The 69036-nt window shown below is 56.1% G+C and overlaps 4 protein-coding genes across 4 annotated transcripts; 2 read left to right on the top strand and 2 right to left on the bottom strand.

Annotated features, from left to right (window-relative positions):
* Nucleotides 1-21193: 21193 nt before the first annotated feature.
* BLOC1S4 (biogenesis of lysosomal organelles complex 1 subunit 4) lies at nt 21194-22219 on the bottom strand. The gene has a single exon (XM_090268220.1). The coding sequence runs from the start codon at nt 22162-22164 to the stop codon at nt 21508-21510; it is 657 nt and encodes a 218-aa protein (XP_090124346.1). The 5' UTR covers nt 22165-22219; the 3' UTR covers nt 21194-21507.
* Nucleotides 22220-29361: 7142 nt separating this feature from the next.
* Nucleotides 29362-31681, bottom strand: S100P (S100 calcium binding protein P). Its single transcript, XM_090267101.1, has 2 exons — nt 31442-31681; nt 29362-29646 (listed from the first exon to the last, which is right to left on the bottom strand). The coding sequence occupies exons 1-2, from the start codon at nt 31577-31579 to the stop codon at nt 29500-29502; spliced, it is 285 nt and encodes a 94-aa protein (XP_090123227.1). The 5' UTR covers nt 31580-31681; the 3' UTR covers nt 29362-29499.
* A 13425-nt stretch (nt 31682-45106) lies between these two features.
* On the top strand, nt 45107-46973 carry LOC150020381 (MORF4 family-associated protein 1-like). Its single transcript, XM_090267100.1, has 2 exons — nt 45107-45733; nt 46387-46973. The coding sequence occupies exon 1, from the start codon at nt 45338-45340 to the stop codon at nt 45719-45721; it is 384 nt and encodes a 127-aa protein (XP_090123226.1). The 5' UTR covers nt 45107-45337; the 3' UTR covers nt 45722-45733; nt 46387-46973.
* Nucleotides 46974-57929: 10956 nt separating this feature from the next.
* On the top strand, nt 57930-58480 carry MRFAP1L2 (Morf4 family associated protein 1 like 2). Its single transcript, XM_090268219.1, has one exon. The coding sequence runs from the start codon at nt 58106-58108 to the stop codon at nt 58463-58465; it is 360 nt and encodes a 119-aa protein (XP_090124345.1). The 5' UTR covers nt 57930-58105; the 3' UTR covers nt 58466-58480.
* Nucleotides 58481-69036: the final 10556 nt, after the last annotated feature.

Genomic DNA, 69036 nt, shown 5'->3' with positions numbered 1-69036 from the left:
CAGCACCCAGGGCCGCCCGGGTGCGCTGTGGGTGCGCTGTGGCCACGTTACAGTCCCCGGCGCAGCGGGCGGCACTCCCAGTGCTCAGTGAAGATCTCTTGGACCTTTGCTTACAGGATAGCACACGCGCGCGTGTGTCCATGTGGGAGAGAGAAAACCGGGGCGTGAGTAAGCGTGGGCTGAGGAGCACAGACTAGCTCAGGGGCGGCCCTGCCTGGGCGGCCCGGGGACAGGAGCCCCAGCTGAGCCTGGCACGGACCCGTGTGCTTTACCTGCATGCAACTTCTAAACCCTCCCCGGCCCCCGGTGAGGAAGGACCCTTCATCAGCTTATCTTGCTGGCCAGGGAGGAGGCCTAGACACGTGCTGCAGCTCAGCACAGGCCATGCCAGCCTAATGTCCTCGGTGCTTTGGGTTGAGGCAGTCACAAGCCCACCTGGGGTCAGGAGGCAGTGACGTGGACCTGCGCCCCTGGCCCCCGCCCCATGCTGGGAATTTCGGGGTCATGTTTTAAAATCATCACTCTACATAATTAGATCAATGAAAAAAACATCCAAAATGTATGGAGTGCTTATCAGAGCCAGGCAGTGTGCTCAATCTATTTATATCACCAATATAATATAAAATAGACTTCATTTGGCATTTAAAATAAACAAATGTAACAGTAAAAGCACAGGGGTAAAAGCCACGGGGGCTGTGCTTCCTCCGCCGGCCACACCGGCCAGGGTGATCGTGGCCCGTGGTCAGGGAGCCCTCAGGCACCCGCGGTCCCCCATGCCCGGGGCAGTCCCCGAGCTGGTGGCTGCCAGCCACTTCCAGCCCTCCTCAGGGCTTCGAGCTCCTCTTGCAGGCGGTGCCCAGCCCTTGGAGAATCGGAGCCCCCCTGCCCGCTCTCCTTGCTGGCTGCCAGGCAGGTCCTCCTGCGCAGACGCTGGAGCCTCTGAAGATTCTCGGTGCCTCCCTGCCGAAGGAAAAGGGGTTGGTCGCCCTAACAAGAGCCTCGGTCCACCCTTAACACCGGGCAGCAGGAGGGAGGGCCTGCGTGGTGCCATCCGGGCCACACAGCGACAAGGATTAACCACTGGGATTGGGGACAGAGCTGCCTTTGTCCTCGGCCCGCCAAGGGATGCCTCCCCTCGGGGACTGGCGGCTCCGTGTTCCCTAGGAGGCAGGAGGACAGGGCTGCAGGCGGAACGGTTTCCCTGCTCCAGTGGGGCCTCTGTTGAGGGTGCGTATGAGGGTGTGTGTGAGCATGAGTGTGAATGTGTGTGTGAGTGAGGGGTGGGGCAGTGGGATTCTAAGACCACATGTAGGCAGGTTACTTAACCTGCTAATCCAACAGGACCACAGACAGCATGGTGACCAGATGGAGCCATTGCCATCTGGACGTGACGTGTCCAGCGGGGGTGTGGGTGGCCATTGTGGGAGCATACCTAGGGACACTGAGCCTCGTGCAGTCCGCCCTTCCTGTTTTATGGGTGGGGAAACTGAGGCCCAGAGAGAGAAAGGCCTTGTCTGAGGCCACACACACACACACACACGGTATCCTCTCTGAGCCTCAGTTTCACCATCTGCAAAATGGTTCACGTGAGCTGGGCCTTCGGCTCCGGACCTGCCCAGACAGCGGCAGCCGCTCCGTGCTTGGGGAGGGCTCTCCCATGTTTGGAAAAGTGTGTCCCTGGGTTTCGGAGGCTGAAATCTCAATGTTGACGTGTCCCATAAGACAGTAGGGGAGGACAAACCACCCTTATTGCTACGACCTTCCGGTTGGCTCTGCTTGGAGCATTTTCTGGTATTTTCCACGCCCGAGGCACCATCAGCTGCCACTTGGGGCCTGAGCAACCTTTCCTCCCAAATCCCAAATCCCATCACAGTTGCAGGAGGGCTGGGGCCATTTGGACAGGTCTCAGGTCGCCTCATCTGGATGTTTATGGCCATTGGGCAAGAGCTTCCTTTCTGCACCCTGGAGGCTGGGTCCTGTCCTAGAGAAGTCAGGGAGCAGTGGGGCTGGCAAGTCGGAGCTCCGAGACCTGGGCCTCACCCCACACAGCCACTTGCTCTGTCATCTCAGGCAGCCGGCTTAACCTCTCTGAACCTAATTCCTTCCCTCAGCCATGCTCAGCCTGCGCCTGCCAGGGCACGGGGCCGAGCAGCTGAGCAGTGAGGACTAAGGTGAGTCAAACGGGCCCTCCCTCCAGGCGCTCCCAGTTTCACGGGAAAGACAGCCAGGGACAGGCAGTGGGATTTTTCTGTGGCTGCAGGAGGCTGTGTGCCTGGGCATTGGGAGGACTTCCTGGAGGAGGCAAAGTCTGGGCACCTTTTTCCTCTTCTGTGAATCAAGAGGATCATAATAACTAACATTTTATATTTTGGAGTATAATTTTATTTTAAAGTATTTTATTATACACAGTTTCTCACATCGCCTTCTGGAAGTGTTTTATGTGCGTGGAAACCCCTGTGGGAAAAATGTTAAAGGCCCCCCAAATAAATAACAGTAATAGCTCCCACTTCCCGAGTGTTTACTGAGTGCCAGGCTCACCGACTGGGCTCACTCTTGTCACCAACAGTATCTCTACATCCGAACCAACTTTCCAAGATGCTGCAGAAGAAGCCTGGTGTGGGGTGGGGGGCAGAGGTATGAACGTGGGCCACTGCCTTTGTCAGAAGCTACCTGGCAGCCATGGAAACCTCCCAATGGTTGAGTTACTGTGACCTCGGCTTCAGGTGGGGAAACTGAGCCTCTGAAAAGCGAAGTGACGTTCTGAGGCTGGGAGGCGACCTGAGGCTGTGCGGTGCCGTGATTAACCAACCAGGTGGGGTCTGGACCCCGAGGATGCCACCCTGTCCTCAAGCCTGAGTTTCTGGAAGGGAGCAGGATTAAGTAAACCCAGGTAGGCAGGAGGATCACCCCGCAGGTGTGGGCCAAAGGGCAGCACCATCCCTCACCCCGCTGGTCTCCAGGGACAGCCGCCCTGCCCTGACCTGTCTTGCTGGATTCAGGCTGGTGGCCCTGGCTCCCTCCCACACATGTGCCCACGCAGAGCGAGGCTCTGTCCCCAAATGTGTCACTCAGCAACTTTGACCTCACAACTCTGGAAATCAGGGTCACGGTGCTGGGCACAAAGCTTGATGGGTAAAGGGCTCTGCCGCATGGCCTGAAGGTCATCTCAGCCCCTTTGATTGTCACGAGCTGCGTGAGCCTGAGCCTGGGCAAGGCACTTGCCTTTACTTCTCCTTTTCCAAAAATGGAGGTGAAATCCACATAACACAAAATTATCTATTTTAAAGCGTACCATTCGGTGGCTGTCAGCACATTCACAATATTGTGCGGCCACCACCTCTATCTAGTTTCCAAACATTTTCAACTCCCCCGAAGGAGACCCCTTACCCATTAAGCAGTTACTCCCGCCCCCAGCCCCCAGCCCCTGGCAACTGCTCGCCTGTCTTCCATCCTTAAGGATGCGCCTATCCTGGATGTTTTACGTAAATGGTATCATTCAGTACGTAGCCTTCCGTGAGTGGCGTTCTTTCCACTCAGCGTGTCTCTGAAGTTCCTCCAGGGTGTATGTGGCAGGTCTAGGGCTTCATTGCTTGTTATACTGAGTCATATTCCATTGTGAGACATACATCCTGTGTCTGTCCGTTCTTCCATCTCTGGACATTTGGACCGTCTCCACCTTGCGGCCACTGTGCATAGCGCCGCTGTGACGCTCGGTCTTTCTTGCGTCTATAAAATGGGGATAATAAATGTACCCACCTCGGGGAGCTGTTGGGAGGAGTGAACGAGTGACAGACGTAAAGCCCTTACCTGGCACGTGGTAAGCGCTCTATTGCGGTTTCTGTTGCATGTTTACTGCACAACCTAACATTTATTGAGCACTTACTGTGTACAAATCTAAGCCCTTCAACTCATCCTCGTTTTTACCTGTTTTAACTCACCCATGGCAATGTTTTCTGCTCCTTCACCTGTTAATTTCTCCAGCAACTTTACTGGGTCAGCCTCACTGATCAGTTTCACTTTCTAGAAAGTCAAGGCCCAGAGAAATCAGCTGACAGGTGCCTATGGAGGAAAGACTTAAACCCAGCCAGCCTGAGCCTGAGCCGGTGCTCCCAGTGTTCCTGGGGTCTACACTGAGGGCTTTGTCCCCATGCCACCCACAGTGATGTCTGTGACAGACGCTGGACCGCGGGCACTTCCGCTTTCTTTCCTCCTGAACTCGCTCCGTTCTGCACGCCTGTAACGGATTCGTTTGCCTTTACAATGAGCAGATAATAATTCTGTGGTCAGGAGGAAATGGGAAACATGATTTTAGCCAATGGCATGTTATATGTTAAGTAAAAAGAGCCACACACAACTCCACGTGAGCTGAGTCCCCACCCTGTGGGAAGGTGGCTGGAGGACACCGAGGGGCTGCTCACCGGCACATGAGTTTGAAGGCCATCTCTGGGGGCTGGGTGGGGGGAGTCTCATTTTTCATACAAGTTCGGTATCTTTCTAGCCTTTCCGACTTCATTTTGATGACAAGTAAGTTTCGCTTTCATATCCAGAAAGAAAGGGGCTCTATAAAACAGACAGGCCTTCCCAGCCCGGATCCAGGGGTCCTCTGCTTAGGCCCAGCCGGCCAGGTGAGCCGGACCTGCTGGCGGCCACGGAACCCACGGGCAGCTCTCAGACGGGAGTTTCCTGCTCCAAGGGCCAGGCCCAGGGATTGCCAGCCTGACGCTGTCGCTCGTCACCCCGTCCCCATCCCAGGGACACAGAGAGGACACCCCAACTTCAGGGCCTCCCGCCCAGCGCCAGGAGCAGGGCCACTGCGGCCCCGGGCTGCTCCTGGACTGCCCGCGGTCCCGCCCCGTCGCCTGTGCTCATCCACTGCCTCCCGCCTGGGCTTCCCCTTACCCTTTTCGGCCCTTCAGGCGCCATCAGTGGGGCCAGCGGTGCATTAAAGGGCCGACTGCAATTAAAGAAGGGGTTGGCCCGGGCTGCGGTGGCGATGGGCGGGGTGCTTCCACCCGGTGAGGCCGTACTGCCTGCTCTGATCATGACCGTGTTCCTGGGTTCTAGGACAGGCTCTGCCACACAGAAGGTGCTCAGTACATGCTAAATGCGTGTTATTGGTACTGGCGCTGTCTAGAAGAAGACACCAGAGGCCCGGAGAGGTTAAGCAACAAGGCCGCACAGCCGGGAGGAGGCTGGGCCGTGGAGCTCTGTCCCATGCTACACCAGAGCTCTTGGCTGCGCGGCAGCTGTCCCCCACTCTGGGTCCTGGTTTCCAGTGGGAGCTGGTGCTCTGCCAGCCAGAGTCCAAATCCCAGCTCTTCCGCTTCCTAGCTGTGTGACTGGGCACAAGCCTCCCGAGCCCCTGATTTCCTCATCTGTGAATGGGCCCAGGAGCAGCGCCCTCCAAGCCGGACTGCCATGAGGGCCAAGTGACCCCTGCCTGGTCCAGAGGGCACAGGATGCTTGCTAGTTAAAGAAAAGCGAGCTTCTCAGGGATCACCTGAGCTTGTGGGCAGAGCCGGGCCCTCTGACCCGTCGCCCCGGCCCAAGCAGGACGGCTCCGTAGCTGCCTCTCTCTCTCCCTGACACACGCCTGGTTCTGGGACCCCTATGCCCCGCTTGTTCTGATGTGAAGTGTCCCCCTTCACCTAACAAAAGGGGGTGTCGAGCCTCCTAGACAGGCATGGGGACATCTGCTATAGCCAGGACGGCCAGAGAGATAGCTGGACCCATCACGACAAGGTAGCGGGGCCGGGTCCGTCTGGGGAGTCCATCTGGGGGAGTCCATCTGGGGGAGTCGACAGGGCGCGCCGGCTGGCTGGAGCTGGACAGAGGAGCACAGGGGAGAAAGACCTCGCAGCTATCGAGGAGCAGCGTGTGCAAAGGCGGGGACGGCCAAGAACGCTGCCTCTGACCCCACGGCCACCTTTGCTTTGGCAGGACGCCGCCGCTGGCCCGGCCCAACCCTGAGAGCAGCTGCCAGAAAACAGGTCAGAGCAGGACAGACCCTGGCAGCATGGCACGTGAGCTCGGCAGGGACGCGAGGGTGGGTGGGCTGGGCAGGCATGGGCGAGTGGGCTGGCCCCTCGACCTCCCTGAGACTGTCACTCCCGCCCTGATGTCCAGGCCGGCCACCCAGCGAGTTCGCAGGCCAGTCCCAGCCGGCAGCTGCGGGGAGGGGGCGGAAGGGGAAGCGCAGGGCCTGGGTGGGAGCCCTGTCCCCGCCCAGCTGTCCCGAGCCAGCCCCGCCCAGGCACTAGGCCCGGCCTCTGTGGGCGGGATCTGCCCCAGAGCAGGTTGCCCTGGCCCTGTGTGCTCCCTCTCAGCTCAGGGGAGCGCCCCGGGGGCTGAGGTTTAGAACGTGCACCGAAGCAGAGGGTGGCCACTGCTGCTATGACTGTCAGGGGTGGCACGGGGGTGGGGGTGGGGGTGGGGGCGCCGCTGCCTGCGGCGGGAGGAGCCAGGCAGATCTGGATCTGAATTCTAGTTCTGCTTCTGGGGAGCCGCAGATCTGGGCGAATCACTTCTCTGAGCCTCAGTCTCCCCATCTGTAATCACCTAGGAGGGGTGTGTCCCTCGCTCAGCCTCCGGGAAATGCCAAGGTCAGCCCCAAAGGGCAGAGCCCAGCCAGGGCAGCTCCAAAGCCAGAGGCTCTCCTGGGGCCAGGCCAGGCCACTGTCCCGGCCTCCTGACGCCATCCCTGCCCCTGGGTGACCCCTCCCTGCCCCAGCCCTGCTCCCAGCCAGCCCACAGAGCTGAATGTCACAACCCCTCACCCCTGCACGAACCCTGCCCGTTTAGGAGGCGTTTCACCTGAAGGTGCTCTCATCCCTCACACAGCAGCGCTGTTCAGCTTGGGCCCGCAGAAGCCACAGGCCAGCACCCAAGGGCTTTGGGAGCGGTCGGGCAAGGCTTTCCTGTGGAGGCAGCTTCGGGCTGGGCCTGGGAGGGAGCCCCATGGCCTCGGTGCCCCCTGACACCCACCCGCCTAAGACGCAGTTTGTTGTTGGCTCCTGGGACCCAATGCATCCTGGGAGTTCGGAGGGGCCCAGTGTGCGCACATGGAGTGAATGAGTAAGATGAGACCCAGATTCTTCTCGGGGAGGGAACGTGACTCTAGGAAGTGACTTAGTTGAGCCTCTTAAGGTGGGTAAAGGAAGCGCCAGGGAACACTTGGTGGATGAACGGTGGACAGTCCTCCTGGGCTTCCAGATAGGGCGGCCCAGGTCGCCTCCCAGGCCTTCCCACTCAGAGTTCCTCCCAGCCTAGACCACCCAAGGGCAGCACAGTCCTGACAGCTGATGGCTTTGCTGTGCCTCGTGGCCTCAGTCTTCCCATCTGTGAAACGGGACTGTGACTGCAGCGCGCCCCGGGCTGTGTGGGGGCGGGAGAGCTTAGCTCCCGATCTCTGGAGCCCCCAGGGTCCCTGGGGAGATGCCATGGGGATCCGGAGCAGGCGGCTCCCTTATCGGCAGCTCCCAGGCACCCCGGTGCCAGCCTTGTGGGCGACTGGCACCCCCTTTAATCATCATGTCTGTGCCCACACCCCAGTGCAGCTGTCTGCCTGAACGCACTCATTTGGACCCACTCGAACGGGGTGACGAAGAGGCTTGTCAGAGATGAGGAGACAAGGCCTTGCGGAGGCCTCTGGACTCCAACGGGTGCCAGGAGGGCAGGCGGGGGCTCCTCAGGGACAGCGGGCAGCGTCTGCCAAGGGCCTCTCCTCAGAGGGAGAGAGACGGGGGGACAGGGAGGGGGGAGAGGAGAGGCAGCGAGGGAGACGGCAGGGAGGGGCACCTCGGGGCACGCAACCTGGGCACCGCAGCTCCGGCCCAGACAGAGAGGGCCCCCAGGACTGGGCGGCCCCGCCAAAGCACACAGAAGCCTGGGGGCCGGCACTGGAGGGGGGATGCGGCCAGCTTGGGAGGGCCACCAACAGTGCCCTGCTCCCTGCTCCCAGCAGTGGTCAGCCCACACACGCTCTCCCTCCCGGGCAAACACTCGTGCCCACCAACACAGCTTTGCACACACATGCGAACACTCACACGCTCCCCGCCCTGCTCACGACTGCACGTGTGCCCACACCTGCATGGGCGGCTTGGCCCAGGGACCGCCACTCTGCCAAGAAGGCACATAGGCACATACCTGGGACCTGGCCCCTGCGGCTACCTGTGTCCCGGGCGCACAGATAACCCCGAAGGGCCGGTCAGGGTCCCGGCACCTCCTGGACCCTCCGCGGAAGGGACATTCCCCTGCAGCTGCCCCACAGCCTCTGCTTCGGAGCTGATCCTGCCCGCCCTCCATTCCTTCCAATGGAGACAGTAGCGGGGCGCCTGCCCCTTGGAGACCCCCTGCAAGGGGCCCCACTGCTTACACTGTCCCACTGCTCCCCATTGGCCCTGGTGTGACAGACCAAAGCTCCACTCCCGGCCAGTACCGTGAGCAGAGTAGGGCTTAGGGCATGGGGCGTGGGGGTGGGTGGCGGGGCACAAGGGAGCCTCATGGGACAGCAGTGCCCATCGCGCCTGCTGAAGACATCCAGATGCGGCAGCCATGGGAACGGGCAGCCCACCCCGTCTGCCCTCCACCGTGTCCAGGGCAGACCCCACCCCCGGCAGCTCTTCTGGCGACAGTTCAGACAGGATATTCTGCCTGGAGCGGATGAGTGAGCTCTCCCGCTCCCATGGTGGTCAGCCCGCCGTGTGAGGGTGGATTTGTAACAGTTACAAAATCCCGAAAAAGTTCACCGCTGCACAGTCAGGGGAGCGGGTTCCCACGGAAGGCCCCCGTGTGCCAGGGCGGGCACAGTGACTGAAGGGCGCCACCTGTACCCATTCACAGACTGCCCCCCAACATGGGTCCCTTCTGGTTGCATTTTTATTTAGATTACTTTATGTAACATACAATTTGTCATTTCAAAGTATACAATTCAGTGGTTTTTAGTACATTCATAATATTGTGCAGCCATCCACACCGTCTAATTCTAGAACATTCCCATCACTCTCAGAGGACACCTTGTACAGAATGAGCGGTCCCACCTACGGACCCCTCCCCTAGCCCCTGGTACCCGCCAATCTACCTCCGTCTCTATGGAGTTGCCTGTTTTGGACATTTCACACTAACGGAATCACACACTGCGGCCTGTATCTGCACTTAGTTTCTTCTTACGGCGCGCGGACAGTGCAGAGCGTGGACAGACCATACTTGGTTGGCCCGCTTGGCTCAGCCACTGGTGACCACTTGGGTTGTTCCGAACACGCTTTTCAGTGATATTGTCTGCAGAATAGTCTTGGAGACATCTGTATGCAGTTGGCAACGGTCCCTTCTCCTTTTCCCTATTCTGAGAACAAGTCCTTCCTTTGCTTAAGTGTCTTTTCCTTTTAAGAAAGAATGGTGTCTCTGGATGAGAGTTTTTAACAAAATGAGGAATTGACTCCTGACCCTTTTCTACTCGCCTGGTCCAGAAAGCATGGCCAGCGGCCTGGCAGAGCCTGTTCAGCTGCGACGTCCTCAGGACCAGGAGGCGGCGGTCTCGCCTTCCCGTGGGGCTCTCCTGGCCGCGGTGTTCAGGCACCTGCAGCGTCCTTTGTGTACGGCCTCCCCACCCTGCGGCGGCCCTGTCCCGGGGAGGGGACAGGAGGAGGGTCCAGCGATCATGTCCCCTGAGTCACCAAGCAAGAGGTGCGGAGGTCAGGCCTGGGGGCTTCACCCATGCTCCTTGTTCCCCGCTATCACCTCAGCATAACAACAAAGGACCCTTGTCAACCTACTGTTGTTCCCAGGTAAGCTCGGGTCTGGCAGTGGCCTTGGGGGTGGGGTGGGAAGGTGAGAAGAAACGTGGCCGCTTGACGCATTAAAAGATACATGGGCACAGACTTTATTATGGCAGTGACACAGTAAAGCACATCAAAACTTTAAAAATAGGAAAAGAAAGAAAAAGCCACCTTGAATCTCACCCCAAAATAAACTTACTTGCAGCAGCAGGAAGTGCACACCACGTGGACAGGAACCTAAGATGCTGCCTCCGAGGCGTAAAGACGGCCACACAGAGCGATGGAACACAGAGCCCAGGCTCACAGCCCCGCCGACGTGGGCACATGACCGGCAGCAAGAGCCCAAGCCCGTTCAGCGGGGGGAGCACAGTCTTCTTAACAAATGGAGCTGGGAAAACTGGATCTCCACGTGCAGAAGAATGAGACTGGGCCCTGGCTGGGGCGGCGCAGTGGACTGAGCACCAGCCTGCAAACTGAGAAGTCACCGGTTCGATACCCTGTCAGAGCATATGCCTGGGTTGTGGGTCAGGTGCCCAACTGTCACTCTAAAGGTAAATAAATATAATCATTTTTAAAAAAGAATGAAGCTGGACCCTTGTTTGGCACCACATACAAATAATCAGCTCAAAATGGATCTAAACGTAAGAGCTAAGACTATAAAGCTCTTAGAAGAAAACATTGGGGAAGAGCTTCATAACCTTGAAGTTGGCAATGATTTCTCGGCTACGACATCGAAAGCACAGGCAGCAAAGGAAAACATAAATAAATGGGGCTTCATCAAAATTAGCATCTTTGTGCATTAGAGGATGCCATCAACAGAGTGAAAAGGCGACCCATGGAATGAGAGAAAATATTTGCAACTCATACATCGAATAAGAAATGATGATCCAGACTCTGTAAGGAACTCCTGCAACTCAACCACAAACCCCCTCACCACCTGAGTTAAAACGGGCCAAGGGCCATGTTCCGTGTGGCTCGGCTGGTGGGTGTGTTGTCATGTAACCAAAAGGCTGGAGGTTCGATCCCTGGTCTGGGTTTATGACGCCCCATCCCAGCACGCGTGGGAGGCGGCCCACTGATGCTTCTTCCTCTCACGTTGATGCTTCTCTCTCTCCCTTCCTCTCTCTCCAAAAGCAATGAAAAAATGTCCTTGGGTGAGGACCAAACAAGGCGGGGGCGGGCAAAGCGTTCGAATCGGCATTGGTTGGACTTCTTCGGGTCCTGTCTGGTTCTGAGCACCCTGGACAGGGGGATGCTTCTCCGAGGAGCGGCGCCTGGTGGAGAAGGATGGCTGGACTTTCTCAAAAGGCTGAGTGCTCCTTGCTCCTCCAGGAGTCCTGAGTGGGTTTCTGCCACCTGCCTTCCCATGGCCTGGCCCTGTTCTGGGCTCTCCTGGGAGCCTCCCAACCATCTGACCACCCCACCTGGGGGGGGGCATGGTTGAGTCACACCGATGGGGGCTTCCAGGGCTGGGATCAGAGCTGCAGCAGAGCCAGGTGGCCACCTCAGCCTTCCCCACGTGGGACACCAGCTCTCTGGGAAGTCACCTCCTTGAAGAGCAAGGAAGCCAGACTTTGGGGACCTCCAGGAGTAGAAAGCTCTGCACTTCCCAAGGTGGTAAATGGTGAATGGTGACTTCTAGCCAGAGGCTGCCCCCACCCCCCACCCCATGGAGGCCAAATCCCTTTGGCGTGGAGAAATGGGGGCGGGACATTTCATGATCTTGAACAATTCGAAGCAGGTTGGCTGCTCCCTGTGCGGGGAAGGAGCATACTTGTTTTGTAAGACAGATTCAAAGGCAGGGCCCTGCCGGGGGAGTGACCCCTGTTTTGTTATCTGCCCTGAGCAGCTGTGGCTTTGGAACATCCAAACAGCCTGGACGCCCTGTTTGCCCAGATAAATGTCAAGTCTGCACCCTCGGAGGCCATATAAAAAGCCACGGGGAGCGGGAGGCGGAGGTGGTTTTAGGAGTGGCCACCGTGAGACTGAAAATTATCTTCTTCCCCACTAGAATGAGTGGGACTGTTCTTGTGTGACCCTCGCCAGATGGAGCAGGGGCGCCATTCAGGTCCACGCCCGTCAGGCTGGCTTTAAAAATCCCTGCTCAGAGCTCAGCAAACAAAACCATTGTTTTAACCCTAATGCCATTCTATTTTTTAAAAAACATTTTTCACATTACAAACATAATATGTGCTTATTATAAGTGCGTACAACATAAAGAAAACAAAAAGTACCTTTCGTTCCATCTCCCAGCGACACTCACTGCTGCGATTTTGATGGGTTTCTTGCATCTCTCTCTCTCTCTCTCTCTCTCTCTCTCTCTCTCTCTCTCCCCTTCTCTGGTCTCTCCTCGCTCCCCCCACCAACGTGCCTGTACTTAAAGAAACAAAAGGAATACGGGCTGCACTGAGTCTCTCGCGCCCACTGGGTACGCCGGGCGGAGGAGCGCATCCGCAGACGAGGGCCCGGAGCTGTGTCCAGAGGGCAGACGCAAAGCACACATGGAACTGAACTTGAAGTGTCCGTCACTCTTCCTCTGTTGCAGACAATACTGTCGTGAGCCAAGCGTCTGACTACACATGTGTTGATTGCATCAGGAAACCTCTCACAAAGTGGCATTTAGGAGGTGGGTGTTACCTGTTAGGAACAATACTGTAATGATCTTCGTGTGTATTTATATTAGTACGTGGGTGGGGCCTGGTAAATACCTCCGCTGCCTGTTGCAGACCTTTCTCAACTGCCGACCTCTGGGGTCTCCCGGTTAGAAGGGGCTGGCCGCCTGCTTGCCTAGCAAACCTCTTATCCTGTTCCCGCTCTGACTTACATGCTGCGCAGCCAGAGAGCTATTCCTTCCTCGGGCAGTTCACTCTGCTCCTGAGTGGCTCTGTCCTGGACCGTGTTCCCCCGTACTGACATGAAATTGGTCCTCCTGGGCTTTCTAGACTGACCCTGACTCATGAGACTGTGCACAGCAAGTCCAGGCCTCTTACCCACATTGCCTTAGCTCCACGTCCCCTCTGCACAGCTGTTTGCACAGTCCCAACCCCTTGCTGAATGGCATGTCCTTCCTTGGGACTCTACGCAGGGATTGCCTCACCTCTTCCAGGAAGCCTTCCCTGACCACCTCCTCCCAAGGAGAGGATGGCCCGGCTCCTCCACACCCCTGCTCCTGTCCCCCCATCCGTGGAAACACCTGCCTCTTTTACTGCCTCTCTCCTTCCCACGGCAGCTCCAGCTCTATCTGGATTAAAATCCATTGAATAAGCAGGACAGGATTCTAGTGCCTGCATCTCGGACAAACACTGTGACCTCAGGCCCACCTCGTGTCATGTCTGCGCCCTGCGTGGTACAGTGGACACCAAGTCAGCAACCCAGGGTTGTCGGTGCCCTGGAAATGTCCACTGAGCCAGGACTTTGAGCCTCGCCCTGTGCTGAGAACCAGGGACACAGGGCCGAATAAGACAGGACAGGTCCTGGCCCCACGGTGCTTCCCTTGTAGTGGAACTGGGCAAGAGAACCCTGACCTCCCTGAGGTCTAGGGAGGAACTCTGCAGGTGCTGGGCAGGGGGCAGCAGGGAGTAGCTAAGAGGGGTGGCCTCCCTGGGAAGGGGCAGTCCCAGCTGAGACCGGAAGGAGGAGGATGCTCATATCAGGGGCTGGGATCGGGGTGGGGGAGTGCAGCAGAAGTCCAGGCCCAGGGGACAGCGGTGCAAAGGTCTCAAGATGGGACAAAGCCAGGGTGACCCCAGATTGACTTGAGGTCAAGTGACGGGCTTCCTCATTCAACCGACATTCGTGGAGCAGTGTGGGGTGCCTGGCCCGGGGCTTCCTGTGGGCTCTGGGTGCACTGGGGAGGCACCGGGCCCCACCGGCCCCGGGAAGGGCTGAGAGGCGAGTGGGGAAGTTTGGATGATTTAAGAGCGGTTAGACCGGGGCTCCGGCCTGGGTCCCTGCTCACAGTAATTCAGTAATTGAGCCATTAACTCACGGCTTCACCGACTCAATGCCTGAGTCCTCCATGGGGCGGTGGTTTGGGTCACTCACTCAGCTCACCGATCGTGGTGCGGCCTTCTGGGAGCCAGGCACCGTGTTGGCTTTTGGTGGGTGGGCAGGAATAAGACGGACAGCGCTCAGATCCGCGATGCTTACCCTCTGGAGAGACCAGACAAATGCTAAGTATGGGGAAATCAAAGAGGGCCAGAAGACAGCAGGCCGGGGCGGCAGACCTTGGTGCAAGGAGGTGTGCGCTGAACCTCAGGTTTGGAGAGGGAGGAGGTGGCCCCCCCAAGACCACGGGAACGGCTCGCGCAAAGGCCCAGTGCCAGAGTAGGCTTGGAGTGCTGGAGGACTGAGGAAGCCCGCTCTCCAGGGAGGCGCTTAGCCCTTAACAAATCACTCCTTAATCTGAAAGGGCTGCCAGGGAAGGGGTGCCTGTCTCGGGCCACACACAGCGCACCGGCTTCCTGGAAACCAGCAAAAGCAGCCTCCCCGCGTCCCCGTGGCTGGCACGGGCTCCTCCCGAGGCCGCCCGAGGAGCTGGCGGCTGGGCGGTGGGGAGAACAGGGCCACATTGTGAGTGGCCCACAGGAGCTGGGGGCAAACAGAGGGCCCAAGTGTGTCCAGGGCGGGCCGGCTGGGAGCTCAGAAGAGCTCACGGAGCAGCTGGCGGCCAGGCCAGGAGTGTGGCCAGGAAGAAACAGGTCTTTCATAAGGGGAGGCCACCCTGGGCCATCCATCTGCGACCCTCCTGAGGCTGGACGCAGGCCACAGTGTGGATAGATGCAGTGTGTCTGCATGCACGGTGCACAGGCCCTTGTCTTCCCCGGGGAAATTCACGTGCACACACAGGCACGCATCTGCCTTCCCTCCTCCCCTCTCCCCGAAGACAGAAAACAAGTTATAAATTCCCAAACGAAAGGCAGTGGCTGGTGAATAACACCGGCAGGGTCACCTGAGCTCCTCGGCAGTCGCACGAAGCAGGTGCCCTTAGCAGCCCCATCCTGCAGGGTAGGAAAGTGGGGGCCGGAGAGCATCATACCCTGGCCAGGCTCACAGCTGGTAAATAATGGGGCGGGGGTGGAACCTGGGTGTGCCCGAGCCCCGCGTCTGTGTATTTCACCACTGCGGTGTGTGCGCATGTGTGCGTCACATGTGCATGAGTGTGTGTATCGGGTCGGGGGGGGGGGGGCTCTGGTTGTTCCGGGGCACATTCAGAAACTTGACTTGCTTAGGCCAGGCAGGGGGGGCTTGTGCTCAACTATTGGGGACAAACAGCCACAGGACTCCCGGCCCGTGGCCAGAGCGGAGGGCCTGCTCTCGAGGCCAGCATTCCCACCACGGGGGCAGGGTGTCGGGGGAGCCGGTGGGCAGGAAAAGGAGCAGAGCCCCAGAGTCGGGGAGAGGGGAGGGGATGAAGGCGAGGGCCAGGCCTGCTGAACCTCTGGGCCTCAGCGCAGACCCACCTGCCTGGGAAGGGGGGCCCAGCGGTGATGGGCTGTGACCTGCTACTGTTCACCCACCTCCGAGTAAGCCCCCCCCTGCCAGGTGGTCCCCGGGGGTCTCTCAATCAAATCTGCTGGCCGTTTCCCTTATTTGGATCTTCGTGGGGACAGATCCCAAAGCCTCAGGACCTGCCCCCTCCCTGCCTCACCTCCTGCCTCATGACTTTGGACTTGGCGCTCGGATGAATCTCTCCAAGCCCACAGGTGGGTTCAGTTCTCCTGCCTGTGCTGGGCGGTCACTCAGCGGCAACCCTCCAGCCAGCCCCACCTGCAGGCTCGGCCCCCTCCCCTGCCCTCCCCCAAGGCTCCCGCGGAAGGAGGCTGCCCTGCCAGGCTGGGGACGTGCCTCTCCCTGCCCATGGGGCTCCAGCCCCTTGCATTTCCCCTGCCCGGTGCTCGTCCCAGTGGAGACTGGTGACTCATCTGTCCCGCTCCTGAGCTGCTCCCCTCTCAAGTGGGGGGGGGGGTCCCATTACTGACGTCAGAACAAATAGCCCCGAGATTTGCAAGAACCTGCTCAAGGCCTTCGGCTCGGGGGTACCGGTCCAGCTGCGCCACGCCGCCCCCCAGCGGCCGGAGAAGGTATGTCCCGGAGTCTCGCCACGCGAGGCCTGAGAACCTGCGTTGACGTGGGGACCCAGACCCTGTCGCGCCTGGGACATGTGGACGAAGTCTTGAATCTTGGTGGGGTGGGCTGCTGCCCAGGAGGCCACATGGTGTCACATCCTGTGCTCTGAGCTTCATTTCCTGTGTGCTGGAGTGGGCACGGGGCTCGTGCCTGTGGGAAAAGCACTTCTATCTATTTGGGCCTTCCGGCCACCCCCAGGGAGGCTAGCGGGGACCACGGCACTTGCAGCGGGTCCACTGACCACATGCCCACCGGCCAAAGCCAACAGGGAGAAGGAAGCCGCTGGGGACAGCGGCTGTTACTCAGTCACTCCACCAGCTGGGAATTGGAACTGGGGGCACCTGAGGCTTCCAGCCAGCACCCAGATAAATCACTCCTCCTCCTGGGTTGGCGGTGGGGGAGGAGGAACAAATGTGGTCCATCCATACGAAGGAATATTATTCAGCCATGAAAAGGACACTCTGGCACAGGCTACAGCATGGGGAAGACCTGAGGACACTATGCCGAGTGTATTAAGCCGGTCACACAGGACAGATATTGTGTGATGGCAGTCATAGGAGGTCCCGAGAGGAGGACAGAAAGCAGAGTGGTGGGCGCCAGGGGCTGGGGAGGGGGCAGGAGCTGTGGAATGGGGACGGAGTGTCAGTTCTGCGAGATGAAGAGGGTTCTGCAGACAGTGGTGGCGCTGGCGGCACGACAGTGGGCATGCACATAGCGCCATCGCCCTGGGCGCTGAAAAGTGGTGAAGGCGGCACACTGGTGTTATGTGCATTTTACCACGATTTTTATTCATTTATTTTACTTTTAATTCTTTTTATTTTTTACTTTATTTTATTTATGTAGTTTTAGAGAGAAGGGAAGGGAGGGAGAAAGGGAGAGAAACATCAGTGTGTAGTTGCCTCTCGCATGTCCCCAACTAGGGACCCGGACTGCACCCCAGGCCTGTGCCGTGACGGGGAACCGAACTGGCAACCCTCTGGTTTGCAGGCCGATGCTCAATCCACTGAGCCCCAGCAGCAGGGCTATTTTACCACAATTTAAAAAAAAAAAGTGAAACAATGATTACATTTTTAAAAAATCAATAGAACAAGAAATAAAAACAAAAATAAAAGCACTTGCATTTCCAACTTAAAAGCCTCCCTGAACAATCCTCTGAAGCAGGAGCGCTGGCATTGGAGACTCAACATGTCCCTCCCACGGCTCGTCACTGGCCCCCGCAGAGCCTCCCGCCCTGCTGGTTCTTTTCTCAATTCATACTGTCACAGGGAACAATAAGACAGTCTGCCAGGAAGCACCTCCACGGCCTAGAAATTGTGACAGATATTTCGTGGGGGAACTTCGGGGTCGGGGAAGGACTGCCTTCCCCGCCGAGAACAGACTGAAATAGGTTTTCTGGTTCTGCCAGGACAGGGAGCTGAATTGCCATCAAAGGAGCCTGTCAGACCCAGCCTCCCCCGTCCTCCTCCGGCTGCCTGCTCATCCTCCGGGCCCCTTTCATCGTTCACCAGAAGCGTTTGGAGGGCCTGCTCTGTGCCAGACATTGTCCCAGGTGACACGGATTTGGGAACACGTGAAACTGACAAAGGACATGCTCCTTGCCCTGGTTGAGAGATGACAGAGAGGAGTCACAGCAACACCAGAACTGGAGAGAGACATGGTACTCACCTAGTGTCCCCACCAGACTGCGCGCTCCCCTCCCACGCCCCATGCAAGAGGAGCAGCCTTGGGGTACCGCTGTGCTCCCCACATTGTGAGCCTTCAGGGTGGGCAGCGGCCGGCAGCGCTGGATCTTCCCGCCTGGGGCCCTGACTGCGGACTGCTGTTCCGTGTTAGTAGCTGCAGGCGGGGCCGGACCAGCCGCTCGCAGGCCTTCCCTGCTCCGCCGGCGCTCCCTGCTGGGCAGGGGCTGCTCCTGCAGCCAGTGGGACCTGCACACTGCTATGGGAGGGGGCCTCTGAGAAACCCTATCCCCCCACCTTCCAGACAAAAAGACAAGCTCAGTCAAGGTAAGGATTGTCCTTTGCGAGGGAAGATACAAGCCTAGCACATGACTGCGCACTATGACTCGCTTTTACTTAAAAAGGTCTTATTTACTTCTTTTTAGAGAGAGGGGAAGGGAGGAAGAGAGGGAGAGAAACATCAATGTGTGGTTGCCCCTTGCAGGCCCCGAATTAGGGGCCTGGCCCACAACCCAGGCCTGTGCCCTGACTGGGAATCGAACCGGCGACCCTTTGGTTCACAGGCTGGCACTCAGTCCCCTGAGCCACACCGGCTAGGGCTCCTTACAAAGTTTTAATTTCAGAGTGTTCTATGAGTACTTCCAGTCTCTGAGTTTGTAAGGCCGCCATGCGGGCCTCTCCCGAGTGTGTCAGGTTTAGTATGTGGCCCCTTTCTGTCCACACTAAAATTTGGGTTTTATTCTAATATAATGAGACTCCATTGTCGGTTTTAGGCAAAAGCCCAATGTATCTGATTTGTGGGTTTCAAAGTCCCCGTTGGCTGCTGTGTAGCATGTGGAGAGTGGCCTAGAGAGGGGACAGGCAAACCACCTGAGAGGCGTTTATGTGGGCCAGACGAGATGGGGTGGCAGTGGGCACGGACAGAGCAGGTGCATTCGGGACGGGCTGGGTGGTGCCCGCAGGGACCCTGAGAACTGGATGTTGGCTCTCACCATTAACACAGCAGGTCATTCTAAGCCAAGGTCCTTAGAAAGTAACTGCAAGAGAGTCATGCGGCAAAGCTTCCGGTAAAGATCAAGTGGGAGTGACAAGGCGATTGGGACCTCGAGGTGGCTCCACCTGCCCGGGACTTGCGTCTCACGTTCAGGAGTAGCTGGTGAACTGGGCTCCGCCGCCATCCTGAGCCCACCCTCCTCCTGGTTTCCTTTCAGCGGCAGAAACAATCCCTGGGAGCTCAGGCTTCCCATCCCTCTGCGGCCCGACTGCCATTAGCCAGTGGCGTCACGCCATACCTGTTTTTATGTGGCTAGTTGTACCGGCACACGGCCTGCACCCTTGTTTACAGCACACGGTCTGTGGCTGCTCTGCAGCAAGCACGGGGCCGGGGCAGGCGGCGGGAGACCTCACGGCCTGCGGGCCCTGCGGGCCCCTGTCCTCCATCCCAGACAGCAGGCCCACACCAGGCTGTCTCCAGGACCTGCCTCCTCACCCACACCCCGACTCCCACTCCTGCAAGTTCCGGCGTGGGCGGAAGAGCCTTGCGGTGCTCTCCAGCTCAGCAGCACCCAGTTTCTCGGGTGTGCGTCACCTGCCTCCCGGTGCTGGGGCTGCCCTGGGGCGGAGCGGGTGGGTGTCCTGCAGACTCCTGGCGACTCTAAGTGCTTCCTGTGCTCCTGGGCGGGGAGCCAAGAGCAAGTCAACTGACTCCAGCGTGACTGGCTGGGGGGCTGCCCCTCGAGCTTTACTAACATCTGTCTAATCCTCTACAAAGTGAAGGAGCTCCAGACTCCAGCAGGTGCGATGCTCTGCAGGGGCACCCAAGAGGACAGCTGAGCATCCCCCTCGCCTGCGCCCTACCAGGTCCCCTGGTTAGCTGACTAATGAAGAGGTGGAAGGATGTCCTCCAAGCTCCGGAAGGGCTCTCCTGGCTGTCCAGCTGGTCAGGGGTGGGAGAGGAGGGAGCCAAGTCTGCAGCGGCAGTGCCGAAGGGAACATGGGTGCCTGGCCTCCCCAACCCCCCCACTCGGGACAAACGACCTTTATCTAATCTGTTTTGTGCTCTGCAGACCAGCTTCAAATCCCCATCCCAACCGCGGTCCTGAACTAATCTCTACTCACAAACCACGCAAACACGGACTGACCCAAGCCCCTTAGAGTTAAGCTGCACATATATAGTCATGTAAGTTATCATCTAAACCAGAACTTGAAAAAAAAAACAGTATAGCCAGAAAATTACATATGGTTAGGTTTAAAAGCTGTTAAGCTGAATTTCATTCTTTAAAAAAAATCTTCATTGTGTATTTTCCCATTATCATTTAGTCCTCTCATACCCCCCTCCCCCCAGCAGTCACCAGTGCTGTCCCCGAGTCCTTTCTGTTCAACCCCTCCCCTCCCCCTTCTCCCCATCCCTGAGTCTGTCCCCATTTTCCTTGTTAGTTCATTCTTTCATTGGTTACTATAATTCTAATTTTCTCAACCCAATTTACTTTTCTGAAGGTAATGTAATATCTAAGCATTATGTATTCCTAATCAATGCAGTTTTACTTTACAGTACACTTAACTTACGCTTTCTGGAATTTAGGGTGTCTATCATGCAGACATTAAATCTCCGCTTTTAAATTATTCTCATTTTTCATAATTTGTCCTAATTACTACCTGCTGTTTAGTATCAACCGCAGTTTAAAACCACTGTAGCCCCACGGATGTTGTGGAAGGAAGCCATTTTCCTATTCAGTGACTATGCTGTAGGGACATACTGACCACTCACAGCTGTACCCAGTAGCTGCCAAACAGTAAATGCGGCTTAACTGTCTTTGCAGCTTCTGAATTCAGTTCAATCTGCAACCAGAGAACCACCCGAATAAACAGATATAAATGTGTAACGACACAGAAGGTCCACGGAAGCTCGGGCTGAGATCACATTATCAGACGGCCCATTGCGCACAGCTAGGTGAGAATTACCCCTGCTCGGTCCACCTTGAAGATCTCCGACAGATGACACAGAAGCTGCGTGCTCACCGGAGGTATCTCGGAGGACCCTCTTACAACACAGTAAGATCAAACGCAACACAGTTGCACCTGCAAGGGATCTTTAAGGCTCCGTGTTGTCAGGGCGAGAGCAAAGCCCTAATACCAGTCATCCACACAGACGACGTGACTGTCCACGCTGAGGGGAAAGACAGAACGTGCTGTGAAAGAGCAGCGCAGGGGGGTTTCTCACGTGAGCCTTCTGAAGGGGATACGTACTCCCAGCTCCTTTTCTTCACCCCACTCCTAAACTAAGAGCTACACATCCGTTTGCAAACCAGCAAAAAGGAAATGCATAACGTCCTTTTCACAGAAGGAAAGCTTTTCCAATATCTTAAAATGTTTATTAATACTTAAGTTATAAACCAAACGTGGGCGACCATAAACAGACGTTTGCTATGAACAAATGAAGCCTGTGAGGCCGTGTTCTCAATTACGACGTCAGAGTGAGTCGTCCTAAGTCAGTGCACCCTTCTCAGGTGCTGTGCGATCGCCTTAGGTTTGCAGTCCGCGTGGGAAGGGTAACCTGATGTTAACTAATCGGCAACCCACCGCAAGAACAAGCGACAGAACGCTGCATCGCTATTAGGGTCAAATTATAACACAGCTTTAATGGCTCAGTGGTTTTTCCAGAGCATAGCAACATATAAACCTCTTAAAGGTAATGCTGCTCGTTAAGCCGTAACACCACGACGCACAGGTAGGGTCGTTCTCGGCTCGCCCCGTCGCCCCCACCGCGCAGCTTTCGGGAAGACGTTTACGTGCAGGGACGAACGGGGAGAAACCGTGCAGACAATACACTTTAAAGCCCACACTCCGCATCGGACGCCCGGGAACAGGGTTTTCGAGGGGCTTAATTAACGCCCGCGACGACCCGAGGGCAGCGCGCTCCGGCCCGCTCAGATCGGAGGCCGCTCGCTGCAGCTGGGGAAGTGGTCCTCGGTCCGAAACAGGGCGGGGGGCTCGTAGCGCGGCGGCCGGGCCCCGCTCGGGGCCGCCTTGTTGAAGATGGACGGCACGGGAATGGTGTGCAGCAGCTTCCGGAACGCGCTGGGGAAGGCGCCCAGCTCGGCCTCCGCGCGGGACACCTGCTCCTCCATCCGGGCCACGCTGGCGCCGACCATCCCCACGAAGGCCTCCAGGCGGTCGATCCTGCCGTACACCCGCCGCATCTCCGCGGCCTTCGCGTGGATGCGGGGCACGCCCTCGCCGACCACGTGGGACGAGTCGCCGCGCAGCATGTCCAGCATGCCCACGAACTCGTCCACCCTGGTGAGCAGCTCCTCCAGGCTCGCGTCCAGCGCCTCCACCTCCGGCCGCGCCGCCGCGCCGGGCAGCAGGCAGGCGGCGTAGCCCGCGGCGGCGCGGCGCAGCAGCGGCAGGTCGCTGCCCGGCGCGCCCAGCTCCGGGCCCTCGTCCTCCCACGGCCCGGAGGCGCTGCTCTGGCTCTGGGACACGTTGCCACTGTCCCCGCTCCAGCCGGCGCCCTGGGGCTCGGCCTCCTCCGCGCCCGGTCCCTCGGGAGACGGCCCGCAGTCTGCGGAGCGGCCCTCCATCGCCCGCGACTTCCGGGCTCCCAGCCCGCTTCCGGCCTCTGCGCGCGCGCGCTCACAGCAGCACCCCGCTGCTTCCGGCCGCCGTGCGCGCGCACGCACACCACGTCCCTGCGCGCGGCCTCCATGCGCGTGCGCGTTGTGGCCCCTGTGCGCCAGCCCTGCGTCGGAGCGTTACTTAGGAACGAGGGTGCGCCGCGCGTCCGGTGGGCGCGGGCCTCCCAGGCGTGCGCGGCGGGTATCATTCGCGTCCCGTACAACCGTGTAACCTCGGCGGGGGAGAAGGGGCCGCGTCGGGAGCCTGGCGAGCCCTGGGGAGGCCTGCGCGGCCGCCTTACGACCTCGGAGAGCGACGTGCCCGCACGGGAGGGTCTGAGATTAAACCACGGGCAGGTGGCGGGGGGCAGGCCCTGCCCGAGGCTGGGGTCTTCCGGGCAGAGCGTCAGGCTTCACCTTGGACTGTCCTTCATCTGTGGGAACGCGGCTTTGGCATGTGCGGCCACTCCCCTTTGTCCAAACCCCTGGGGCACAACCTCCACCAGCCGCGACCCCCGAGCAGAGCCCGCAGACCCCCTCGCGGGCGCCGTCCCCGGGTTAGCGGCTGGCTGTCACCTGCCCTGTGCCCACGTGTGTAAAAGCGGGACGTGCCTGTCATTTTCCCTTTTAGCCACTCCCAGCGGCTCCGGCCTTGCTCGCTCCCGCCTCCCTGACCTGCTGCCGGTGGATGTCCTGTGTAACCCGTTACTCCTCTCGTGACCGTCAGGTATGGACTGAGGGGCCAGCTGCCGTGTTCCCGGAGCGTGTTTCCATCCGTTGAGGTTTTGCTTCCCGGCAATAAACTCATAAAAATTCTTCCAGGTTTGGACATTTCTTACATTGACACTTCCATCCAGATCCAGATCCAGAACGTGTGTGAGACCAGGAAGGGTTCCTTTCTGTCCCTAAGTTTTTCTTGCTCCGTCCAGTAAAATGGAGGAGAGGAGAGAGTGACGAGGGGTGTGCTCGGTGACTTCGGAGGTTTCCAGCCCCTTCAGATGGCTAAGAAACACGGATAGCATTAAGGAATGGCTTTGTAGCGGAGATCAGACCCAGGGCACTGCCAGGAGAACCAAAGGGTTTGACTGCAAAACCCTCCCGTTGTCCAACATATTGTTAAACAAGACAAGACATCTTTGTCTGAAGTAACTTCCCCCCATTTTTAGGCTCAATTATTAGGTGTTGAGTAGAAAAAACTTAGAAAACAGAGGAGATATCTTTCGGAGCCAGGATGGTCAGAAGCTGGGAAAATTCCTTGGTCAGCCGGATGGGGAAACTGAGACAGCTGAACACACCGGCTGAGCAACTGGCAGCCACGCGCAGAAGATGGTCACCAGGGCGGAAGTGCCCGGCAGGGGGGAACTGGAAAGACAAGGATCTCAGCCCCAGGGTGGCTTCTCCTCCCGTGGCCTTTCCTCCCTGAAGATAACATCCAGGCCTGAGCTGTGTTTCAGCTCCAGGCCCGGAAACGCAGCAAAACCAGACAGGTGACTCCAGGCTGACCTTGGGACCTGCTGCCCTGACTCATGGCCCCCCGCCCTGGCACCTACCGGCTGTGAGGCCACACCCTGAGCGGGCACACCTGGAAAGCTAATGCATACGCCATTGAGATCCTCCTCTGGGACCCCCCCCTAAGTGCTCCACCCTTAAAAGCTTTTAGGATGAGGGACGCACCGAGCGTTCTCCCTCCCGGTACCTGGAGCATACCAGCGCCTTTCTCTCCTCCTCTTTCTTCCCCTTCTTCAGACATGCGCCCCTTAAACTCTGGGGGACCTCCTGAGCCTTGTAACTGGGGCAGCAATAGGCAGTCACAGTTTGTCCTGGGCAGATCGGCGGAACCTGTCCCCAAAGCCCCCCTTTCCTCTGACTTCCCAGTGAGCTAAAGCAGCCCGCCAAGGCTTGTTTCTAAGTACTCCTGTTGCTGCTTCTGTGTTACGCCCGTCCTTATTTTCCCTGCCGGCTTTAATAAACTGCCCTCATAGTCACCTGGGCTCGTGCTGTGACATCTTTCCTACCTGAAGTCAAGAATCCACAGAGTACCAACTGGCCCTAGGCAGACCCCCTTTCCAGTAGCATTTCTATGTCAGAAAGCAAGGACATGTTCAGAAAACGTGGAGGATATGTCAAAAGGATACAGAGGCCAGCTTAAAGGAGCACCCACTGGCAAATCCGGGACAATGTGATCATCAGAACGAAAAGGGTAGTAACAATTACAGCCCCCCAAATAATACGGGAGGGAGACTCTGAGTTCATGCAACTGTGAATATCTGAATAAGTGCTTAAGGAACAGAATAGTTTCGAAGTGCCTCACTACAAAGCGCTTATTAGTTACAAGGGTGAAAATGATAACTAGACAGTGGAGAAGCGTTTGGGCCAGTGGGAGCCCGTTCAAGCTGGCTTCTGTGTCCTTCCCATACACACTGGTCGTGCTTTCAACGTGCCCGCCTTTCCGTCAGAACAAGATGTCTAGATATGGCAAGTCGTCTCCTGGCCGGCTCTGGAACTGGCTGTTTCTCTCAAATACCGTCCTAATCTAGTGATCAAAGTGACCGCAGGCAGCTGCAGGACAGGCTGAAACCATGTGCCATCTGATAAGATACAATGAGAATGTGATCACTTCTGTGACATCTTCGCCAAAGATCCGTGACTCAGACCCAGTGGCGAGGCAACACCCGGCAAACTCAAAGGGAAAAAGTCAGCCTGGAATCTTCAAGGCGTCGAGTCCCAGGGCGGCTGAGGGAGGAGAATGGGTCACTGGGACTAGCAGTCAGGGGCCAGGGAGGCTGTGGCGTGGGAGAGGGTGCCCAGGACTGTGGCAAGGCAGGAGGTTCCGAAGGCCACGCGAGTGATGAGGTGGGAGGGGGTGTGTGGAGAGCAGGACCGATAAAACGGTGTTGGTCTGATCCAGACAGCATCAAGCATATAAACCAAAATGGGGTCACTCATGCCAACCCAGCTGGCTGCCAGTCATCCATGACACTTGGATTCAAGAGGAAAGCTACCTGAAAACTCACTCTAGGCACACCTGGCAAGGGGACACACCTAAGATATCTATGTCTGGCCAGGAGATACAGCTAAACTGTCTGCCCATGTGATCAGAACGGCCACGTCTGTAGAGCAGGACCTCCCATAGGTTCCTGGACAAACTCCAAACTTGGCGTCAGGGACGCCAAGACATATCGAAAAGACCCAGAAGGGGGGCGTACCCCACTTTCTAGGTATAACTGAGGCAGGTTCCAGGCCACTGCTGAGACAGCCGAGCCCCCCACACCAGAACGCTGCTCCATGCCACGCTGACCTCCCTTGGCACCAGCCACCAGAGGCTCTGTCCTGCTGGACTGAGGACTTGGCCTGCCCTGCTGCCCACCTGGCTCTGGAGATCCTGCCTTGAAAGACGCTGAAAACTCCTCTGCCCACCGTGCTCTCTCCCGGACCTGCAGGCTGAGACTCTGGGACTTGAGTTCGTTGTCCCCCCTTGATGGCTGTGTGTGTGTTACAGTTCTCTTGGACTGTTAAAGTGTGAGAAGGATATTAATGCAGGTTGATGTTCTAATCTGAGTGAACCTGCATCAATAAAAGCTGAGTGAAGAGTACAGTTACTGTGTGTGACTCTTGTCTGCTCCTCGGTGCCGGGCGCTCAGTGCTCAGTGGGTGACGTACAGGAAAGACTAGGTCACGAACAGATGCCCTGACAGAGGGTGGTGTAGCCCGACAACCAGCGCTTCAGGGCTTGCAGGAGGGAGAGGGAGAATCGCCTAGACACGCCCAGGAACCCGATGGAAGCACGCGGGACGTCGGAGGACAGCGTGTGGGAGAAGTGGGTGCTGTTTTCATGACAGACAAGGAGCCTCATGGGTGGAGGGCAGGCCAGGGGCAGGTCTGGGGTGTGCAGGGGGTCGGGGCGCAGGGCTGTTGCTGAACAGGGAAGGAGCAACTTCATGGTCAGCTGTGGAGGCGAGCAGCTCTCTAGGCTCCCTCCTGCTACACCGAGGGGACCCAGGGGACCAGCCTGGGGGACTGAATCCTGAGTTTGGGCTGGGCCTCGCCGAAAGGGCCCGTGACCAGCTGTGCTCAGCCGAGGGCCCGTCAGCCAGGCCACAGCGGTCCTGGCACCCACCGGCACGCGGGCACTTGACCTGCGGAAGGTGAGCATGCACAGTCCTCACCTCGGGACACAGCTTAGCCCAGAACCAAGTCCCAGCAAGTCACCAGCAGAGGGCGCTGGGGCAGCTGAAGGGCCTGCTGCTTCTGCTGGAAGCAGGGTAGCAGAGACACGCAGGATAGTGGAGACACGTGACCTGGATTTATTGTTTTGTTTTTAAAGTCTGGAAGCAACTCAAGTGTCCATCAATGGATGAATGGATAACATACAAAGGACTATTATTCTTCCTGAAAAAGGAGGGACATTGTGACACCGGCTACCACGTGGATGAACCTGGAGGACACACGGTAAGTGACACGGGCCAGTTCCAATAAGACAGACACAGTGTGACTCACTGATATGAGGGCCCTAGTGGAGTCAAATCACGGAGAAAACAGAAGTGCTGGCCAGGCACCTGCCGGGGCCTGATTAGTGGGTCCACAGTTTCAGTTTTATAAGATGGAAGAGTTCTAGAGTTCGGTTGTACAAGGTGAATACAACTGTACATTTAGAAATGGTTAAGGCAGAACTTTAAAAAAAGATTTTATTTATTTGTTTTTAGAGAGAGCGGAAGGGAGGGAGAAAGAGAGGGAGAGAAACACCGATGTGTGGTTGCCTCTCGCACGCCCCCAACTGGGGACCTGGCCCACAACCCAGGCATGTGACCTGACGGGGAATTAAACTGGCAACCCTTGGTTCCAGGTCAGTGCTTAACCCACTGAGCCACACCAGCCGGGGCGTGATAGAACATTTTATATTGTGTATTTTTACCACAATAAAAAGTTCCTCTCTGACCTACAGTCCCAGGTTAAAAATGGAATTCATTTTGGGGCAATTATCTGAGCTTAATATAAGATATACGCACCAAAATATTAACTAGCATACTTTTAAATAAACAAAAAGTAAGACCTATGTCTTCAGTCATGAGCAAAGGAGGGCGCCCTCATTCCAGGGGATCCCGTGCGGTCATTAAACAGTGCTGGCTGGACATGGCTTCTGCTTCACGAGGGCCTGGACCCCAGGTGCCCCCCGCAAGCTGTGGACTCCAGAGAGGTGACTGCGGACCTCACCCACGAGGAGCAGGCGCTCTGCATCCTGCTCAGGGCCCCGGAACAGAGATGGGCTGACAGAGAACCGAGGGAGGCTGTTCTCTGGGGACAGGAATCTGTTCTCCCAACCAGACGTTATCTCTCAGGTGGAGGCCAGGGAGGAGCCGCCAGGAGATGAAAAGAATCTCCGGCATCCCCGGCATCGGCGCAGCCCTGGGAACTGCTGTGCCAGAAAGAGGACCTGCTGCAAAGCCTGGCACTTGGGTCGAGACTGTCCTGTGGGTGAGAGCACAAAGGCGGTCAAAGACGGGCCCTCTTGTCCTTCCGAGTTGAGGCTGGGACTTGTGAGGACGAGTCCCAGAAGCCCACGGGCACTGGGAGCGGCATGTGGCCGCTCTCCTGCTCTAGCGGTCTGGGCTCTTAGGTGGGAAGCCTGGGACGCCCCCGCCCCCCAGGTGGTGGTGATTCACTGGGTCTTAGCCAGGAGGTGAAGCAACGGGTGATGATGATTCAGAAAAGACTCCTCTCCTTTAAGGTGCTGAGTAGTTCAGGGTTGCGGAGACCTGGAGAGTCAAGGGCAGGACTCTGTAGCCGGAAACTTCTCCTCCGACCGTGCTGCAAAGCCACGAGTTTCTCCAGCCCCCACCCCCCCATCACTCGTCCCACTCCAAGTCTGGGGGTCCCAGGTCAGGTGCCCACTCCCCGGCCCTAAGCAAGACCTGGGGCGAGGGCTCTGGTGTCAGCAGCAGCTTCTGTAAGCTCGCTCACAGGATGGTGACTCATTTGTGAAGGAACAAGAAAAAAGAAAAAATGATTTCCGTTCTGGTCCACGCTTTCAGCTCCCCCATGTCACATTAACTCAGCTTTTCACACTTTACTTAAACGTGTGTCTGCTCTTGTCTAACATAATGCAGCCCTCCCTTGTACAAAAGCACAAGCCATCCCTTCCCCTCCAAGAGACAAAGCAAAGCCTCTATCAGTGCCACGGCCAAGTTCAGGATCTCTCAGCCATGCCCACTCCTGCTCCAGTGATACTGGCTCTGTCTAAGGCAGGTCCGGTTGCTGACCTAACACCCAACTTTGGTTGTCCTTAAAGACAGTGTTGTAAACAGAGCCTTGGAGACGTGACCAGTCGCTCACTGGCGGTGATTCTAATCCTCACTTACAATTCATTTATTCTAAGTCTGTTACTGTGTTTTACGGCCTCCATGGCGAAAAAGAAAGACACACGTTTGGAGATGGGAGGGTCGAGGGGTCAGGGTCTGATGGACGGCTACGTCGCTGACTGAAGGGATACATGCCCCACTGTCCTCCCTGGGGTCCGGCTGATCTGTGTTTAATAAACATAAGCAGGGACCATGCCTCCCCCGCTGGGCTGGCACACGTGGGCACTCAGGAAATGGCCTGAGAATGGATTCTACCGTAAGAAACACGAAATGACTCCCAAACCAGTAGCAACATTAGTAACGAAGGGCAAATGTAATTAGAGGGTCTTAAGGGGCATCCTGAAGGGGGAAGACAGTCATCACAAAGGGAAAATGGGAGAAGGGAGTTGACAGCATTAGCATATTCACAAATCACAATAGGGGCATTTAGATGGCCTTAGAGTGTAACTCCGGAGTAGCCAGTCATGGAGAAACGGGAGGAGAGGGGAGGGGGGGCTAATCACATTAGGGAGGGGGAGCTAACCGCATTACTATAAAACCAGTTTTCTTCATCTACTTGGTGCGCACATTCTCGTGGCTGTGAGGGTGCGCCCGGCTCTGCAGACCCGTGAATAAAGGCCTCGCTTTACTGCTCAAGTCCTGTGTCCCGGTTTTTATTGTGAGCGTTTCTCACACTACCAGCTGACCAGTGTCCTTCCTTCTCCTGTCCCCACCGGTCAAGTGAGGAGGAAGACGGGACACATCAGTGAGTTCTTTGGTGTATGTGGTACTGAGGCTTTAACGAAATAATCAGTTTCTGAGACCAGGATCATTTCACAAACATTTTATTCATCAGACCGCCATCAGCTCGCTCAGCCCAGATAAGTAATTGTTGCCAAGAGCTTTCTGGAAGTCAGGGGCCGGCTCCCTGTGCCCCCTCCGGGAGCCCGGGTCTGCAGGGCATCAGTTAGAGTCCCTTCTGCTGGAAGAACGTGTGACAGGCAGACGTGATGGCAGCCACAAACACTATGAACTCGTTGAAGTCCACGGTGGCGTCTCCATTGGCGTCCAGGTCCTTGAGCAGCTTGTCCACGACCTCCTTGTCCTTTCCACTCTAGAGGAGACAGGGAGCCAGGGTAAGCAAGGGGGGTGTCCGCGCGGTGCCTGGGCTGCAGCCATGCACAGCTGCTGGGCCGAGGAAGGAAAGCGAGTCTGGGCCAGAACCAGCTGCGCGCAGCAGACCCGCGGGGCCTGGAAGGAAGCCTCGGGCTCTGGGAAGCGGGGACCTGCCCTGAAGCGGATGAGGGGACGGTCTTTGGGTTTGCACAACGCGCTCCCCCAAGACGGCGCCCAGGAACTGCGCTCACTGCCCGCTGTCGTTGCGCTCCGACAGCTCCGCGGGCGCCGCCCGGCAGGTGTGGCTCAGGCCCCGGGGCGGCGGCGCGAGAGGCAACGGAAGGGACCCGCCTGAGTCACCGGGGAGAAGCGGGAAGCTGGCGTTCAGACAAGGCCTGGAGGGACCGAGGCCCTGCCCTCCCCGGCTTGGGCCCGAGGCCCCAGGCTTTTTTCCCCGAGGACAGGGCGGGGGCCTCTGAGCGCCTGCTCTCGGGGCGGGGCCGGGCGAGAGCGCAGACCCCGGGAGGGGCCAGGACCACCGCGCGCAGAGCCCAGCAGCAGGCGCAGGGGCGCCGGATCCGCAAGTTCTGCAGCCCCCAAGTCGTGGTGTGGCCGCAGGGCAGACACTCGGCGACCTTCCAGAGCAAGCGTCCAGCGGGGTGTAGCCCGACGGCCACCCAGTGGTCTACGAAGCTCCGGCTGTGCCTCGGGGAGGCGGCCGCAGTGGACAGCGCCTTTGCCAGGTTGCCCCGGGGGCCTGTCCCCCAGGTCTGAGAATCCCTGGCTCAGCTGCGGGTTCGCAAAATGCGCTCGCGGGGGGGCCCCCTGCACGGGGCGGGGTGTTCAGTGAGCACCCAAGTTGTAGAATGCATGCCACGATATTCAGTTCAAAAAGAAACGAAATTGCATATAAATTAGAAATTCGCTGACATCACCTTGCACGTGGAAAGAGGCTGTGTGTGTGTGCGCGCGCGTGCAGGGGGGATTTCTTCCCTCCACGTTTTTGTATTTTTACATTTCCTACCGAACACTTATAATAGAGGAAAGCAAGGGAACTTCAGTTATAAAAATATACCTTTTTTGCATTCACATCTAGAGAGAAAGAAACCTGATGTCCTGAAGAGCTGGCGTCTTTAAGAGATACTAAAGCTCAACATTTCAGGCTTCTGTTGTTAAGAGTCATATCAGCACAGACCTTCGGGGGCAGGTAGGCAGAGTTGGGTAAAGGTGGAGGGGGAAGTGGGAAAAGAGGGGGGCAGACCCTCTGTTTCAGCCCCCTGGAGGGCAGCCCCCAATCCACCTCCCCCACCTCCCATGAGGATCCCAGAACGACAGCTCTGGACAGGATGGGCCCTTCCCCGTTTGATTCCCATCAGTCTCCCTGACACCAGGACATGGGGACCTGGGAAGAGGGGAGGAGGGCCGTAAGCGGCCAGTGGACAGGGATGTTTGTGGCCAGCAGCCTTGGAGAGGGGCAGGTGTGAGGGACCAGCAAACCGTCTCAGAAATGGCCCTGGATTCGAACCCTGTGCCCCTGTTCCCACCCCCCACCACTCAGGTCCCTTCTCACTCCCAGCCAGGGGTGCCCAGAACAAGAAGCATCCTGGTCACAAGTCAGTTGGTGTTCCAGCTCTTGCAAGGACCCCCCTGGCCATGGCCGCTTCCTGCTCAGAAGCCCCGGAGGCCCCAGGCCCCAGGCCGGCAGACCGGGTCCTCAGTGGCTGCCGCGGCGCCCCCGTGCAGCAGTCGGGCCGGGACAGCGTCTGCCCCCGCCCCGGGGCCCCGCGCCTCACCTGCAGGAAGCCCGGCAGCTCCTTCTCCAGGAGCACCTTCAGCTCGCCCTTGCTCAGGCTCTGCTTGTTGCCGTCCCCGCCCGCGTACCGGGCAAAGACCTCGATGATCATGGCCATGGCTGCCTCCAGCTGTGACATGGTGCTGCAGCGGCTCTCGGCCCTCCCGCGGCTGGTGTGGCTGAGAAAACGGCCCTCGGGTTTTCTCCAGGTGCTTTATAAGGCCCGGTTTCCTGTTGACATAGAGGGTGGGACGGCAGGGCTGGACGCTCAGCAAACCCTGCCCCCCGCCGGCGCGCATTACTCAGCTCCAGAAAAATGCATCCTCGTAACTTCCTGGCGCCCTGGTCCCGACCCTCCCCCAGCCCAGACCCAGGCAGCACCCCACCCCCGTGTTACTGTGCTTCCCTGGGTTTTGGGGTCGGCACTGACTTACAATGGTGACCCCCACCCTGGGGCACAAGTGGGGTCTCTGGGGCAAGTGGGAGTGCTTGCCGAGGAATGAGGAAGCGGGCCTGTGCTCTGGCCCCTGTCCACATGGCTGTCAGATGGGCCGGGCGCTCAGCGGGCAGACAGGGAAAAAGTCCGCCTTAATGGACGTGGGACGAGTACAGCTATGCTCCGGCGCTCGCCCACTTTCCCTAGCACCCGTGAGTCATGCAGTGGACCAGCGCCCCCTCAGCTCGCTCTGCAGACCCTGCGGTTACGGGGTCAGACAAGGAGAAGGCTCAGGCTGGGTCAGGAGTGCCACAGCAGTTCACAAGGCGCCCCAAAGGAACCTGACAAGCTCGGGGGGCCTGCCTGGCAGCCTTACACACTCAGAGGCCAAGTAACCAACCACGCGGGAGGGTCTGAAATGAAAACTTCCTAAGTAAAAGCAGGTCCCGGCAGGTAGTCACGGCCCTAGGCTGGGATCTTCCGTGACAAAGTCAGGCTTCACCTTGATGGAGCCTGTCGACCGTCTTTTTCATCTATGGTAACATGGCTTTGGCATGTCCGGTCACTCCCCTTTTTCCAAACCCCTGGGGCACAACCACCACCAGCCCCGCAGACCCCCTCGCGGGCGCCGTTCCTGGGTTAGTTGCTGGCTGTTACCTGCCCTGTGCCCACCTGTGTAAAAGCAGGACGTGCCTGTCATTTTACCTTTAATCCAATCCCAGAGGCACCCGGCTTTGCTTTCTCCTGCCTCCCTGATCTGCTGCCGATGGATGTCCTGTAACCCGTTACTCCTCTTGTGACTGTCAGTTATGAACTGCGGGGCAGGACTGCCACATTTCTGGAGTGTTTTCTCAATCCGTTGAGGTTTTGCTTTCTGGCAATTGTCATCGGTTTGGCTCAGATAAACTCATAAAAGTTCTTACAGGCTCAGCTGTTCCTTACAGTGACGAGAAGACAAGGAGAGGGCTCCCTGGGGCCTCTGCGTGGGCCGGGAGCACTGGGAGTGTGGGGTCTGTGTCATGTTTGGGCCCCTCCCTCTGGGTGCCTCCTTCTCCCCAGTGGGGGGCACAGAAGTGGAGGCGTTTGTCACAGAGAAAGCCTGCAGGGCCGCCACTGCCCACCATGGAGGCAGGGGAAAGGCCTGGGTAGAACTTGGGGGGCAGGGAGTGGGGAGGAAAAACCAGGGCACATACATGCTGCTGAGCACCAGCCTGCCACTTCGCAGGAGCCGCTGGGGTGGCCGTGGTCCATGGCTGGTGCTTTCTGGGACATGTCACCGTCTTCCAGTTTCCTGCCTCGGGGTGGCCCCACTGGGGGTCATTTGGGAAGAGGCAAGGACCAGCTCCACTCATTCCTCTTAGGGTGAGATCCCAGGGCCTGAGTCCCGGGGCTGTAGCCTCCCAGCCAGGAGGGTGGAGCCTCCCAAAGGAATCCATCAGCCCTGAAGCCCTCAGCCCAGCAGAAGGGGAGAGCTGGCCTCAGGGGTCCGTTTAAAGTCCAGCCTTGCAGGTCCGCCAGCCCGCTGGTGTAAGCGGCCAGCACAGGGTGGCCGAGTTTCCGAGTATGGAAGAAAAGGGGTCACTTATTAACCCGACACGCTCAGGGAGGCCAGTCCCAAGGGGGAGCTGCAGAGGGAAAGAGAACATGGCAGCAGTATAGGGGCGTCTCTGTCCCAGACGAACCAGTCTGGCTCGGACCCAATCAGAAACCACTTACCCGCAGGAGCTTAACCACCGCTACTGCACTTCACCATGTACACGAGCAGAAATTAGGGTCCTGAGAGAGATGATTTCACGGCGTGAACTACGGGAAACCTTCTCCTAACTGGGGCTCACAAGGTACAGAGCAAATGTTCTATCTGTCCAAAACATGGCCCAGGAAACTCTTCTCACAGGTCCAAGGGACAGTCCCCTTTTCCTCTGGCTCCAGATATGGTCATTGGGTTTTATCCAATTGCTACCATCTCAAGAATACAAAACAAAGTGTATTCATTTTGATTTTGTACGAGCTGACGTGTTCCCTTGTAGGAGAGCGGCAGCTTTAATGGTGTGTAAATTATGTTAAAAATTAAGTACCAATGTGGGAAGTTGCCTCTAAGTCCGTGACTGAGGGACTCCATTACTAGACCAATGATGCGACCCGTTCGTGGTGTCTGGCCCATTCTAGAGCGTTTTCTTTACGCCTGTCACCCCCAGTTCTCTGGACAGATAGGACATACAAACGGTACAATGAAAACTCAAGGAGGTACATTTTCAGAAGTTTCACCTCCCTCGGCCGAAGGGTCTCCTTAAGCGCCCCTCGGCCTCAGATCTCTGGTAAACACGGCCTCTCTCCATATGAAATAGTCACCAGTCACCCTGTGGATCTACATGGAGGGGCAGATGAATCAACTTTTCTGAAAGGCGACGTTCTGCATTATTGTTGAGGGCTCATTAACCAGCTTAGAGGGACTAATAAATTAACAACACTTCACAGTGCACTCCTGGGAGAGGAAGACTTCAAAGACCAGGACTTACAACCAGAGGATTTCTGTCCATTGGAAAAGACTCTCCAGCATGGTTGGAAGGGAGCTTATCAGGGGCCTAACTGCTGATGAATGTGGGCCCCTGTCTCAGGCACTGGCCTCCATCTACAGCGGAGATCAAGGACGTTGCAAGGACGAGAAGCCACCGACCAGGAAGGCAGACAGCTATCCCAAGACGCCAGCAGGGCCTGTGTGCTCACAAATTGCTGCTGCTATTGATCATACATAAAATGATTTTTATATTATTATTATCCTCCTTATGGCTTCCTAATGAAAACAGTATCTATCTGTCTCTCCAGAGCCCCTCCCTTATTAGGTATGAAAAATTTAACATGGGCACCTGCTAATCTGCCCCACCTACTAGACAATGATGTTCTAATTATTAGTTATGATAACAAAGGTAACACTTTGTTGGCCATACATTGGTCTTCTCCTATTATCAATATAAGCTTTGGTACATTTTTTTCTGGATATATCTGATGGGAGGCTCAAATGTTGGGACATTTTAGTTTCAGAAAATGGCTGATAAGCTTAGTAATCAATGTGTGTAAAAAGCTCTTGTTTCAGGACCTGGAGATCTGACCTACCACGACTCCAGGAGACCAGAAGTGGCTCCGCCTTGTGCCTCAGGAGGACTGTGAGCCATCAAGACCGTATCTGAGCCTTTGTGCTCCAGGGTGACCACCGCCCAGGACACCAGGACCAGCTTTTATCCAATTAACTTTTTCCCTGAATTCCAAACCCCTTACCTACAGTTTTCTTCTTATAAAAAGGGCCCATTTATACTGGAATTTAAGACGATCTGTTAGGATACAAACCCGCTGTCTTCTCAGAGCGCCGATCATCTGAATAAAGGGCCATAAAGGTTCAGTCCCTGCCTCCGCTCATTGGGCCTGGCAGGTGACAGGCAGCACGAACACCGGCTTTTCCAGTTTCATGTCTATTATAAAGGACCCATCTTAGGCAGACACCTCCCGGAACGCCTCCCTCGCAACCCCCTGGTAGGATTATATGCAGGTCCTGTGAGGGCGGTGCCCAGAAGAAGGGAGGAGGCGGGTAGACCAGTTCAAAGCCTTTACTGGGGGATGTTCCGGCAGACTGCAGCCCCAAGGGGAGGGACAGAGCGACTTTTAAGGGCGTGGGGCAGACCCGCAGGGGGATGGGGCTCCCTGCTGGTCGGCTCCACAGTCCAGGGTATAGGTGTTTATGAAAGAACGATGTCCCCTGACTTGGGAGGGCTGTCAGGAGACATGGTCCCTGTTTCTGGGAAATGATTAAGGGGAAGGGGGAGGGGCGGTGGGGGTGTGACTAGTGTAACGGGAAACCTTGTGACCCAGCGAACAGCGGCCGGTCATGCAAGCCCTCTTTGTTGCGGCAGCACAGTGGTGGCTCAGGCCACCGGTCCTGGGGACGCGGTGACCTGGGCTGCAGGTGCTGGGGCAGGCAGCGTGGGCCCTCTGGCCCCCCCAGGCCCGGCCTGGATGAGCGCTGCGCAGCTACAGGAAGGGATGAGGCACGGCTAAGAAACACCCCTGACGTGGCGGGACAGGCTCGCCGCGGCCTGCCCTCTGTCACCGCGCCCCTTGTCCTCTGACTCACCAGCCGTGCTCTGGCGGCTGGACGCCTGCGGGACAAGAAACAAAACCCAATGGGCCCCCATTTCAAAAGTGGTGACGTTACCCGTGCAGGGCTTTCGGTTGGCCGGGGTGCTTGCTCCCCGCACACTCTTCCTTGTCTACTATCAGGTGTTTTCTGTTCCCGATCGTGTCACGGGTCTAATACTGTCACTCCTGGTCCTCATATGTCGCTGTCATATCAGATGCAGAGAAACCAAGGACAAGCAGCAGAAAGACTCGGGTCATGGTAGCTCCAAAATGAGAAATGACCAGAATGTCTTTTAACAAGGACACATAGAGCTGCCTCCCATTCACCTGCTTTTTTCTGAACGCTAATAACAATGTGACCTTGAATGCCATCGAAGGCTCGGGTCTTGCCCATTCCCAGCGGTCCGCCCTGCCCAGCAAGCCGGACGCTGACTCTGGGGCTTCCTAGGCACGAGCCTTCCTAACACCGAGGGACTGTGTTACCCGACCACAGTGTCGGTCACCAGTGCCTCCCTTGGATTGACTTGCAACCAGAAGGGAGACGTGTGGAAGGAAAGGGGCCACGTGTTGACCTGGCAAGCTCAGAGGAGGCCTGTGTGGCAGCCTTGCAAACTCAGAAACCTGAGGGAGCCACAAGGCATGTTCTGAAGAAATTGAAACAGTAACTAGAAGCCGGTCAGGCTGACTCATGGTGGGTAGTCATGTTCTAGGCCGGGAGGTATTTTTCCCTAACAAAGGTCAGTCTTTACCTTAACTGACCCTATTTGTTGTCTTTTTGTGGCTATAATAACACACCTGTGGGATATCAACTTCCCTTTTCCCACCCTCTTTCGACACAAGCTAAGACCACAGTTCCCCTCATTTTATGGTTCTCACGTTAATTGTTGACTTCACTATCCTTTACCCGCCTGTGTAAAAGAAGTAACTGTCTATCACTTCACCTCCTATTCAATCCTAGAGGACCACCCCCCCCCAATTTGCTTTCTCCCGCCTCCCTAATCTATGACCAGTGGACTTCATGTAGCCCTCTCACGCCTCCTCCTTCGACTGTCAGGTACAAAGTAAAGTGCTAACCTGCCGTTCTCCAGGGCATTTCTCAGGCCATGGAGACTTCGCTTCCCGGCCATCGTCGGCAGTTTGGTTCAAATAAACTCATCAAAGCTTCTCCGCAACAAGGGGCTATACTGAGACCTTCGTGTCAGAGGCGCCGTTAGAGGAAAAGCGACCCTGCCCAAAGGAAGGCTACTCAAGACTGTTACCGCAGGGTCATAACAACCTAGAGAGGGTGGAGAGAGGCCAGGCTCAGCCACAAAGGGACAGGGGCAGCTGGGCCTTCACAGCCAGGGGGACGAAGGGAGGGGGCAGCCGGTGGAAAGTGACGAAGAGGAGATGTCATGGGTTGGGGATTCTCGCTAAAGGCAGGCCAAGGACGTACACATCAGGGGTGCTGTTACAGAGTGGGGCCCCCAAAGTCCCCACAGCCCACAGTCTGGGGGTGGGGAAGGAGATAATACAGCTTTTAAGGAACTTTGCATATCTGTGGCTGGCAGCTAGTCTCTTAGTTATGCGGACAGTTGTGGCCGCCGCCTGGTGGCAGGGAGATGGAGGGACTTTGACCACAGAGAGGTGGCATAGAGCTCAGGGGGCCTGCGTGAGATTTCTGCGGACGGTCGAGACAGGTCACCACACCCACTCCTCACAGGATGCAGTTAAGATTTAAACGAAAGGCGGCAGCCATTTGTTCAGGGCACTGAGCCACGTGGTTTGAATGGCTGCAGAGGGGCCCCACCAGCCTGCCGCCGGGTCTGGTGTGTCGGAGAGAGGGCCCTGGCGCAGCAGCTTTGCAGTCTGTAGTGGGAGAGCAGGGCTCCGAGCGGAAGGGCCCCCTGCCCTCCCCAGGCTGGAACACTGTAAATAAAGGCCTGGTCTCCTCGGCACTGACTGTTGGGTCTTGCACCAAGGCGCCCCGTGACCAGCCCTCTTTTGCTCTGTAACGGTGTGGGTTGGACGAGCTTGGTCAGATACCGAGCTGTCGGGGAGCCGGCTGGGCTAGGCAGGCTGGAGAGCTGATGGAGAGAGTCCATCAGACCCAGAGGACAGCTCCCGGAGCCTCTGCGGGCAGACATGGGACAGGAGAGGGTGGGCCTGGGGCTGCCTCCACGGGGCAGCTGCCTTATCCGGACCTGGTGTGGCCGGGAGCGGCCCGCGCGTGCCCGGGGGCTGAGAGAGGGCTCCGTGGGGCCTGCGGATGGCCAGGGGCCGGGCCAGGCCAGGGCCTGCGCGGTCTGACCACCCCTCCCCCGGCCTACCCGCCCCCCCCCCCCCCCGCTTCTTTGCTAAAGAAGAGGATGCTTTGTTCTGAAATTTTAGTTATGAATGTGTGTTTTTCCCAGTTCTGTTTCCTAACTTGTTGCAAAAGTCAAAGCAGACCCGCTCAAAGGCCTGTCTTGGTGGAGACCTTTGTAGGGATTTTTAAAACGTGGTTATGTTACAGTGGACTGAGCAGCAGAGGGGAAACAAAGGCAGGACCCTCGCCATTGCCACCTAACACCAAACGTCCCCCCCCGCTGACTCGGCAGCCCCCGGCCGGTCTGACCGTTGCCAGGCGGGCGCTCTGACAGCACAGGAAACACCGTGCTGATGCGGGAGGAGGGCGGCCCTGCAAAGTCTATGTGTCCTCTCCGCTCTCTGGGAAGGAAAGCCTCTGAAACGGGGCTTCCATCCCAGGGCCGGAAAGGCGGGAGAGGGTGCCCAGCGCCCACAGAAGAAGCCCGTAAAACAGCTTAGGTTAACCGCCTGCCTCTGGTCACGGTCTGTTCTGCAGAGAGTCCCTAATGCTCACAGAAAGAGCCCGTAAATAACTGTGAGTAACCGCCCCAACTTCAATTAACTGCTCCCTTCCCGTACGTGGTCTACACCAGGATGAACAGATGGCGTCTGCAGCAGGATGAGGGCTTGGGCTAACAGACCCCCACACATCCCTAAGTCTGGGTAGTCACGTTCCCCCGGGAAAACGGGCCCCCCCTTTACCTGTCAATCAGTACGTAACTCCCCCACCCCATCCCGCCTACTGTGTACGTCCTCAGAACAAGGGACTCCCTCTCATGGCTCTCATGGTGCTCTTGGCCTCTGGCCGCAGGGCCCCGGCCCCCCGAGGGTGAGCTCCCCACCCCGGCCCTTGCCCACCCCGGCCCTGCGCCCCCCCCGCCCCCCCCGCGCCCCTCCCCCCCCACTAAGAAACTCTGCGCGCACGCTGGCAGGCTCGCTGATCTGCCGTCCTTTCTGCGCCGGCGAGGAGAGCCAGCGTTTCTCCGACAACAGTTAGAAGGTCACTGGAGAGTGAACACGAGCAGGACAGAGTGCCAGCTCATGTCCCCTGCCAGCAGACAGTCTCCCTGTGGGCAGAGGATTACTGTCCCACACCAGGTCTTCACTGGACTAAAAATGTAACAGAAATTGCATTTGTCCGGCTTCTTCCCAAAAGGAGACTGGGGGTTGCATCCTGCAGAAAAACCCTTTCTGTCCCTGACCAGGTAGGGGTCATTTTCCTTCCCGCCCTCCAGGCGTGGGCACCCCGTGGTCACTGGTTTCCGCCCAGGTCTCCTTTGCAGATTTGTGGGTTCCTGGGGGAGCCGGTCATCTTCGGGGACCCAGGCCCCAGGGAGCTGGGACGGTTGTCCCCTGCTGGCTCCGCGCATGTTCTGGACAGGCTGGTACAGGCAAGGGGAGCCCTCTGCCCTCAGCACCTGAGCCCCCCAATCTCCTCCCCACGTTCGCCGCTCTGACGGTCAGTTCTGCATGTTCAGGGAAATGCAGAAGGCAGACACTTTGGCCCTCAACAGGGCCACACACCTGAGCGGAGCCTCGAGCTTGCCCCTGGTGCCCTGCCCTCTGCACTCTGTCTGGCTGACTCAGACCCCTGGGAGCCAGGCTCCGCCCAGGCCCAGTGGCAGGAGAGGTCAGGTGAACAGGAATGACCACTTTCTCCCACATTAAGCAGGTGACAGGGAGACACAAAGGAGCCAGGCAAGCACCCTGAGGCCCTGCCCAGGAGGTGAAAGGGGCCCAGGGTGACGCCCTGCCTCTGGGGGGGTGGGGGACGGGCAGGTGGGAACTGTCTCCCGCTGGTCTGAGTCTGCGGTGGGATCCAGAAGTTCTGGGACAGCCGCCATGTGCGCGGGAACAGCTAACCTCCAGGGTCTGCGTCAGGCGGGATGTCTGAGAAGGGGACCCCAGTGCTCTGCAGCTCAGCTGAGGGCCCCTTGTGTGCGGCCCCCGGTCAGCACAGGCCCCACACCACGCTGGGGCCGCAAGTCCATGGGAGCTGCCAGGTCGATGCTCTGGGCTCTGGGACAGTGATGAGAAAGACTCCGATCCTGACCCCAGGGGGTCCCCGGCCAGAGTGGGAGAGCAAGGGAGAGGTGGCTGAAGGAGGGGAGAAGCAGAGGGCAAGGAGCGCCTGGCCACAAACGGCCCCTAAAGACGAAGCCGAGTTTGGAGAGGGAGGAGGGCTGGGAGGGGGGCACACTCTGGGGGAGTGGGAGGCTGGGGTGGGCTGGAGAGGGGGTGCACCGACCTCGGCAGTTCCCTCTCCTGTAGGCTGGACCTCCGAGCACTGGCTGCACAGCCAGGCTCCTGGGTGGCTTTAACTGCCTGCCCTGCCTGGGTCCCACCCGCCCAGAGCTGCCCATTTCCTTGGACTGGGTTGGCCCAAAGCTTGCCAGGGGCCCCTGCCATGCCGCCAGCTAGGAGGGATATGACCAGCCAGATGGAGGCCCCCTGGGCTGGCTGCTGGAGGGAGAGAGGGAGGCTGGAGTTGGGAGGCTGCAGAGAGAGGAGCCCCCCCAGCCACGCCCGGTTTGGGGGTCCTGCAGCTACCTGCCCAAAGGACACCTGAGAGCTGGTAGAGGCCTGGGAAGGGAGTAGGGAGGAGAAGGCAGAGGAGGGGCCTCACTGTCTGTGTGACCTTCACGCCTGGCAGAAGGGGAAACCGAGGCTCAGGGCAGGGACGACATGTCGGCTCTTCTCTGCTCTCCCCGCCCACACACAACCAGTGTCAAACCAGCTTTGTCCCTGATCACTTCTAAGCTGAATACTTGGGTGAGGGAGGGGGTGGAGAGGGGCCAGAAACTGCGTTTCTCAGGAACGGGCTGAATGTCAGGGATCACAGACCACAAAGCCGTGAGGGCGGGGCTTCACCTTGCCCTGGGCACGCAGCTCCTGGGGGAGGCGGCAGGGAGACCCAGACCCCGGGGTGGCTGTTTGCAAACCTTCCTCCAGCGGCAAAGCTAACCCAGCCTCCCCGCCCCCCAGCCTGGGGCGCTGGCTGGCAGTCCTTGGAGCTCCGTGGCAGTGCATCTGCCGCACTCACTTCCTCCCTCTGTCATCACACGGCCTTCTTCCCTCCGTGTCTGCCCCCTCGCAGGACACCAGCCTCATTGGATTAAGGGCTCACTCTGCTCCAGCCGTGACCTTATCGTCACTTACTCCAAGTGCAATGACCCTACTTTCTAACAAGATCCTGTTCTGAGGTTCTGGGAAGGACCTGGCTTTTGGGGGACATATTTCAACACCGGACATTGGCACAGGGCGTGGTTAGGGAACCCCGTTGCCTGACCGTGAACGCCCAGACATGGTCCAAAGCCTTCTGCTGACTTTGATTGCTGCTCCTGTCTTTTATTTGCTCTGTGACCCTGGGACAAGTTCTGCTCTCACCTGGGATCAGTCTTCGAGGACATGATGATAATGCTGTTCCCCATTCGGAGCACTAAAAGGCGGGGAGAAGGCAGTGGAGGTGTCCAGCCATGGAGGTGTTGGGGCCCCCGCACTCAGCACTCACTGCCATGCCTCTCCCTTCTCTTCCCTCCAAGCGCCCCAGCTGCCTCCTCTGCACCAGGGGCTCCAAGGCACAGCTGGGTCTGCACATTGAGCAGCAAGCAGATGGCACCACCGCAGGGTCATGCCAGAGGCTGATGGGAGCCCGGGGGACGGCTAACCCCACCGGCGGGGTCAGGAAGGCTTCTGGGGAGGTGGTGCTTAAGACAAGGTGACGAGACAGGGGGGCTCGCTTGCTCAGCCCAGTGGCCTTCCGTGTGGTCCCCTGGCCAGCGGCATCAGCACGCTCTGACTTAGAAACCCTGGTCCTGGCTGGTGTGGCTCAGTGGATTGAGCACTGAACTATGAACCAAAAGGTTCCGGTTCGATTCCCCATCAGGGCACAGGCCTGGGTTGTGGGCCAGGTCCCAGACTGCGGGTGCGTGAGAGGCAGCCTAGTGATGTTTCTGTTGCGCATCGGTTTCTCTCCTTCTCCTTCTCTCTCCCGTCCCCTCTCTCTGAAAATAAATAGCTAAAACCTAAAATAAGTTAATCAGTAAATAAAATAAAGAAGCCCCGAGGCAGGGTCCCAGCTGCAAGAGAGGCTGGGGCTTGGCGCTGGACAACCTCCCGGGGGATTCCCACACCGCTCCCGAGTGAGGGCCACTATCTTGACAAAGGGAGAATTTCACAACTTTTGTTTCTCTTTGGTCTTAACTCTGCCACATTCCAAAGGAGGACTGCGTCCCTTTAGCTGGAAAACAGAAGCCAAGCCCATGGCACTTGTCAAGCTGGATTCCTGAAATTCTTCTCGCTGCTTTGCACCTGGGTCACCAGGCTAGGAAATAAACTTATCTGTCCTTCAATTTTTGTGTTGAGTCATGCCTTTTTTTTTTTTAATTTGAATTAAGTTTAATTTCCATTTTAAACAGAAGATATTCTGGAATAACTTAAATTAAAAAAATAAAGACATAAAATTGTAAGTCAGGTTTCAAAAATAATTCAGTGCCTGAGGTTCAAAATACACAATGAAAGTCTGCAAGCTTTTATTCAATCCATCGTTCAATTTGCTACCTCATTTCTCTACTAAAATTTTACAACGATGTATATTTGATTTATTTTAGGAATATCCCTCAGCTATACACTAAGTTATTCATTCTAAAACGGATCCATTCGAGTGTAGGTTTCACTAATTAACTTGTGCATAAAAATTAAAAGAAAACTAAGTAAAATCAATCAGTTGGTATAAGAGTTTATACGGCTTTAGTAATCAGCTTCAAAATACTCCGCTGCCTGGCTGAGTAGCTCCGTCGGTTGGAGCGTCATCCTGGTGCACCAGGGTGTCAGACCCCTGCTTGGGGCAGTGCCAGAGGTTAATGAACAAGTGGATGGGTGCAGCAGTGAATCGATGTGTCTGTTTCTCTCTCTCAAATCAATAAGTTAAAAAAAATATTTGATTGAACTCGGTTTCCAGAACTAATGACCTCCTCTTCAGCTATTGCTACACAGAGCTGTAGCCAGTGTGGGATGTAAAGGTCTCTTATTTACCTTAAAAAATTTTTTTTTTAAATTTATTTTGGTTATTAGAGTTATATAGGTTTCAGGTGTTCAATTCTATGTCATCTGTATGTTGTATTTATGCCCCTTGCCCTCCCCCACTGCTCCTCTGTCTGGTAAGCACCATGTTGCTGTGTATGAGCATTTGGGGTGTGTGTGCGTGTGTGTGCGTGCATGTGCGCGCGCGTGTGGTTTGCTTAATCCCTTCACCTTTTTGACCTAGCCCTGCAATCCCCCTCCCCTCTGACAGCTGTCAGTCTGTCCTCTATGCATCTGTTCCTATTTTGTTAATTAATTTACGTTGTTCATTAGATTCCACATATAAGTGAGATGATATGGTATTTGTCTTTCTCTGACTGGCTTATTTCACTGAGCATAATAACTTCTAGGTCCATCCACGCTGCTGCAAAGGTAAGATTTCCTTTTTTACAGCCAAGTAGTACTCCACTGTGCAGATGTACCCCAGCTTTTCTATCCGCTTGTCCACTGATGGGCACTGGGGCTGCTTCCAGATCTTGGCAATTGTAAATAAGCCTGCAATGAACATAGGGGTGCATATAGTCTTTTGAATTAGTGTTTTGGGTTTCTTCAGCTATATTCCCAGAAGTGGAGTCACTGGGTCAAAAGGCAGTTCCATGTTTAATTTTTTTAAATTTTTTTGAGGAACCTCCATACTGCTTCCCACAGCGACTGCCTAGTCTGTATTCCCACCAGCAGTGCGCGAGGGTTCCTTTTCTCCACGTCCTCGTGAACATTTATTGTTTGACTTATTGATGGTAGCCATTCTGATCTATGTGAAGTGTGTTTACTTATTTTTTTAAGATTCTTTTATTTTTTTAAGATTCTTTTATTTTTAGAGAGAGGGAGAAACATCCATGGCGAGAGGAACATTGATTGGTTGCCTCTCACACACCACAACCCAGGCCTGCACCTTGACTGGCCATCAAACCAGCGACCTGTCATCTCTCTGATGAGTGACGCTGACCATCTTGTCATAGGTCTCTCCGCCGGCTGCGTGTCCTCTTTGGAGAAGAGCGATGTTAAAGCAAATTTATTTTTATTTTTTTACAAATGTTTGTTTATTTATTTATTTTTAGAGAGAGGGGAAAGGAAAAAGAGGGAGAGAAACATCACTGTGTGGTTGCCTCTCACTCGCGCACCCAGCTGGGGACCTGACGTGCACCCTAGTCATGTGCCCTGACTGGGAATCGAACCAGCGACACTTGGTTCGCAGGCTGACGCTCGAACCACTGAGCCACAGCAGCCAGGGCCTAAAGTCAACTTATTAATGTGCGCCAAACCACGCTCAGGACTCAGGCACGCACATCTGAATAAGAGCCCCCGCAGCCCTCCCCACGCCCCCCGCCCCGCCCCCGCAGAGCCCCGATTCTGAAAAGGAAGGGTCTGTGCAGGCTCGCCCACGGGTGTCCATCTTTGAATACGTAATCGCGCAGCATCTCCCTCCTTCCGTGTACGTAGGTAGCGCTCACACCTTAAAAACGTCTAATTTACATAGAGAAGACGGTGCCCCGGGAGAGCGCACCCCAAAGCCGGGGCGGCGGAGACGCGGGCCAGGGCTGGGCGGAAGAGGGACCGAGTAGAGCGTGGGCGTGCGTGCGTGCGTGCGTGCTCGCTCACGCGCGTGCGCGGATGGGCGGGCCGCGTCCTTCTCCGCCGACGTGCGCGCGCCCGCGCTCGTTCTCCCAGCGGCGTGACGGCAGCGAGGCACGGCCGTGTCGCGAACGGGGCCGTAACACGCAGGGAGCTGGTTGACGGCGGGGACGCCATTTTGTTCGCCGCTTCTCTGCTCGTAAGTCGCTCCTTGCCGTGGCTCCGCGGAGCCGGAAAGTTTAAAACGGGCAAAAGTTTTCGGGACGCTCCGGAGCTCCGTTGCTGAGCGCAGCGAGTCTCCGTTTTCTCTCCGCGGCAGTCGGCGACACCGGTTCCGGAGCGGCGGGGAGGATGCGGCCCGTGGACATCGTCGAGCTGGCAGAACCGGAGGAGGTGGAGGTGCTGGAGCCCGAGGAGGACTTCGAGCAGTTCCTGCTGCCCGTCATCAACGAGATGCGCGAGGACATCGCGGCGCTGTCGCGGGAGCACGGGCGCGCGCCCCTGCGGAGCCGCAAGCTCTGGGCGATGGACAATATGCTCATCCAGATCAAGACGCAGGTGGAGGCCTCGGAGGAGAGCGCCCTGAACCACCTGCAGAGCGCCGGCGGCGACGGCGGCGAGGCCCGGGCGGCCCGGCGCTGCGACAGGGCCGACGAGAAGGCCAAGGAGATCGCGAAGATGGCAGAGATGCTGGTGGCGCTGGTCCGGCGGATAGAGAAGAGCGAGTCGTCCTGAGCGGGGGCCGCGGTAAGGCGGGGGGAGGCCCGCGGGCGCGCCGCCGGTGGCTGGTGCGGGGACTCACTGAGTAATGGCCCCCGGGCTGCGGGTCGGGGGCGCGGGGCAGGAAGAAGCGTGCTCAGGTTTTACTGGGGGAGGCTAGTCGGTGCCGTTAACCTGAGAAATGTTTTATTTGTTTATTTTCAGAGAGGGGAGGGGGGGAGAGGGGAAGCGGGAGGAGGAGAGCGGCATCCCTGTGTGGCCGTCGCTCGCGCGCAGGCAGGTGTCCTTCCTGGGAATCGAACCGGGGGCGCGTTGGTTCGCAGGCCGGCGCCCCGTCCCCGGAGCCGCCCAGCCAGGGCCGTTATTTCTTTCCACGCTGGTGATTAGGGAGAAAGTAGTCCTGTGTTCCGCTGGGTGTGTGTTTGGTTAATTGTGGGGGAATGAACCCAACAGTTGCTACGGGGAAAACCGCAGCACAGGCAGTGGAGCTCGGGGGCATCGGATTAGAATTTCGGGGGCAGGCGGGCCATTCCTGGGCGGCTTGAAGACTTAGCCAGACACGCGCCAGGAGTGGGTCTGATGGCGCCGGCCGAGGGGACGTCCTGCGCGCGCGCGGCGGTTGGTCTTGTTTTTCCGCGGCGTTAGCCCGTTAATGATGGGTTTCCCCCGATTGCCTTCAGGTTTCCAGCCAATGGATTCTGGTCCGCGGACGGAGATTGGCTGACACCCCGGAGAAGCTGAAACCAGAGAGCCTTTTGTTTTCCCCCTTCCCTCCTCTGTCTGTGCTCTGTCCTCGTTTACACTACGTTTCTGCTGTGGTCTGTGGTTATGACCTCGATACGAGTTCTGACTGTTCACTGTTTCCGTTTGGGGCAGGAGGGCCTAGACTGTGAGCCCTGCGGCCGTCCCGCTGGGTCCTGGGCTTCGGTTAATTCTGAATCTCGAAGTGCTTCGCCCCTCCTTGTGCACCCTGAGCGCTGCCTGGAACTTGGGGTCTGTGTGTGACACCGAGCTGGAGTCCTGGAGGTGCCGAGGGCGCGGCCAGACGCCTAGGAGACACCTCCGTGCGGCCGGGGCCGCAGAAGCCGACGAAGGGGCCAGACTGCGGCCGGGATGTGCGCGGCCTCCCTGGCTGAGACCGGCGGACCAGGAGAAGGCGGACGAGGGTGTTGTCTGCATTTGGGACTTGAAGTTCTTTCTGTGTGAGACCAAAGGAGGAGAGTCGCACTTTGTTCAGAATTTAGATTTATGTGGCGCACTATCCAGTGTCACAGCCTAACTCCGCCCTGCTCGGCATGGCCCCTAGAGTGGGGGGTGGGGGGGTCTTGGCGGCCCGTGCAGGGTGGCGTGGCAGAGGGCACAGCGGCCGCGATGTGGCAGAGGCCCTGGGGGCCACAGAAGGAAAGCGAGGACTCTCTGCCCCGGACCCTGAAACGCACAGGGACCAGGTGTCTTTAAGGTTCCTGAGCTGTCCAGTTCTAAGTTCATTTGAGTGGCAGACCTGACAAGTATTTGAGGTCAAAACCCTACCATGTGTTTTAAAAAGTTACCATGTTAATAAAAGTATTCATTTGCTTGAAAAGACAAACGACCTAAAAAGTTATTGACTAAGAAATGTTACTTCTTTTGGAATGAACTCTCTCCCTGGCATCACTGCTGAGTGGAAGAGGACGGGTTTCTCACGTTTTTTACGCTCTGGGCAAGCCTCATCATAGGGGCCCGCCGCCCGCCGCCCACGGTGGGGAAAGGAGCTCCTTCTGGGGGCCGGGCTCCTGCCTGCGGACGCCGAAGTGCGTGACAGTTGAGGCACTTCTGCTCTGGTCCTTGCACTGGGCGTGGAGGGGTCAGGCAGTGAGGTGGTAGGCCACCCCCTTAAGAAGTGAAGGACCTACCCCCCCATCCCACCCCACCCCCTGCTGCAAGTACTGTCGGCAGTCGGCCCTCCGCCCGTTGCCCCCTGAGAGGTGCCTTTGCCTAAGAGCTGCCTTAGCCAAGGTCAGGCCATACCCAATGATGTGGGCTTGGGGTCCCAGGGCCCTGTCCCCCTCACTGTGCCTTGGGGCCACTTGGAGGAGCATCTCAGCTTCAGAGCCGGCTCCCTGCGGGGTCTGCTGAGGGTCCTGTTAGGACTTGACAGCCCTGCTTCTCCCTCTGCCCCTTCTGGGGGGGCTGTCCCCTCCCTGCCACAGGTGTTAATCCCTAATAAACTGTCTTGTGCTCTGATATTCCTCAGAGTCTGCTTCCTGGAGAGCCCCCTTGCTAAACATAAAACAATAGGAAATTGTCACAATCTAGATACTGTGCCTTGAGGGAGCCTTGCGGGCGTGGGGTGGGGTAGGGGAGTCAGAGCATTCAGAGCAAGTAACTGGTGACCTTGGCCCTGAAGCGTGAGTGCAGCTTCCAAGGACAGGGAGAGAAGGAGGGGCCTCCCTGGCACAGGAACAGAGAGGTGCCAGAGGTGGGGAACAGCGCATGTTCTGATGGCCAAGCAGAAGCAGGCAGAACGGAATCACGAACCGGGAAACTGCCCCCCAAACTGCGTTTGATCCGTTGGTTAGAACTAGGGAATTAATGTGGGTCTAACGCTACCAACTAGACTACAGGCTTTGTTCTGGTTTCCCCGGTTTTCCACGAATGCCCTTCTGTTTTAGGGTGCCATGCCGCACTGGGTAATTGACTTTGAAAATGGTAAAACAGATGGCACAAAACTCAAAAGTACAAAATTGATCTCCACTCCCTGGCTTCCCAGTTCCCCTCTGGGAAGACAATCATTTACTGTGTCATGTGTATCCTTCCTTCCCAACATGGGTGTTTGTGTAACTCTCCCCAACCTTTAAAAAAAAATTTTTTTTTTACATAAAAGGTAACATACGTAACCTGTGAATGTTCTTAGTGTGTTGCTTTTTTCCACCTAAATCATAGTTTGAAGCCTTGGCCAGGTAGCTTAGAGCATCGTCCAGATGCACCAAGGTTGCAGGTTCAATCCCCCGTCAGGGCACCTACAAGAATCAACCAGTGATGCATCAATAAGTGCAACAGATCGATGTCTCTCTCTCCCTCTTAAGCCAATGAAAATAAACAAATGAAAGCATAGTTTGAAAGTCTTACTCTGAAAACATCTACCCTTTTTTTTAACTGGCTGCCTGCGTTCACTGCACTAAAATGTTAAGTATCAGAGGCGGTTCTTCCACCAGGCAGAACTACTGTCCTGAATTTTCTTTCAGAAAGTCCTTATCCTCTTCCAGCCACAATTGCCACCCAGCCACCAAGTCCCGAAGGCCCGGCCCCTTAAGTCTGGCCCGGTTTGCCAACGATTGGAGGAGCCACTGAATCTTGTGTTTTCTGCACGGAAACCCTGAAGAGGAGCCGTCCCGAGAGGCTAAGGGGGGCGTGGCTGCGGTGCCAGGGTTTTCGCCAGCTCGCTGTGTCCCCGCGTCTCCGCGAGGCCTCACAGAAGGGTGCCCGTCACTGAATGTGGGGCACACCCTCACCCAGTGTGCTCTTGTGTTAGCTGGTCACACCGGCCGAGACCCTCTGCAGTCAGGCGCGTTCTGAGAGGCAGAGTGGACATGAGTTTCCGGGGGAGCGATGCTATTCCACCCAGACGCATGGCAGCCAGGAGAATTGTAACAAAATAATGTAACATCTTTAGGCATAAAATTATAGCATTACACTGAGCTACAGTAAAGAACTAAGCAGATTGGCCAAATCGGTATTGTAATTCTCCAGATTGGCCCAATGAGGCAGTTCAATCCCAATTGAAACATCTCATCAGGTGGGTCTGTTTGATTGTTTTGGTCAAATGTAAAAAACTGATTCAAGCCCTGGCTGGTGTTGCTCAGTGGATTGAGCACCAGCCTGCAAACCAAAGGGTTGCTGGTTCGATTCCCAGTCAGAGCAGAGGCCTGGGATGCAGGCCAGGTCCCTGGTTGGGGGCACGGGAGAGGCAACTGCACATTGATGTTTCTCTCCCTCCCTTCCCCTCTCTCTAAAAATTAAAAACAACAACAAAAAAAACTGATTCAAGATTTAGATGGACATGGACAGGCAGGTAGAAAAGCCAGGACATTCTTTAAAAAGAAGAAGCAGTCAGGACTTGCCATACTTAACCAGATTATCAATACTCCCTATGAAGCTAATTTAATAATTAAGTCAATGTAATAATAGTCCAGAGCTGGGGGCCAATGGAACAGAATAGGTAGGTAACAGGTAGGTACAGACACAAGCTAATACAGAGAACTGACACAGGACAGGTGTTACAGGTGTTACATTACAGACCAACAGGAATGGATAAAATAGGAAGCAGGGTTATGGTGACTAGCTCTCCATGGGGGAGGGGGGGTTTGCAATCGGACCCCTGCCCCAGCCCTCATTTCCAGATGGATTACCCACAAATACGAGAAACCAAACACTAAATGTTTTAGAAGAGAATATAAAGGAATATTTTTTATGACCTCATGGTAGAGAAGAATTTCTTAAGATAAAAAAGAAAAAGCGTCAAAGAAATGCTATCATATATAACGCCAAAAGGTGGAAACAATCCAAATGGCCATCAAAGGACGAATAGATGAACAAACTGGTATATTTATGAAATAATATTTTTCAGCTATAAAAAAGGAATGGAGGGCAATACACATTACAACGTGGACAAAGAGAAAATATGCCAGCTGAAAGAAGCCGGACACAAAAGGCCACATAGTGCGTGATTCCTTTTCTATGAAACATCCAAAGTAGACTGAACTGTGTTCCCTAAAATTCATATGTTGAAGCACCCCCCAAACCCCCGCCCCCTGCTTCCTCGCGCCGGCCAATGTGACCATAATTTGGAGATCAGGCCTTTGTCTTTGTCCATTTGGGCGGTTAGAACAAAATACCACAGACTGGGGAGCTCATAAACAACAGAAATGTATGTCTCGCGGTCCACAGACCACAGATCTGAAAGAATCCTGAGATAAATCGTCAGCATTAGCAGTAGAATTTAGTAAGGTTTCTAGACACCAAACTGGCTGGAAGTCCAAGATCAAGTTCAGGTGAGAGTTCTCGTCCTCGGTCGGAGCCAGAGCTCCTCGCTGAGCCCTCACCCAGCAGAGGGGGTCAGGGGCACTGGGGTGACGCCCCTAACAGCATCGATCCCGTTCCCGGGGCTCCGTCATGATGAACTCACTGCCCCCAAACGCCCGACTCCGACAGCATCACCTCCGTAGTTGAGAAATGAATGTGGGGGGAGGGACCCAAACATTAAGATCACTGTAGCTTTTAAGGAGATAATTAAGGTTAACAGAGGTCATCTGATGTGATCAGTATCCTCACAAGAGGAAGGGACGCCGGGGATGCTCACGTGCGGAGAAAGGCCATGTGAGGCAGGACAGAGTGAGAAGGCCACCATCTACACGCAAATGGGGAAAGGCTTTGGGGCGACCAAACCCGCCAGCACCTTGATCGTGGACTTCCAGCCTCCAGAACTGCGAGAAAACGAATTGCTGCTGCTTACACCACCCATCCGTGGCATCTGTCGTGGCAGCTTCAGTAAAGCAATACAGGGGACATACCCAGGACAGGAAAACCCACAGAGCTGAAAGGCAGACTAGTGGCAGCCAGGGGCGCAGTGGGGGGAAGGGGGAGGGATTGCTGAATGGGTGGCGGGTGCTTCAGAGGGGCAACAGGGAGGATATAGACTCTGGTCCGCGGCAACTCGGAAACCCAGCTGGGCCATGTTCCCAGTTCTTCATGACGGCTGGCTCTTACCCTTGGGAACTACCTCTACAGAGTCTGGCCCCACCCTGCGGGCTCTCAGCTCCAACCTCTCCATCCCCTCCTTTTCCCTCCTGTAACGCAGCCAGGAATTGCCGCTGGGAGGGTTTTTCAGCCTGCTTCTTGCCTATGGCTATTTCAATTTCCGAAGTTCCCTTTTCATTTTGTATCGTCTCTGTTCTCCTTTAGCTCAAAATGATGAAACTCCTTTAACAATTTTGTGAATTCCTATTAATTTATTCATAATGGACCAATAGGTTTACCCACAAAAACCACACCCACAAAACTCATTGAAATACGTCCTTCTCTACTTTGGGCTCCAACGATATTTGCAGGGACAATGCCTTTGTGACTTTCAGAAACTCTGTTCCAAAGAAAAGATCTAAGAGGCACCCTTTAAAATCCTTATAAGGCCTTTTGTGTATCTGAAAGGCTCTACCGAGGCAATGCCACACATGTTCAAAGCGTGTTTCCCTGGCAGCCTCCTGGAGCTGACCTCCGCCCGGAAGCCCACTTAATGCTCGCGTTGTTTGCCATCTAGCGTGGAGGCCAAAGGGAAGCAATTTCGTTGGCACACCAGCAAGTCCTGACTTGTTCATTTATTTGATTTTATTCTTTTGTTTCTATTTAACAGTTGCTTCTTTAGCTCCTTTCTCTTGCCCTTTGCTACAAGCAAGCAGAAGCAGCCAGGCGGCACCTTCAGCACAGCCTTCAGATGTCCTCAGCTCAGTCATCCGCTTCAATGGCTCCATGACCTCTTTTCCATTTTTCCACCAGGCGCAAATTCTCTCCTGCTGTGTAACAAAGATCCCTTCCCTCCAGACTCCCCATTTTCCTTTTAGCCTTCACAGAAAGACTTCTCAGGCCATCATGCCTTTACTGTCTCTTCCCTGTATTCCCAACTTCTTCCCGCTGCTCAGTCCCAATTTTGGATTGTTTCAGCAGCACCCCCTTTTCAGATGCCAGTACCTCTTCCAGTTATCTGTGGCTATGTCAAAAATCACTTGAAAACTTACTGTCTTAACACAACAAGCATTTCTTTCTCGCACTTTCTGTTTGTCAGGAATTTGGGGGCAACATTGCTGAGCAGTTCAGGCTCAGGGTCTCTCATGGAGCTGTGGTCAGGTAAGTGGCTGGAGCCATCTTGAAGTTTTCTCCATTCACATGTCTGAGGTTTGATCAGTTTTTATTGATAAAATGTATTAAATGGTGACCATCTGGAATTTACCCAAACTTTCTACATTAACTATGATGGAAATAAATTCCCTGTTTTAAGTCTTTACAATTTGGTTATGTAAAACTGACTCCCTGTGCCATAATTAATCACTTGATGGAAGGCTTCTCCCAAGTGAGTTTTAATTTTACAGACTGTAAATCACAGATGATAGGCAGGAACCAAATGGCACCAGGGAAAGCTGGAATCAAGACTTTTCCTTTTCCTCGTCTCCATCCATCTCTTGCTTTCTCAGAGCCTGATGCGGTCCGCAGCTGGCAATAGCAATGTGACCTTTCTTATATAAAGTGTATAAGATTCTGGGAACATTATCTTTGCATGGAATGATGGTATTTTTTAAGCATATTTTGTTAATTATGCTGTTACAGTTGTCTCAAAATTTCCCCTTTGCCCCCGTCCTCTAGGTATCCCCTTCCCTCCAGTAATCCCACCCCCCTTAGTTCATGTCCATGGGTCGTGCATGTAAGTTCTTTGGCTTCACCCTTTCCTATGTTATTCTTAACTCCCCTGTCTATTTTGTACCAACCGATTATGCTTCTTAGTCCCTGCACCGTTTCCCCATTTCTCCCCCTTCCCCCTCCCAGCTGATAACCCTCTGAATGATCTCTATACCTATGATTCTGTTCCTCTTCTGGTTGTTTGCTTAGTTTTCGTTTTTATTTTTTAGATTTAATTGTTGATAGTAGTCCGTTGTCATTTTAATGTTCATAATTTTGATCTTCTTCTTTTTCTTTAATAAGTCCCTTTAACATTTCATTAATAAATAGCTTGGTGATGATGAACTCCTTTAGCTTTATCTTGTCTGGGAAGCACTTCATCTGCCCTTCCATTCTAAATGATTGTTTTGCTGGATAGAGTAACCTGTGTTGTAGGTCCTTGCTTTTCATCACTTTGAATACTTCTTGCCTGCAAAGTTTCTTTTGAAAAATCAGCGGATAGTCTTATGGGAACTCCTTTGTAGGTAACTCTGTTTTCCTCTTGCTGCTTTTAAGATTCTCTCTTTATCTTGAACCTTTGGCATTTTAATTATGATGTGTCTTGGTGTGGTCCTCTTTGGGTCTAGCTTGTTTGGGACTCTCTGTGCTTCCTGGACTTGTATGTCTGTTTGCTTTGCCAAATTAGGGAAGTTTTTTTTTTCATTTTTTTCAACTAAGTTTTCAAATTCTTGCTCTTCCTCTTCTACTTCGGGCACCTCTATGATTCAAACGTTGGTACATTTAAAGTTGTCCCAGAGGTTCCTAAGCCTCTTCTTGCCCCCCTCCCCATTCTTTTTTCTTCTTTCTGTTCCAGGTAAATGTTTATTTCTTCCATTTTTTCAAAATCATTGAATTGGATCCCAGCTTCCTACCCATCACTGTTGGTTCCCTGTATATTTTTCTTTATTTCACTTTGTATAACCTTCACTTTTCCCTTTATTTTGTGGCTGTACTCAATAATTTCTGAGCATTCTGATCATTAGTGTTTTGAACTCTGCACCTGATAGGTCAGTTGTCTCCATTTCGTTTAGTTCTTTTTCTGTTTTTGTTTTTTGTTTTTTTTTGTTCTTTCATTTGGGCCTTACTTCTTTGCCTCCTCAATTTGGCAGCCTCCCTGTGTATGTTTCTGTGTATTAGGTAGAGCTGCTATGACTCTGTGTCTTGGTTGTGTGGCCTAATGTAGCAGGTGTCCTGTAGGGTCCAACACAGCCTCCCCTATCACCCAAGCTGGGTACTCGAGGTGTGCCCTTCATGTTGGTAGAGTACACCCACCTTGTGTAGTTGGACCTAGGTTGCTGTTGGAAGATCAATGGGAGGGATTTATCCAGGCCAGTCAGCTGCAGGGACTGGCTGTGACCACTGAGCACCGACCTCTGCCCTCCGTGGAGGATCAGCTGCGCAGGGGCAGGGTGCTGGTGCTCCAGCGTGGTCTGTAGCCGTCCACTGGGTGCGCTGGCCCTGGGATTTCCCGGGTGGTGCAGGCCAAGGTCAAAATATAGTTCAGAAGTGTTGTCTTCCCAGCACCAGGATCTGCTAACCCCGTGGTCTCCAACAATATGTAATCAAATTTCCCCTTCTTCTGCATCAAATTCTCAATAGCTCTGAGGCCATTGTCCTTTACTGAACAGCAGAGGCAACCGTTTCTAAGTTCCAGCCATTCTTCATAGAGCTCTCCACCTTGGCTCACAGCTAAGGATTTCTCTACTGCACTTCCTTCCCCAAATTAATTTAAAATAACAACAAAATAACAAAACTGCGGTTCAAAGACATCTGCAAAAAGGACATGACACAATGCTCCATCAATCTCAACACATGGGAAGTTCAAGCAGACGACCGCCTAGCCTGGAGGCTCGCGGTCAGGCAAGGTACGTCTCGCGCGGAGGCTGCGCGCAACGAGGAGGCGGCCCAGAAAAGATCGAGGCGGAAGCAGCGTCAACGGCAGCAACAACGGCCATCTGCCTTCACCTGTGACAAGTGCGGCAGGGATTGTCACTCCCGAGTCGGACTGCACAGCCATTCTCGGCGGTGCAGATAGACTCTCAAGAAGCTACGCCATCGTCTCTCGAGACGGACGGCTGCCGACGATGCAGGCCAAGGTCAGCCCCCACCCGTGTTTTGCCTGGGGCACCCTGCCTGAGCTGTAAACCCATCTGAGAAGGCTGCTGCTTGTGCTGGGTGTGGAGATTCCCAGGTGAAGCCAAGCTGTGAATCTAGACTGGCTGCTGCCAGTGCGGGGCCTGGGGCTCCCTGAGGCCAGCTGTTGCTTGTTTGATAGCACTTAGGAGGTTGTGCAGCCTGAGCCAAGACCAGCTATTCATATGGAAAAGCAGCTTCTATGGGACCATGAGTTGGGTGGGGTGGAGTCTCTGGGGATCTCCAAGGCAGGTCAAACAATGTGAGCCAGACTGATGGAGTCTCAGATATGCGACAGCTTGCCAGGTTTGTTGCGGGAGGGGTTAGGAAAGGGACAATGGCCTCTGGCAACCCTTCAGTTCCTCCCTGTGTCCCGCTGGGGCCTTTCAAGCTGCTGCCCCAATCCTGGAGCTCAGAGGGAGGGAGTCTGAGCAGGTGAGTCTGTGTGCGGGCTCTTTAAGGGGAACTGCTTGGGGCTCCAGCAGCTTCTTCCACTGACTCAATCTGCACTGGCTTTTGTGGCCAGAAGTTGTGGGGACCTATCTTCCTGGCACTGGAACCCTGGGCTGGGGGCCGTGTGTGGGGCTGGGGCTCCTCGCTCCTGAGATCTGTCTCCCAAATTTTTATCCACCGCACATAGGTGAGGGACCAGCCCATTCCACATCTGCGCCCCTCCTACCCATCCTGATGGATGCAGTTTCTTTAATTCGGTGGTTGTCAGATTTCCATCAACTCGATTTCTGACTGTTCTGGCTGAGGGTTGTTCTATATTTTAGTTGTAATTTTGATGTGGTTGTGCGAAGAGGTCACTATGTCTGCCTACGATGCCATCTTGACTGGATATCTGGGGTGATGATATTAAAAGTGTCTGTAGTGATGGTTGAGTTCTGTTTTCCAAAATTTGTGTCTGGTGCTCCAACATCCAGACAAGTACGACACAGGTTTAGGGTGCAAAAGGGCTCCGCGTGGGATAGAGAAGCAGCTTTGGAGGTGCAGAGGGGTGAGTACCATTGCCAGAAGATGCTCCAGGCTGAAGTTTCTAGAGAAAACCCTCAGAACATTAGGCATCTTGTTGAGATTCCTCCACCTGACATTGAACCAACTATAAATGTGGATAAAGGCACTCTTGGCATTTTACCTGGGATTATGATCTCACCTAGAAAGGCTTCACAGTAAGTGCATCAGGTAGCTTTTGCTGCACGAGCCACCCAAAACCCAGTAACAGCAATAAACCTTTCTCACGTGTCTGCAGGTGGGCTAGGAGGTGGATAACCTAGGTGGGCTTGGTGATGTGCCGGTGGGCCAGCTGATCTGGGTGGGGTCTGTCTCGGACAGCTTGGTTCAGTGTGTCTCTCATCTTCCTCCTTAGACCTGTGAGAGAATCCAGTTTATTCTTCTCACAGCAAAGGCAGACACAAGAATAAAGCGGGCCCAGCTGCGTTAGCAGGCTTCACGCATGTGCTGTTCCATGTCTGCTAAATGTCTCCTTGGCCAAGACACAAGACAAGGGTCATGGATGCAGGAAGGGGTGGAAAATTGAGATCATGTATACAATTTACCACAATCTGTGCCCATGGCTCCCAATTACACGTTAGATTTCCTCCCCATCCAAATCCCCCCCAAAGTTTCTTCCAATTATGTCATCAGGCTGGAAATCCAGGGTCTTGTAATTCCCATCAGGTTTAAATACGCTTTTTCATGGCCCAGAGGCTTATGAACTTTTAAAAACATAAGTTATTGCCCACTGTCTTAGTCAGTTCGAGCCACTGCAACAAGCAGCACAGATTGGGCGGCTTAAAGCAGCAAACACTTATTTTCATAGTTCTGGAGGCAGGGAAGCCCAAGATAAAGATGCTGACAGCGACCCCTGCCCAACCAACAGACTCGGTGTCTGGTGAGAGCTCTCTGCCTGGCCGCAGATGTCTGCCTTCTCACTGTCTCCTCGGGGGCGGACAGAGAGAGGGAGCTAGCTAGCCCTCTGGCCTCTCCTTATAAGGGCACTAATCCCAGCAATTGGGGCTCCACCCTCATGACCCAATCGCCTCCGAAAGGCCTCCTCTCCAAATACCATCTAACCGGGGAGTAGGGTTTCAGCCTACAACTCTGGGGGTACACAACATGCAATTTATAACACCCACACGGCCCCGGATGGGGTGAGGAACAGTGCGGAGTCAGACCGACACTAGCCTCGGAAAGCTGGAGGCACGCATAACCAAAACCCACGGCAGAACAGAACCTGCCCTTCAGACCAAAGTGGCAGCAGAGGGTGGGGAGGGCTGTAAGGACAACGGGGCCCTTAGCGTCACCACTGGGGTATCGCAGCTCTCCACTAGCTTCGGGGGAAAAGCAACTGCCGGACGACCCGCCCAGACTGCAGTCCAGACCCTGGGTAAGCCGCCCCCGTGCTCGGAACACGAAGACTCTTCCCGGGACCAGCGTAAGCTGCTCAGTTACGATGTCGATCGTCAAGTACTCAGAGCATCACACAGCGAACCATCTCGCTGCACGGCGCACGGAGGCCGGCGGGGGCGCGCACGTGGGGCTCGGGCCTGCGAGGGCCCAGCAGCGGCGTGACCGTAAAGGAGCTCCCGCGTGTCGTAAAAGGGCCGCGCGCAGGCTGGGCGCTGGCCGACGGCTGGGAGTCCATTTTGGGCGCCGCCTCTGCTGCGAAAGTTCAAAGAACCTGTTGCTCGTCGCAGTGGCGGTTCCCCCGAGCTCGGCCCCGCGCCCGGCGCTCGCTGTCGGCCCGCCGGCCTCTCGGGCGCGGTGACCGGGCCGCGGGGCCCGGCGGCGGCGGGCGGCGCGATGCGGCCCGTGGATGCGGACGAGGAGCGGGAGCCCGAGCAGGACTGGGAGGCGTTCCTGGGCCCCGCGCTGCACGCCGTCCGCCGGGACGTCCGCGCCCTCGAGCGCGAGCACGTGCGCGCGCACCTGCGGGCCCGGCGGCGGCTGCTGGAGATCGAGAGCCTGCTGGACGCGATCAAGAGCGAGGTGGAGGCCTCGGAGCAGAGCGCGCTGGGCCCCGGCCGCGGCCCGGGCGCCGAGGCGGAGCAGCGGGTGGTGAAGCTGTGCGAGAAGGTGGAGAAGAAGGCGGCGGAGGCCGCGCTGATGGGGAAGCGGATCGTGGAGCTCCACCGGCAGATAGAGAGCTACGCGTGCTCCTAAGGGCGCGGGCGCAGGTGCGGCCCCGCCGGCGGGGGCTTGGCGGCGGCGTGGGGGCCGCGGGGCTGGCGCTGCCGCGGCTTCGCTTGGATACTGTTTCACTTTCCTGCCGTTGGCGACCCGGAGAAAACAGCTTGCTGTGTCGCTGTGAAACACACAGATCCTTAGAGGAAACACCTGCAGAAGGCGGACCGGCCCAGCCACTAGGATGGACCCCTAGGTCCCAGGGCAAGTAAAGAAGAGGAGACGCGGCGGCGAACTGTGACGCGGAGTCCGGGGGGAGGCGCGCGGCTTTGGTGAAGCGGGAGCGTGTCGGGGTGCCCTGGTGCGAGGGGCCCCGTCGTGCACGGGGGCGCGCGTTTCCGCTGCGCTGATGCGTTTCTCCCGCTTGTGCCCTGGGTGGGCCGCTGATGGGCCCGTTCGCCTGGTCAGGAGGCCTGGCTGCGTGGAGGGGCTGCAACCACGAGGCTTGTTTTTCTCTCCCCCAGTTTTCTGTCTGCGTTTCCATCACGGTAAACGTGGCATCCCCGGGCCCGTTCTGGCAGATGCGTTCAGTACTATGTTGTCACGTGTACATTATGATTGTTAGGTGCATTCAGCTTGGAAAAGACAGTTTAGATATGTTTTACTTTTTATTAAATCTCCTACGTAAAAAACAAAAACAAGCAAACAAACAAAACCCAGGACCTAGGTTGTAAGCTGCTGTGTGGTCCTTTCTGTTAGTGGCTCTTGTATTTTTAAAATTTGCAAGTATACTCTTGTGCTTTGCTATTTTTTTACGCTTCTTGGCATTTGGGGACCCCTGAGAGAGACTTGAGGTCAGAGTTCTGCAAGAGAGAAGACGCACCTTGGCTGCAGCTGCTGAAGCACGAACCCAGACCCAGGGGAGGGCCTGGGTGCCTCTTCGGATCCGATTGGGACGCCCGGAGGCCGGTTGGGCGAGGAGAGTGGCGTGTGAATATTGGGACTCGGCAGCCCGTCAGAGCGAAGGAAGAGGGCTGTGTGTTTTTTTCCCCTTTTTTTCAGAAATGTAATTTTTCTGTGGCACGTTAAGTGGTGCACATCATGTAACCTGTCTGGTGAGTAACCTAGGTTAGGGGATGAGTTCTAGTCATTACATGTATTTACTGACTTTTTGATAGAATACAGTCACGCATTTCAGGGGCTTCTCTGTCACAAAGGCACATGACCCCGAGGGCCTGGGGGCTGCTGGGGAGGAGCGCATGGAGCTGGCGACCATAGGGGGCCCCAGACTGATAGCAGGAGGCATCTTCTAGGCTTAGATGGTTTCCGGCCCAGGTTGTCACAGCTCAAGCTTGTTAGGATCAAGGTCATTTGCCTGGAAAGACAAATGCTGAAAACTAGTTTTTAGGGTCTTTGTAGAAATGACCAAAGCCATTGACTTGGCCAGGAAAAGGTGAGATAAATAAATTTCTTTGAAAATGAAAGCCTCTCATTGATTGTCATTGTCAAATGGAAGTCACATGCTTCTGATTTAGAAAAGTGTCCAAAAACCTGTGCCCAGAGGCAGGTTTGAGCTGCAGGGACCAGAGCAGGAGTGTAGGAGGCAGAGCGGGAAGGGGCCTCATGAAAGAATCTGGCCCAGCCCCCGCCTTCAGGCGCTGAAGTTCATTCAACTCACTTTCTCTCTGTGCTTCCATCCTGTTGCACACCACTGAACGCGAGGAATTTCCAGGAGAGGTGACCTCGTGGTTGGAGACAGTCTGTAAATGCACAGTGACAGCATGTGGTCCCCTGTGCGGGTGTTTGACCCAACGCCTAGCTTGAGTCTCCCCAGGCGCGGCTGTAGCAGGGAACAGACACTGCGCTTGTGCGTGTGGATCTGATGTTTGTAAGCCTAGAAGCGTGCCTGGGCGCAGCAAGGGAGGAAACAAGGTCACCTGTGTCGTCAGCATGTTCTGTAGGTAAAACCAGGTGGTGGTGGAAGATGGGCTGTTGGGGAAGGTGTTTACACAGGGTGGCCGGGGACAACTCTGATAGCATGACACTTCAGAGACGTGTGGGACACACAGATATCCAGGGAAGTGTTCCCGGCAGGTGGGACAAGCAGGGCCCCGGAGGGGTAGGAACCCGTGGGAGACAGCGAGTCAGAAGGAGCAGTTGTATGACAGACGGGGTGAGGGCGGGGATGGGGTTCTGACCACATAGGAAGAGGCTCCGTGGCTGCTATGTTGGACATGGACCGTGGGGACCGTGGGGACAGTAAGGATGAGGGCCGGGAGGCATCCTGTGAAGAGCCGGGGCACAGGAGTCATCACAGGCACTGGTCAGTGTGGACCGCGCTCGTGGGTGTCGGTAGGACGTGCTCGGGCTGGGTGGGAAGTGCAGGGTGCCCGCCGTGGCTCCAAGGCTCCTGGCCTGCGCACCTCTGGGGCTGTGTCGTTTGTCAGACAAACCAGGGCAGCCTTCCAAGTGGCCCTGGGTACAGTCTGGGACTACAAGTCTAGACTCACAGGCAAGCAGAGGAGTGGATGTGCTGCGTTTATTCCATGAGGGGAGCACTGTGGAGGGAGTTGGCTGAGCACTGGGAAGTTTGGGAGCCCCTTTCAGACCCTTGTGACCTCTGGTCTCAGCCTGGAAGCTAAGCACCCAGGTCTGGAACTGACCCCAGGTCCAGTCGGAGAGGGTCTGTGGGTGTTTGGAGGGAACTGGGAGGCGAGGGAAGAGGTCGGAGGCATGGTTGTGGCGGTCTTCCTATGACACAATCTATGTGTCCATTCTCTGCCTGGGTGTCTGTGCTCTGGGACCTGATGCCCAGGGACATCCAGGTGCCTTCTGAATTGTCAGCTTGAACATGGGACAGGAAAAAATGCTTTTATAATGACATACTACTGGCTAAGGAAGCCTCACACTTAGGGCTGCTTCTGGGGCCCCTGGAGCAGAGCTATTCAAAGTTCAAGTGCATCCGAACCTCTGGGGTCTGATAAAAATGCAGGGTGTAACCCTGTGGTCAAGCCCCCAGTGCTCTGCATTTCTGTCCGACCTGCGCTGCAGGGCAGGTGCCACGCTCTTTACAGTAACTGTCATCGTTTACGGTGCGAAGCACGGAAATGACAAGACAGCGGGGCTCTATAGCCGCCCCACAGCCAGCGCAGGTACCTGCGCTTTTACGAACTTCCCTCGGAAGGACGCGCGGAGCTGAGTCCTGGGCCAGGGCAGCTCTACAGTTGGACGTTTCTGGGTTCACTTCTGTGTGGAGTAAATGTTTACTGTAGGAAAGCATCGCTAGCGTGGGCTAACACCAGGTTTGCATCTTATATTGGTCTTCCGTGGCTGATGTAACAGGTGATGCAACATGAGCGGCTTAGGACCACACGCCTTCATCCCATCACGGGCCGGAGGGCAGAAATCTCATCAATGAGTCCGCAGGGCTGTGGTCCTGAGGCTTCAGTGGAGGCTGTTCCCTCGTCTTTCCGAGCTCCTAGAGGGGCTCCTGGCCCCTTCCTCGAGTTTCCGTCTCCTTCCCTGACTCTGACCCTCCTCCTCCTCTCTAATGAGGTTCCCTGGGCCACAGACTTCCAGCGGGAACTGCAGCCCGTGTGTTGAGGGAGGAGCTTTCGCTTCCCTGCCATCGTTTGAACGACTTGTGAGCAGGGGTGCCCGACAGACGAGTCGCTGTTACTGGTCTCACGGGCCCCGTGGGCATCACACCCTTTATCATGCCCACCTCCCGATGGGTGCCCTGCGGTTCCCGCTGTGGCGGTGCAACAGGAGCTTGTTGTTCCTCAAGTTCAAAGCCGAACAGTCCGTCCTGCACGGGGCCAAGCGGAACTCCTGGCCCTGTGGTCGGGCTCTGAGCCCTGCGGGGGAGCAGAAGGAGGGACTTTTGTCCTTGGTGCCCTTGGGGAGGTGCTGCTGGGGGCCCAGTGGGCGAGGCGAGGCCTGGAGCGGTGCAGCCCAGGGACACCGGGGGGTCTGCCCGCCTGGGGGGGCGGGGGAGACGGGCAGGGCTGAAGCTGCTCGCACACCCGTAGGCCTCGAAAGCGGGGGCCCTGCTGTGGGGCAGCTCCCAGGGGGGCCAGGGCTGGAGAAGGCTGGGTCCTTCCCCAAGGGCTGCGGTGAGGTAAACTGTGTCCCCCAAAGATATGATGAAGCCTGTGCATGGGACCCTCCTTGGAAATAGGATCTTTGCAGAAGTAATCAAGGTAGGGTGGTGTGGCTCAGTGGATTGAGCACCGGCCTGTGAAGCAAAGGGTTGCCAGTTCGATTCCCAGTCAGGGCACAGGCCTTGGTTGCAGGCCGGGTCCCCAATTAGGGGCACCTGAGAGGCAGCCACACAGTGATGTTTCTCTCCCTCTCTTTCTTCCTCCCTTCCCCCTCTCTAAAAAAAAATACACACACACACACACACACACACACAGACACAAAGAAGGAATCAGGGTGGACGAGGCGTGCTGGTCCTGCTGGAGGAGGGAGGGGCTTACTCTGCGATGATTGGTGTTCTTAGGAGGAGAGACCCAGAGGCAAGATGGCTTGTGATGGTGGAGGCAGAAGTAAAGGGGAGTGAGGCAGCTGTGAGCTGGGGAACACCTGGAATTGCGGGGGCCACCAGAAGCTGGAAGTGAAGCAAGGATCCTCCCCAGGAGCCTGTGGAGGGAGCATAGCACCAGGAGCGCCTTGATATTGGGGTCCCGGCCTCCAGAACTGGGAGACAATCGAGTGTTGTGGAAGCCCCCCAGCTGTGGCACTTGGTTATGGGAGCCCTAGAACGCTAATACGAGGGTGTTCTGAAAGCTGCTTTTTTTTCTCGAGTATGTGTCAGGCGTATCTTCTAAGCCAAATAGTAGGTCCCTTCCTGCAGGGCCCGTCACAGCTTGGCACGCAGCACACCCTCCCAGCTTCTCCCTGCCACCTTGTCCCTTGCATGATTCCTCACAAGGGGCCCCTGGGTCCCTCCGGTGTCAGCCCTTCCTCAGTGGTCCTCGGAGACATTCGTTAGCTAAAGACTAAAAAACGGTGCAAATAGACAACAAACTCACAATATCAACAACTGAACCTAAAAATCAAAACCAGAATGCAAAACAAACTAAGCAAACAACCGGAACAGGAAGAGAATCACAGGTATGGGGATCATCTGGAGGGTTATTGGCTGGGAGTGGGGAGGGGGAGAAATGGGGAAATGGTGCAGGGACTAAGAAGCATAATTGGTAGGTACACAACAGACAGGGGGAGTTAAGAATAATACAGGAAAGGGTGAAGCCAAAGAACTTACATGCACGACCCATGGACATGAACAAAGGGGGAAGGAGGGTACTGGGCAGAGGGGAGCAAAGAGGAAAAAACTTGGACAACTGCAACCGCATAATCAATAAAATACAATAAAAACCAAACCAACGGCACAAACAGGTGAGGTAACTGGCGGACTGCGTGAGTGTGCTGGCTTAACAGCGCGGTGAGTGGGTTACGCATCTATTTACGGGGCTGCGACGCTGCGCCCCAGGCCTCAGGAGCCCCGTGGCCTCAGGCCTCCGAGGGCAAGCCGGGCCTGAGCCCCGTGCCGGCCACGCAGGAGCCGATTTCCTCCGCCGTGGGGAGCATCGCGCCTCCACCGCAGGAACGCTGGTGCGCCCGGTGTCCCGGGCCGCCGTAACCAAGGGCCGCAGGCTGGAACTTATTTTCCGGGAGTCCCAGACCAAGGGCCAGACCCTGAAGATCCGGACTGACTGCCTCTGCCCTACCCCAGGTGGCTCCAGGCCCCCACCCCTGCGGGGCACCACCGTCACCATCTACCCAAAGGAAATCCGGACGTTCTTCATTCACTTTGGAAAGCAGTGAACTCATGGCGGGTTCTGTGGGCGCACGGCTGCCTGGGCGACCCCAGGGACGGGGGGGGACCCAGGACTCGGAAAAGCGGTGAGGAGGGACAGAGACCACAGCTGTCCTTGGGTCGGCAATGGTGGGAAATGGTCGGATTGGGGTTTCTTATAAGGGCCTGTTGCTTCTCCGCGGCGTCTGGCAGCAGCCCCCCTCTCTGGTCACCGGGTGATGTCCTTGCACACCCACACCCCCCTGTTCCTTTGCAAAGTCCAAGACAGGCAGAGTGGGAGGCCCACGGTGGCACCACGCGCAGCTGCGCTCAGGCCCTGCGGCTCCCACTGCTGAGTGACTGGCAGCGCGGGATGTTGGGGGCGGGGACGTGGCGGGGCAGGAGGCCTTGGCAGTCTGTAGGTGTGCAGCCTGGCTTCTGGGTCAGGCAGGCTGAGCAGAAGTTGACCCCCGGGCAGGGCTGGGACCGCACAAACCGGACACCCTCACACCCAGCCTCGCTCCTGGCCGGGACCGACACAGCAGGAGGCCACCTCCTCCTGCCCTGCCCACTGGGAAAGGTCAATGACACTGTGAAAGAGAATACTTAAAGGCCTCGTGCCATTGACCTAGAGCAGCGTACAGAGGGGCAGGCCGGGTGACAGGCACCGTGGCCGCAGGAAGAGAACGGGTGTCTGTGACATGTGTCTTGCGGCTGAGGCTTTGACCCTGATAGGCTGGGTCCTGTGTGTGGACATCAAGATCTTCTTTGAGTTTCTGACCACCGTCTGTCATCCCGGGGACCTAGGTGGCCCTCCGTGGGCTGTGTTGTAAACGGTCCATTGGAGAGTTTGGGACCAGGTTTTGTCTTGTGTTTAGAGCTCAGCTGGGACAGGGACCTGGGGCAGAGAATGGGAGCCTGTGGAGAAGTCTCGGCATATTCAACCTCACGTTTCGAAGCCTCCCTTGACCGGTGGAGCAGGGAGCCGTCGCTCCTTTGGGCCCTTCACACGAAGCTCTTAGTGTAGGCTCTGCCCTGGGCCTTGGCGGACGTGATACAGAAAGCTCCAGCACCCTGGGTGGTTGGGGTTCTTGACTGCATTAGAATAATCCAGAGTCCTTCCTGCGCGTCCCGTAGGTTCTGCCCGTCCCTCTCCAGTCCCATTTTCTTCTGCTTCAGCCGCATCAGCCTTCTTGCATTTTCCTCTGACACACAAGCACGGTCCCACCTCAGGGCCTTGGCACGTGCTGGTTCTCTGCCTGGAAGGCTCCTGGGCACATGCCTGCGTGGCCCCTCCCCGCTGCACTCAGGTCTCCGTCAGACGGCCACTCCCACCTGGGAAAGAGAGAGGAAGGGAAGCCAGCCCTTTCTTCCCTGCGTGTCCAGCTTCCGGCCAGTCACAGCGGCAGGGGCCGACCAGGGCAATTTATCCAGTGCCCACAGGCACATCGGGGCCAGGCCGAGAAACCTACAAACTCAGGCTCTCTATCGCATGTGGGGACACAGGAGCGCAGAGGGCTGAAAGGACTTGCCCAGACATGTGAGTGTGCGTGCTTGTTAAGAGTTCGGGCCTTGGGTGTGAGGATGGCCCCCTCAGAACTGCTCCATCACTTAGGACCTGCCACGGATTTTCCTTCTCCGACCCTCAGTTTCTGTATATTCACCTGCGAGTCAATAAAAGTAACTAGCTCGTTAGATTTCTGAGGGCTGGGTGGCATCACCCTGGGAAGTGCTGGGCACAGGGTCAGAACGCGGTGGGCACTCGGAAGTGCTGGCTGCTCGTATCCCAAAGCACGGATATTAACAGAGGATCGCTGTCACTGGCTGAATTGTCATGGGCTGGCATCACACATTTTTATACCGTTTACCTTAAGAGCAAACCTTGAAGCACATGCAGTATCCTCAGGGTGCATATGAGAAAGCTGAGGCTCAGAGAGGTCGGTTAACCTGCTGAAGGTCACACAGCTAGTAAGGGGTGAGTTAGGACTTTCCCTCACATGATGACATGACACTGCCTGTCATGGACGGTCAGTCTCACCTGATGCCCACTAGGTGTTTGTAGAGCCTTGAACCAGGTGCAAGGCCAGCACTATCCTAGGAGGAGTCAGGCCATGTTGAGTTCAAGCCACTTCTGCTGTTTATATGGAGTAAGTGCCTAATAAAGTTGAGTTGTTCTAGGGATGGTAGTAACGGTGGTGACGGTGACGGTGATGGTGGTGGTGGTGGTGGTGGTGGTGGTGGTGGTGATGGTGGTGATGGTGGTGGTGATGGTGGTGGTGATGGCGATGGTGGTGGCGATGGTGGTGGTGATGGTGGTGGTGATGGCGATGGTGGTGGCGATGGTGGTGGTGATGGTGGTGATGGTGGTGGTGATGATGGTTACTGAGGAGGAAAAGGTTGGGGATGAGTTATCACCTGGGCCCAAGGCTCTCTGCAATGATCAAATGCACAGAGGGTGGTTATTGAGAAACGGTAAGTGTCTAATCCCTGTAGGTTTCATTTCAGTTGAGTTCAGTTCATCTCATGACAAACCCCAGTGAAGTCCGGCCAGTAACACCGTGCTCTCTAAATTCCTGACTTTACAGCATCAGCTGCTTGTATCAGGGTTATAGTAAGTACTTCATTGCACTTGATTGCATCTTGGGGATTTTTCCAAATAATATAATGAATTTTGCTCTCAATGGGAGGATTTTTAAAGACTGGCTGTAATTAGTAGACGTTGATGACCCCTTAGAGCTAGACAGTTTTCCAGAGGACAACCCCAATTCACTCACTCGCTCGCTCTCTCACTCATTAAATCTTTCACTCACAAACATTGGACAAGCATCTACTCGATAAACACGGTCAATTAAAAAAAAATTTTTTTTATCTTTGCCAGAGGACTTTTCCATTTCTTTTTAGAGAGAGAGGAAGGGAGAGAAAGAAATATCAATGTGAGAGAGAAGCATCAGTTGGTTGCCTCCCACACGAGCCCGGACCAGGAATCAAACCCACAACCCAGGCCTGGGCCCTGACTGAGACCTGACCCTGCAGCCCTTCGGTTCCGGGAGGACGCTCCAACCAACGGAGCCTCATCAGCCAGGGCAACACTTGAATTCTGACAGCCTCATCCGTTAATGGATAAATCTTGTTGCCTGGAGGCTTTGCTTTTCCATCCAGGATGTGATGGGGTCTGCCCGAGGAGTGGGAGCAGACAAGTAAGTGTCTTCCTTCAAGGAGCCACTGTGCTGGCCTGAGAGAGAAGTCTGGGGTGCCCGGAGGAGGCCCCCCGCTGGGAGGGGAAGGAGGTGAGCAGCACGCAGAAGCAAGTGAGAGAAGAGAAGTGGAGTGCAGACAGACGCCCGCTGTGCGGCCCCACCCGCGTTGTGGAGGCCGGAGGGGTTCCGGTGAGTGAGGCGGGAATGGGGGGCACCGGGGCCGGCGTGGCGGGGGACAGGGCTGGGCCTGCTCACGGGGGCTGCCTGGCCTTCCCGTCTCCACGATCACGCAGGGGCAGGTTTCACACGGGAGAACACGGAGGAGGACGGGAAGGAGGGCCTGGAGTGGGGGACCTGGGGGTCCCGCCGGCCCCTCACCCTGCACACACCAGCCCTCCTCTTCCTCCGTGAATCACCCACAGGCCCAAACAACTTAGGAACGGATTTTGCAACTATCTGGTGAAAATACATGAAGTCAACACTAATATTGAGGCATTCTAAAAATGTTCAAACACAGACGAGGTGAGCGCAGCGGGCCCCATGTTTAGAAAGCTGAGGTGCAGACACCCAGAACCGTGTTCATGAACACGGAATCAATTCTGTGGAAGGAAACATGGCTTCCCTCCCTTTGACTTGTTTTTCTTTTCAGAAAGCGCAAAACCTGGTGTAACTGAGTTATTCTTTCCCTCTGTATCTAACAGGTGAAAATATTGTGCAATTAATCTCTTCAGCTTTATGAACCAGTGATAGTTTCAGAAATTGAATTTCATTTACGGAATGAGCCACGCACCCAGGGAGCTGTTACTCTGTTCCATCCCATGTCGAGGCGCGTTTATGGAAGGCTGGGGGGGTCAGGGGCGGCCCAGGGGTTCGCACACCTGTCCTCCCTGCATGCGCACATCTAAGACTGTGTGGTAGGGCCACGTTTCTGGACACCAGGGCTTCCTGGGGAGCGACAGAGCTGAGCACTCCCCCGCTCCCGCCTGACTCCAGAGCCTGGATTTGTCTAGCACAGCAGCCCCCTGCCCGGCCACACAGAGGTGTAACGCCCAGACCCTGCTCTGCGGGCAGGATGTTCAAGCCCTCTGAGCGAAGACGTTGGGGGAGCTCAGAAACCTGGCTTCTAGAAGATGCTGGAAGAACGTGGGACGGCGGTGAGAACAGGATGCGTCCACGGGAGCATGTAGCGAAGCCTGGGGGGGTGTTTGCTTCCTGTGGTGGCCTTGACAAAGGACTGCAAACCAGGCGGCTTAAAATAATGGAAATCTGTCCTCTTGAAGTTCTGAGGCCGGAAGCCTGCTGTCCGGGTGCCTGCAGGCCACGCTCCCTCTAAAGCCGCGTTTCAACTGCAGTCGTTCTGACCCTGAGAGGGGGTCCATTCACATCCCCCCCCCCAGGCCTTCCAGTGGGATTTCTGGATTACAGCTCATATGAATGTTTAGTTTTTACCAGATAAGGCCAGCGCGCGTTCCCGAGGGGCTGAGGCATCGTGAGCTGGCCGGCCGTGTCCCCATGCGGTGAGCTGGGCTGTCTGAGTGGGGTGTGCTGGGTTGACTTTGGATTCCTAAAAAGATAGGTCCGAGTTCTTACCCCCAGTCTTAGTGAACGGA

Source organism: Furipterus horrens, unplaced genomic scaffold (genome assembly GCF_987537825.1).
Source record: "Furipterus horrens unplaced genomic scaffold, mFurHor1.1.pri manual_scaffold_2, whole genome shotgun sequence".
NCBI lineage: Eukaryota > Metazoa > Chordata > Mammalia > Chiroptera > Furipteridae > Furipterus > Furipterus horrens.
This window is presented reverse-complemented; position numbering and strand designations above follow the sequence as displayed.

Coding starts and splice junctions, on each gene's coding strand:
- BLOC1S4 (XM_090268220.1), bottom strand. CDS start 22,164: ATGGAGGGCCGCTCCGCAGACTGCGGGCCGTCTCCCGAGGGACCGGGC.
- S100P (XM_090267101.1), bottom strand. CDS start 31,579: ATGTCACAGCTGGAGGCAGCCATGGCCATGATCATCGAGGTCTTTGCC. Junction 29,647..31,441: donor AGCTGCCGGGCTTCCTGCAG/GTGAGGCGCGGG, acceptor TGTCTCCTCTAG/AGTGGAAAGGACAAGGAGGT.
- LOC150020381 (XM_090267100.1), top strand. CDS start 45,338: ATGCGGCCCGTGGACATCGTCGAGCTGGCAGAACCGGAGGAGGTGGAG.
- MRFAP1L2 (XM_090268219.1), top strand. CDS start 58,106: ATGCGGCCCGTGGATGCGGACGAGGAGCGGGAGCCCGAGCAGGACTGG.